The sequence below is a fragment of the Tamandua tetradactyla genome, chromosome 1 (genome assembly GCF_023851605.1).
Source record: "Tamandua tetradactyla isolate mTamTet1 chromosome 1, mTamTet1.pri, whole genome shotgun sequence".
NCBI classification, from domain to species: domain Eukaryota; kingdom Metazoa; phylum Chordata; class Mammalia; order Pilosa; family Myrmecophagidae; genus Tamandua; species Tamandua tetradactyla.
In genome coordinates this window covers 64,114,648-64,186,736 of record NC_135327.1, presented here as the reverse complement: position 1 = coordinate 64,186,736, position 72,089 = coordinate 64,114,648, and the positions used below count along the sequence as shown (strand labels likewise).

Genomic DNA, 72,089 nt, shown 5'->3' with positions numbered 1-72,089 from the left:
AGATTTTTAGTGACTGATTGGATCTCTTTTCTTGTAATTGGTTTGTTGAGATCTTCTATTTCTTCTCAAGTCAGTATAGGTAATTCACGTATTTCTAGGAATTTGTCCATTTCATCTAAGTTGTCTAGTTTGTTGGCATATAGATGTTCATAATATTCTCTTATGGATTTTTAAAATATCTTCATGATCTGTGGCAAGGATCACACTCTCATTTCTGATTTTATTTGTGTCCCCATTTCATTTTTCTTCATTAGTCTAGCTAGGGGACCATGAATCATATTGATTTTCTCAAAGAACCAACTTTCAGTTTTGTTGATTAGTTCTATTGTTTTATTTTTCTCTAAATAAACTAGCTTGTTTACTTCTGCTTTAGTCTTTATTATTTCTCTTCTTTCATTTGCTTTGGGATTAGTTTGCTGTTCTTTCTATAAATTTTCCAAGTGAGCAGTTTAAATCCTCATGTTTTGCTCATTCTTGTTTTTTAATATACATATCTACAGTCGTAAATTTCCATCTCAACACTGCCTTTACTGCATCCCATAAGTTTTGATATGCTGTATTCTTGTTATCATTTGTCTCCAGATATTTACTGATTTCTCTAGCAATTTCTCCCTTGATCCAATGATTATTTAAGAGTGTGTTGTCTAATCTCCATATATTTATGAAAGCTCTGGTTCTTTGGTGATTATTAACTTTTAACTTTATTCCATTGTGATCATAGAAAATGCTTTGGATGGTTTCAATCTCATCAAATTTATAGAGACTCAGTTTATGTCCCAGCATATGATCTATCCTGAGAATGTTCCATGTGCACTAGGGAAGATTGTATATCCTTGTGTTTTGGGATATGATGATCTATATATGTCTATCAGATCTAATGCATTCATCCCAACATTTACATTCTCTATTTCCTTGTTGATCCTCTGTGTGGTTGTTCTATCTTTAGCAGAGAGTGGAGTATTGAAGTCTCCCACTATTACTGTTGATATGTCTATACCTCCCTTAAGTTTTTCCAATATGTGCCTCATGTACTTTGGAGCTCCTTGACTGGAAGCATACACATATATGATTGCTATTTCTTCCTGGCAAATTATCCCTTTTATTAATATATAGTGTCCTTCTTTGTCTCTTATGACATCTTTGCATTTAAAGTCTATTTCGTCTCTTGTTGACTAGTTCTCTCAATCTTTCTTTGTCTTTGAAGATTTTCATCTCTCCCTAAATTTTAAAGGATAACTTGCCTGGATAAAGAATTCTTGGTAGAAAGCTTCTCTCATTCTGAATCTTAAATATATCATACCACTGTCTTCTTCCTTCTGTGGTGCCTATTGAGTAGACTGAAGTTGGCTGATATGTTTTCCCTTGTATGTCGTAGATTGCTTTTCTCATGCTGCTTTCAGGACTTTCTATTTCCTTCAATATCTGAAGTCTGATTAGTATGTGTCTTGGAGTAGGCTTGTTCTGATTTATTCTATTTAGAGTTTGCTGGGCCTCTTTGATTTGCATATTCATGTCTTTTATAAGGGTTGGGATGTTTATTCCAATTATATCTTCAACTAACTTTCTGAAGCCTTTACTCTTCTCTTCTGGGACACAAGTGAGCCTTATATTTGTGTGTCTTTTTGCCCATCATCTTCTCAAGATCTAGTTGCAGTTTTCCACTTTTCTTACCATTTGTTCTTTTGTGTGCTTTAGTTCTATCCTATCTTCTAGCTAACTTATTCTTCCTCTGCTTCTTTGAATCTTCAGTATATTTTAAATATGGTCTATTGTATCTTTTTTGTGAGATCTGCCATTTTTCTATTTAACCTCCTGAATTCTTCCTTATGCTCTTCTAGTGTCTTCCTGATATCCTTTATTTCTTTATAAATATCCTTGAGTAATTGCTCCATATTCTGTGTCCCCTCTGAAATTTTGATTTGGTCACTTGGCTGGACCATTTCTGCTTGAATCTGCATGCGCGTTGTGACTTATTGTTGTGTTTGGGGCATTTGAATATTTTGATATGGATATTTTGCAAGTGGTTTCCTTCACTCTTCTAAAATTTTGTATTCACTTGGTTTTTGCTGAATGTTTCCCTGTTGCACTTTGTCAGTTATTCTCTGCCAAATTGAAGTCTGGATCTCATGTAGGGGGTAGAATTCAACTCAAGGGTCTATTAGAAGCCTAGGCTGAGGTGAATGGGTACTCCAGTGGCAGAATGGCTGGTCACCATGCAGGAGACCCAGGCTTGGGTCTATGCAGAAAAATGAACAAAAAAAAGGAATGAGAAAATTAAATAAAAGAAGAAAATAATAATAATAAAGTATAATAATAATATAATAAAAATATGAAACACAAAACAAGAACAACAATAAAATACATCTCAGCAGTAGTAGGTCCCAGAATCAAAAGGGAGACACCCCGGGATATTCTGGGATTGAAGTCAAGCTGGTGTCCACCAAAAGGAGAAAAAATTTACGAGAAAAAAAAATAAATGAAATGGAATGATAGAAAATTACACGTGAAATAAAGAAAAGAAAATAAAGAATAAAGTATAATAACAAAAAGTATCTATAAAATAAAAATAATGAACAATTATGTTACTAATAAAAATGTATAGAAGACTCATTTCTCAGCCAAGGCCCCCCCCCCCAAAAAAAAATGAATGGAAAGAGTACATTCTTAAAAGGGGAAAAAGAAATAAAAATAAAGACCTAGGCAGATAGGGAGTTAGCTTGCCTTCACTTACCCGTTCTCCCCAGGAGGTGGCGATTGTCAGGCTCCTCCTCCCTCAAGCTCTCTCTTCCTGGTCTGGTGCAGCTACTCCTCCCTCAGCCCTGTACCTGCTGGTGGAAGAGACTCGAGGTTGGTGTACTCAGCAGGAGGGCTACTCCACCCCGGGCGGGTCTCTACCATGTGGGACTGGTGAACCGACCAGTGCTTGGGCGGCCAGCTGATCTGGAGCACTGGTGGGCCTGCCAGACACTGTGGACTGCAGGCTGGCCATTCCTGCGCCCGACCGGGTGATCACGCCCCCTTCCTTGAGGCACGGCCCTGCAGTGGACAATTGGCCCACCTACAGTCTGCCCGCAGGTGCCATCAACTTCAACCACGTGGGGAAGTTCCACCAACTGGCAGCTGTGCAGGCTGAAGTTGAGAATGGTCACTTCCTTCCTATCACACCTCCCCCATGCACCACAACCCCACCATGGGGATCCTGATCACCCAACCCACTCACTCTTCCCAACTGATCCCCCTGATGCTCTCTTCCCCCAAACTGCCTAAAGACCTCCTTTTTAACTTAGACCCTAGGACCTGCAGTCCAGGTCATTTTCTTCGCATCTAGTATCTTGTTTCATTGAGCAGGAGTGAACTCCACTTTGCTCCACCATCCTCCCAGAAGTCCTTCTCCCCAATTTCTCAGCCTTCTGATCCAGGACCTTCTTATATAGTGTGGAAGACCCTCTTAAGTCACTTGCACCTTTGAACTGCTGCTCCAGTCATTTTTCTGTCACTTCTCTAGTTGTTCCTTGGCGCAGGGATAAACTCAGCCTATCCTATTCTACCATGGTCCTGGAAGTCTTCCTCTATGGAATTTTTAATTTCAGTTACTGTGTTCTTCAGGTTTTTATGGCTCCTTTTCATAATTGCCATCTTTCCATTGATATTGTTTTTTTGGTGGTCATCTATCATTTTTGGATTTCCTTTTTGTTTTGTCCATGTTTTCCTGTAGCTAACTGAACATAATTAGGACCATTAAAAGAGACTCTTTGTCTGGTATGTCCCAGGCCTGGGTCTGGTCCTCTTCATTGATGGTTTATAATGCTTTACTATTCTTTGCCTGGGTCATTGCTTCCTTTTTCTTGGTATGCTTTGCAATCTTCTGTTGAAAACTGGATATTTTGATATTTTAATCTATTATTACTGGCATTTGAGTCCGAGGCAATTATTCCTTAAGCTTGTATCCAGGTAGTGTTATAATGCAACTTTTCTGAAATGCCAAGAGCGAATATAAAAAAGAAAGAAAAAAAAGAAACATTCTTCTAAGGATTTCCAGATTGACCTGTGTGAGTATTCTCCTTTAGAGCTTAGCAATATAGAGAGTTTAGAGAATAAATCAAAGCCAAAACTTAGGGGTCCTGCCGATCCTGTCTACATATGAATCTTGCTTCTGCATATGGGTGTGTTCCTAGGAATTCCCTTGCTTACATGGACACAAATGTGCCATCTTCCCTAGGAAACAAATTCCTTACAGATTTTGGAATTGCATTGTATCTTCTATGACTGACAATCACTTCCCTCAAGCAGACATTATTTGAATGCTTTCTAATACCTTTTTTTTTAACTTTTATTGTATAATATAACATACATACAAAGCAAAGAAAGAAATAAGCACTCTTCCAAGTATTCTTCAACAAGTACTGGGACAGATCCCATAGTTTTTCATTTGCTACCATATCATCATCTCAGATTTTTCCTTCTAGCTACTCTAGAACATTGAAGGCTAGAAGGAATAAAATTTTTTTATCATCACAATCAAATTTTTTGTGAAAAATAACACATATACAAAAGAAGAAATAAATTTCAAAAGTACAGATTTCAGAGTTTGGTATGGGTTGCAATTCCAGTTTTAGCTTTTTACTTCTAGCTGATCTAAGATATTGGAGACTAAAGGAAATATCAACATAATGATTCAGCCATCATACATGTTTGTTAAATCTTACCTTCTCTGTATAACTCTACCATCACCTTTGATCTTTCTATCCCACTCTTCAGGGGTATTTGGACTATGTCAATTCTAACTTGTTCATGTTGGAAGGAGCTATAAGTAATATGGGGTAGGGAGATGGAACTAGCTGATGTTCTGCAGAGGCTGGCCCCTCTAGGTTTCAGGATTTATCTGGTCCAGGGACCCCTTTAGAGGCTGGAAAGTTACCCTAGTGCATGGAATATTTGTAGACTCTTATATATTGCCTTAGGTGTTAGGATTGTCTGGAATGGTTTTGGTTGTTGTTTGAGAAGTTATGATAGGTAGCAATGTCTAACTGAAGTTTGCATAACAGTCACCTCCAGAGTAGACTCTCGACTCTATTTGAACTCTGTCAGCCACTGACACCTTATTTGTTAAACTTCTTTTCTCCATTTTGATAAGAATGACATTGATTATCCCACAGTGCCAGGGCAAGACTCATCCTTGGGAGTCATCTCTCATGCCATCAGGGAGACTTTCACCCCTGGATATCATGTCCCATGTAGTGGGGAGGGCAATGATTTCACTTGCAGACTTGGGGTTAGAGTGAGTGGGGCCATATTTGAACAATAAAAGAGGTCCTCCAGAAGTAATTCTTAGGCATACCTATAGGTAGGCTAAGCTTCTCTGCTACATACATACATAAGCTTCACAACAGTAAGCCTCAAGATCAAGGGCTTGGCCTATTTATTTGGGTGTCCCTAATGTTTGACACAGTATCAGGGATTTCCCCAGTGGTAAAATTTAATAGTTCCATATTTTTTTTCCTATCCCTCAAGGGAATTTGCCAATGCTTCTTGATTATCTACTTAATATATTCTAGGATGTATACAGGCATTACATTTAACTATACAGGATTAAAGGCCCTCATTCTTACTCTGGGGTCCCTGTGTTTTGATGTTTAAATGAGTTATCCAGACAGGTTGAGTTAAATTATGCACTACAGAAAATTTAGGTTACAGAAAAATAAACCTCTCACAACATTTTTAAAACATTTTTTGTGATGGAGTATAACATATAATCAAGAAAGTGATACATTTCAAAATAGAGTTTAACAAGTAGTTATGGAGCAAATTTCAAAGTATAGTATGGGTTACAGTTCCACAATTTCCTTCTGGCTGTTTTAAAACATTAGAAATGTAAAAGAAATAACTATATCATAATTCAGTGGTCAATCATTTGTTAAATCCTAATTTCTCAGATATACCTTCTCCCTCTCATAGGATTATCCTCTCACTCTTCAGGGCTACTTGAGCAATGCCCATTCTAACTTCTTCATGTTGAAAAGGGGTGTCAACATTATGGGTTAGGGAAATGCAAGTGGTTGATGTTCTAGGAGAGTCTGGTAACTCATAATTTCCTGGGCTTATCTGGCATAGGAACAATCATGAGATTTTAAGTTTCTGAAAAATAAACTTAATAAGTAAAACTTTAATAGAATATTAGATAAAGCCCTGAGTTTTCTTTAAGATTTTCAGGAATACTGTTTATTGGGGCTTGGCATACCATGGCAATTTGTAATATTTGGCTGAAGTGTGCATAAGACTAACCTCCAGAATGACCACTCAATTCTATTTGAAATCTCTTAAGCACTGAAACTTTATTTTATTACATTTCTTTCCCCCCTTTTGGTTAAGCAGGCACTCTCAATTCCACAGTGCCAGGGCCAGGTTCTTCCCTGGTGTCATGTCCCACATTGCCAGAAGTCTTACATCCCTGAAAATCATGTTCCAGGTAGTGGGGTAGGGGAGAGTAATGAATTTATTTGTGGTGTTTGGCTTAGAGGCCACATCTGAGCAACAATAGATGCTCTCTGGGGGTCACTTTTAGGCGTGTTTATAAGTAGACATAGCTTGACCATTACAGAAATAAGTCTCATATGGCCAGCCTCCAGATCAAGGGCTCAGCTTATTAAATTGGGAGTTTCCAATGCTTGAGAGAATATCAAAAATCTCCCAGGTGGGGAAGTTTAATAGTACCATATTTTTTTGTCCAGTTCCTCAAGGGACTTTGCAAATACTTTTTAATTATGTATCCAAATACTCTGGAACAGATCATGGTGTTACCTTAAGCTGTACAGCAACATCAGATCTCATTCCTGAAAATGTTTTAATTTCTCCATCATTTTTCAAGGACAATTTTGCTGGGTATAGAATTCTTGGTTGGCAGTTTTTCTCTTTTAGTAACTTAAATATATGAACTGTCTTCTTGCCTCCATGGTTTCTGCTGAGAAATGTACACATAGTCTTATTGGGTTTCCTTTGTATGTGATGGATTGCTTTTATCTTGCTGCTTTCAAGATCCTCTCTTTCTCTTTGACCTCTGACATTCTGACTAGTAAGTGTCTTGGAGAATGTCTATTTGGATCTATTCTCTTTGGGATGCACTGCACTTCTTGGATCTGTAATTTTAGGTCTTTCATAAGAGTTGAGAAATTTTCAGTGATAATTTCTTCCATTAGTTTTTCTCCTCCTTTTCCCTTCTCTTCTCCTTCTGGGACACCCACAACATGTATATTTGTGTGGTTCATATTATCATTCAGTTCCCTGAGTCCCTGCTCATATTTTTCCTTTTTTTTCCCTATAGTTTCTGTTCTTGTCAGATTTCAGATGTTCTGTCCTCCAGTTCACTAATCCTAACCTCTGTCTCTTGAAATCTACCATTGTAGGTTTCCATTGTTTTTTCCATCTCTTGTACTGTACCTTTCATTCCAATAAGTTCTGTGATTTGTTTTTTCAGACTTTCCATTTCTTCCTTTTGTTCATTCCTTGCCTTCTTCATATCCTCCCTCAATTCATTGATTTGGTTTTTGATGAGGTTTTCCATGTCTGTTCATATGTTCTGAATTAATTGTTTCAGCTCCTGTATCTCATTTGAACTATTGGTTTGTTCCTTTGACTGGGCCATATCTTCAATTTTCCTGGTGTGATTTGTTATTTTTTGCTGGCATCTAGACATTTAATTACTTTAATTAGTTTATTTTGGATATTTCTTTCACTTCTCTTACCTTGGGTTTTCTTGCTAGATGAGTTTGTTGTCTATCAGTCTTTGACCTTCAGTTCAGCTTTTTCTGGGCCTCTAGCTTAGGTTTTGTTTAACAGAAGATAATTTTTCAGTTCTTGTTTTCTTGTTTCTTGCCCTGCTTGTAAGGTACCTTTTCCCTCCCCACCCTTAGGAGGGTCTATGTAGGTATTATAGACTCCAGCTGGGTTTTCCCAGACTAAACTGGACTCCTATCAGGGGGAAGGAGTCACCTGCATCAATTTTCCCTGAGGGTGAGACCCAGCAGGTTAAAAGACTTTCCTGTGAAATCTCTGGGCTCTGTTTTTCTTATCCTGCCCAGTATGTGGCACTTGTCTGCCTGTGGGTCCCACCAGCAAAAGATGTGTGGCTCCTTTAACTTTGGAAGGCTCTCACTGCTGGGGCCATGGTGGAGACAGAGGAGAGGTTGTAGGCTGGTTTTAATGGCTTCAAATTGCCAAGCCCTGGATTCTGAATTCCTTGAGAGAGGGATTCCACCTGAGTTGGGTTTCACCCCTCCCCTGGGGAAGGCACAGGTGGGAGACAGCCCCCATGCAGTCCTTTTCTGCCTATGCCTGGGGCAGTTGCAGCCCAAGTAGTTCTACCGCTGAATCTAGAGGCAGCCAAGCCTCCGTAGAAACAGCCACAAAAACCTCCGTTTCATCCCCTTTCCTCTTTTTGGTTAGCCCAATAAGCGACTTCCACCTTGACCAGTTTCGCCTGAGCTGGGGGCCTATTTTTAGTAGTCAGAATTGTTTATTAATGCCACAATTGGTGTTTGGTTGGACTCAGTCCCTGCTACTGATAGAGTGTCTTTCCTTTCCCTCTGGGAAGCTGCCTATGGGGGAGGGGCACTGGCCACCATCTGCTGTGGCTTGGGGAACTCATGGTTCTGGGGAGACTGGCAGCTGGTCCAGCTGGTCCACACCGGGGTATGGGGTATGCTGTGTGTCCAGTCACTATTGTGGCTCCGGGAGTTGTTCTGTACTGTTTCTGGTTATTTATTAGTTGTTCTGGAGGATGAACTAAAACATGCACATTGTAAGCCACCAGAAATATTTTGTACTTTCTGTGTATTGTTCTTTTATGTCCTAGGTTAAATTTATTTCTAAATGTTTGAATCTCTTGGTTCCTATTGTAAATGATTTTTTTAAAATTTTTCTTCCTAGATTCCTCATTACTAGTGTATGGAAACACTACTGGTTTGTCCAGGTTGATCTTGTATCCTGCTGCTTTGCTGAATCATTTATTAGCTCTAGCAGCTTCATTGTAGGATTTTTTTTTCTAAATATAAAATCAGGCCATCTGCAAACAGTGGAAGTTTTACTTCTTTCTTTCCAATTTGGATGTCTTTTATTTCATTTTCTTACCTAACTGCTCTAGCTAGAACTTCTAGCACAATGTTGAATAACAATGGTGTTTGTGGGCATCCTTGCACTGCTCCAGATCTTAGAAGAAAAACTTTCAGTCTTTTCCCACTGAATATGATGTCAGCTGTGAGTTTTTCAGGTATACCCTTTGTTATGCTGAGGATCTTTCCTTTCATTCCTATCCTTTGAAGCATTTTCAAGAACAAATGCTGAATTCAGTCAAAAGCCTTTTTTGCATCAATTGGGATGATTATGTGGTTTTCTCTCCTTTGATTTGCTGATATGGTGTATTACATTAATTGATTTCCTTGCACTGAACAAGGCTTGCATACCTGAAATAAAAGCCACTTATCATGGTGTATAATTCTTTCAACATGCTGCTGGGTTCAGTTTGTAAATATTATTCATGGGGATTTTGCATCTATATTCATTAGAGTATTTGATCTGTAATTTTCTTGTAGTATCTTTATCTGGCTTTGATGCTGGCTTCATAGAATGGTTTAAGTAGCTTTCCCATTTCTTCAATTGTTATTAAGAGTTTGATCAGGATTGTTACTAATTCTTCCTCAAATGCTCAGTAGAATTCACATGCAAAATATCTTGTCTTGGACTTTACCTTTTTGGGAGGTTTCTGATGACTGATTGCACCAGTTTGAAAGGATTTATAAACCCTAAAAAACCATGTTTTAATCCCAATCCCATTCTGTAAAAGCAATGGTTTCTTCTAATCCCTATTCAGTAGTATAGATTGGAAATTGATTAGGTTATCTCTATGGAGATGTGACTCACTTGTGGGTTTTAAACTTGATTAGATGGAATGTGTCTCCACCCATTTTATGTGGGTCTTGATTAGTTACTGGAATCCTATAAAAGAAGAGACATTTTAGAGAGACTTCCTTTGGAGAATGAGGAGGGAGCCACAGAACCACAGCAGAGCCACGAAGCTGAGAGTCCATCGGCCCATGATGTTTGGAGATGGAGACATCCCTGATGGAGCTTCATGAAACAAAAGGCCTTGAGAGGAAGCTAGCAGACATAGCCATGCTCACCACATGACTTTCCTGTTGAGAGAGAAACCCTGAACTTACCTGGCCTTCTTGAACCAAGGTATCTTGGTTCCTGGATGCCTTAGATTGGACATCTCTATATCCTTACTCTAACTGGAACATTTTCACAGTCTTAGAACTGTAAACTTGTAACTTATTAAATTCCCCTTTTTAAAATATACCAGTTCTGGTATATTGCATTCCAGCAGCTAGCACGTTATAACACTGATTCAATCTTTTCACTTGTGATTGGTTTGTTGAAGTCTTTTATTTCTTCTTGAGTCAGGGTTGGCTGCTCCTGTCTTTCTAGGGATGTGTCTAATTTGTCTAGGTCCTCTAGTTTGCATATAGTTGCTCATAGTATCCTCCTGTGACCTCTTTTGTTTCTGTGGGCCTGTTGCAATGTCCCCCTCCCATTTTTAATTTTATTTACTTGCATCTTCTCTCTTTTTTCTTTGTCAGACTAGCTCAGGGTCCGTCAATTTTATGGATTTTCTCAAAGAAAAAACTTCTGGTTTTGTTGATGCTCTCGTTTTCATGTTCTTAAATTCATTTATTTCTGTTCTAATATTTGTTATTTCTTTCGTTCTGTTTTCTTTGGGGTTAGTTTGCTATTCTTTCACTAGTCCCATCAGGTGAACAATTAAGTCCTTCATTTTTGTTTTCTTCTTTTTAAATATAGGTATTTAGGGCATTAAATTTCTCCCAGCACTGCCTTTGCTGCATCCCATAATGTTTGATATGTTGCGTTCTCATTTTCATTTACCTTGAGATATTTACTGATTTCTCTTGGAGTGTCTTCCCTGTTGTTTAAGAGGATGGTGTTTTTCCATGACATATCTGTGAATTTTCCAGGCTTCTCCCTGCTATTGATTTCCAGCTTTATTCCATTATGATCCAAGAAATACTTTTTTATAATTTCAATGATACCTGCTTTGTGACCCAACATGTGGTATATCCTGGAGAATGATCCAGGAGCACTTACAAAGAATGTATATCCTGTTATTCTGTAGTGAAATGCTCTGCAAATGTCTGTTAAATCTAGTTCATCTTTCTTATTATTCAATATCTTTTTCCTTAATTGATCCTCTGTCTAGATGTTCTACATATTGAAGATATTAGTGTATCAAAGTCTCCAACTATTATTATAGAGGAGTCTACATCTCCCTTCAGTGTTGCCACTGCTCACCTCATGTATTTTCGGACACTATCTAGGTGCATAAATATTTATTTCTTCTTAATGAATTGTCCCTTTTATTAATATATAGTGTCCTCAACTATGTGATGATGTTGTGAGTCATTGATTGTAACCATGTCAAGAATATTTGTATGTGAAGAATGCTTGTACATTTGTTCATTGTTTATAATAAAAAAGAATGTAATGACAATGAGAACAGAGATTTGATTTTTACTCACCATTGTGTCCTCAGAGCTTATAACAGTGTCTGGTACATGGTTGGCATTAAATAACTATTTGTTGAATGAGTAGATGAACAAACAAATGAATTAATGGATCTTAATATTTCCTTTTGATACATTTTCATTGTTATTTTAACAAAATTTTTGAAATGTGGATAGGTGCTCAGACCACCATTTTCAAATGCATGGAATTTTAATAGAGTCAATATAATTAGGAAAATTATGTAACAAAGTTTAAGATACAACATTACATAAATGAACCAAAAGGCATAATTTTATATATACTATGACTACCACTTCTCAGATATGTGTGTGTATTTGTGTGTGCATGCACGCACACACACATTTATATAAACAGAGACTAGGAAAATAAAATCACATAAACTGGAGTTTAATTTGATTTCATCAATTGCTGGGAACTTTGGTTCAGGTTTTCTTTTTTTCCAGTTTGCTGTAATGTTATTTGTGCAGTAATAAAAATACAAAATTAAATGTCAAAGGAAAAATATATAGTGTCCTAATTTATCTCTTCTTGCTGTTTCATATTTAAAGTCTAATTTGTCATATGAGTGTAGCTACCCCTGTTCTTTTCTGGTTGCTGTTTGTATAGAATAACTTTTTCTAACTTTTCACTTTCAACCTATTTTTTTCTGGTTCTAAATTTAGTCTTCTGTAGACATCATATAGATGGATTCTACTATTTTATCCATTCTTCCAATCTATATCTTTTGACTGTGGAGCTTAATTAATTAATATTCAATGTTATTATTGTAAAGGCAGTACTTTCTTCAACCATTTTGTATTTTACATGTCATATTTTATTATTTTTCTTTTTACCCTTTTAGTTTCCTTTACTGATCATTTCCATTCTACTCTTGCCCAAATCTCTCTGTCCTGTTTATTTGATCAGCCTTTCAAACTTCCTTTGGTATTTCTTGTAGAGCAGATCTCTTGTCCACAAACTCTCTGTTTGTGTATTTGTAAATATTTTAAATTTCTTATTTTGGAAAGACAGTTTTGCTAGATATGGAACTCTTGACTATAAGCTTTTTCTCTCAGCATCTTAAATATATCATATTACTGCCTTCTTGTCTCCATGGTTTCTGCTAATAAACCTGGATTTAGTCATATCAACCTTCAATTGTATGTGCTGGGTCCGTTTTATCTTGCTGCTTTCAGATATCTCTCTTTGTCTTTGACCATCTGATAAGTAAATACTATGGAATAGGTCTATTTGGATCTATTCTCTTTGGGGCAAGTTGCACTCCTGGACTTTAATGTTTTCCATAAGAGTTGGAACTTTTTGGTGATTATTTCCTCCATTATTTTCTCTGACTCTCTTTCCTTCTATTCTCCTTCTGAGACAACCACCACATGTATATTCATGTACTTCTTGTGGTCATTCAATTCCAAGATACCCTTCTCAAATATTTCCATTCTTCCCATAACTGCTCTTTCAAAATATTTCAAAGGCCTTGTCCTCTACTTCATTAATACTTTCTTCTTTATCTCTTCAATCTGCTGTTGTATGTATCATTGTGTTTTTCATCTCTTCTATTTTGACTTTCATTTTAACATTTTTTTTGCAAGCCTCCTAGTTCTTTTTGTCATGCAATGTCTCTTTACAGCCTTTATCTCTTTTGTCATGTTTTCCTTCAACTCGTCAAATTTATTTAGAAGATTTGTTTGAATAACTTTATTAGACACTTCAGTTCCTGAATCTCACATGATGTTTAATTCTTCTGAGTGGGCAATATATTTATGCTTCACAGTATTACTTGTGATTTTTTTATGGTGTTTAGGCCTCTTAATTAATTTATTTTGGAGGTCTTTCCTCTCTTTCACCTAGGGTTTTCTTGTTGGTTGTCTTTCTGATGTAAATGTTCTTTGGTGTTTGTTTCCACTTATGGTAGGCCAATAAGAATTGAATAGCAATAATATTAATTATATGCAATATAATATTATATTGCATTTTATTAATATGCAAGCTTCTGTTTAACTGATAAGAGTTCTAAGCAATTATTTTTCTGATTCTTCCTTGCACATAGGGATGTAAAAAATATTTTTATTGAAAAATATTAACACATGTACAAGTCCAGCCATATTATACAAATGGCTCACAATATCATAATATAGTTGTGTATTCTCCACCATGATCATTTTTAGAATATCTGCAACACTCCAGAAAGAGAAATGAAAAGAAAAAATTCATATTTCTCTTACCACTTACCTCTCCATCTCTTTGACCGACAGTATTTTAATCTACTCAAATTTTACCCTTTATATTCCCCTATTATATATTTATTTTTTATCCTTTTTTTCAACTCATCTATCCATATCCTGGACAAAAAGAGCATCAGATACAGGGTTTTCACAATCAGACAGTTACATTGTAAAATTTATATAGTTATACAGATACCATCAAGAATCAAGGCTATTGGAACACAGTCCAACAGTTTCAGATTCTTCCCTCTAGTCACTCCAATACATCATAAACCAAAAAGGGATAGCTATATAATACATAAAAATAACCTCCAGGATAACCTGTGTTTGAAATCTCTCAGCCACCGAGACTTTTTTTTTTTTAAATTTCTCTCTTCCCCATTTTGGGCAAGAAGCCTTTCTCATTCCCATGGTGCCAAGTCCCAACTCATCCCCAGGAGTCAGATCCCACATTGCCAGAGAGGTTTACACCCCTGGGAGTCATGTCTCGTGTAGTGGGGAGGGCAGTGAGTTTACATGACATGTTGGCTTAGAGAAAGAGACAATATATGAACAATAAAAGAGGTTCTCTGGAAGTGATTCTTAGGCAAAATTATCAGTAGGTTTGGCTTGTCCTTTGCAGGAAGAAAGCTCACTGGGGTAAGCCCCAAGATTGAGGGTTCAACCTATTGAATTTGTTGTCCCCAGTGCTTGCGAAAATATCAGGCACTCCTCAGATGGAAAGGTGAAAATTTCACCTTTTCTCCTGGGTCCCCAAGGGGACTTTGCAAATACTGTTTTAATTCTTTGCCAAAATCACTGGGATATATCAGGGCATCACATTAACCTGCACAAACCAATAAGATCTCACACTATATTCAAGATCCCACGTAATTAGGGTGTTCAAGTAAACTAACCATACAAGTTCAATTAGACAATATGCTACCAAAAATACAAAATTTTCACCAAATAAACATCTTATTCTTTGGTCTCACATGGAGGTTGAAGTTTGAAAATATGGGTGATATCATACTTTACCTAGTATTCAGATTACCTTAGTCATAGCCAGATCAGCTTCATTCCTTTTAAAAATACTTTCATTGAAAAGTCTTCACACATTCATTCAAGATATGGTGTACTACCAATGGCTCACAGTATCATCAGTTGTGCATTCAGCATCATGATCATTTTTTAGAACATTTGCATCACTTCAGAAAAAGAATAAAAAGAAAAAGGAAAAAACTCATATGTGCCATACTCTAAACCCCTCACTGTCATTGATCACTAGTATTTCCATCTATCCAATTTATTTTACACATCATTCCCCTATCATGTATTTATTTTTTATCCATATATTTTCACTCATCTCTCCTTACCCTGAATAAAAGTTTCATCAGAAACAAAGTTTTCACAATCACACAGTCACATTGTAAACATTATGTCTTTATACAATTGCCATCAAGAATCAAGGTTACTGGAACACAGCTCAAAAGTTTCAGGTATTTCCCTCCACTCACCCCAATACACCTTAAACTAAAAAGGGGATATCTATATAAAGTGTAAGAATAACCTCCAGGATAACCTCTCAACTGTTTGCAATCTCTCAGCCACTGAAACTTTATTTTGTCTCACTTCACTCTTCCCTCTATCAGTCAAGAAAGCTTTCTCAATCCCTTCATGCTAGGTCCCAGTTCATCCCAGGATTTCTGTCCCTGGTTGCCAGGGAGATTTACACCCCTGGGAGTCATGTCTCACATAGGAGGGAGTGCAGTGAGTTCACCTGCTCATCACTTCTTCAACTTTATAAACAGTTCCTATATGTGGTACTGCTGACTTTCATAGCTTCAGAGCCCTAACTCTGCATTGCATGTGTCACATAAATACCGAGGTTTCTGGACATGACAATGTTATATACAAACAGTTCAGTATCTCAAAATTTAGAATTCAGTTACAACTCCTGAATAATGTGACTGCTGTAATAGTTACAATCTAGGACCCTTTACAATAGACCCCAACATGATAACCCATGCTCTCGACTTTAGTTCACTGAGTTTTTATATTAACGATTAAGGAATGATAATATTTGTCTTTTTGTTACTGACATTTCATTCAACATACAATCCTTAAGTTTCATTCACCTAGTTGTACACCTCCCAGGTTCATTCCTTCTTGCAGCTACTCAGTAGTCCAACACACTTCGCCCAAATAATTATTGCATGTAATTGATATGCAAGCTTATTGCAGAACTTCTGTTTAACTGATCAGAATTATAAGCTCTTATTTTTTCTGATTCTTCCCGGCACATATGGATTTTTTGAGAGTGCCATTTTTTGGGTGCAGTTTTTGGCTTGCAAAAAAAGCTTTCTCTTCTTTCTCAGGAAATGCTAATCTGATTGTTTGCCTCTATATGATTTCAATAGTGCATTGATTAACTCTAGCAACTTTTACCTTTGGAGATGATTCTGTTAGGAGTGTCCTGCCCACAGAGGATCATCCCAATTGTTTTTTCCCATACATGACATGCCTATGACTCAGTGAAAAGGTTCTGTGGGGATGAGACACAGAGGTTGCTTGTCTTTCCTTTGCTGCCTCTTGATTCTGTGCTTTTCCTGCCCTGCACAGCAGATGGTGCTTCTCAGCCCACCACTCCCCAAAGGTCCAAAGTGGTACTGTGCCTTTAATTCTCAGCAGCACTTTCCTGAGTTTCAGACAGTTTCCTCATTGTCTGTGCTGTTCAATACTCAGGTGAATATCGCAAGGCTTCCTTGCTTCCATCTTTGGAGCTCTATCTCTGTGCATTTTCAGACCTTCCTCTGGCTCCCTGTCCTGAGAACTCTGGCTTGAACACCCCAGAAGCCCAATTCCATCCAGGGAGACCACTGAGCATTTCCTGGGTTTCCTCATCATGCAATGCATGGTAAAAAGTTTCTTGAGGCTATAAGCAAGGTGAGTATACTCCTCCCTTCATTTATTTTATTTCAGGGCCCACCATAATACACAGCCTGATGTTCAGTATCTAAAACTCTTCACATATTTTGTCTGGTTTGTTTCTCACATGAGGTTAAATTCAGTCTCTTTATCTTGCTCATAAATGGAAGCCATTAATTCATTTGACACAGTAAATAATACATATATAATAATATATTTAACATAGGTAATTAGATCTGGGATTTAGAATTGATTAAATGTGCCCAAGTAATGACTGATTAGTTCCATGCTATTCTATTTCCAGCCATATAAAGGACTCCCTAAGGTTTTTCCCCTAAATTATCCCATTAGGTCACACTTCCTCTTCCTAATTTTCTTCCTTTTAGAGTGAAGACAAGTTGATTAATTACTCTGGGTCTTGTTAGTCCATCTGTAAAATGGGATAATAACAATTTCTCAAGGTTATAAATATTAAAGAGATATTATAAAATATTTAGTTCCTCATATATAGTAGGACATTAGTAAATGGGAACTATTATTAGGAAAATTACTCTCAGGTGGAACAGAGGTCTAAAGGAGGAGGAAATGTTTCTTGTTCTGGACCTTGATGAATCAAGACGTCCAGACAAACTCTCTTGGCTTATGACATTAAATGATAGGGCTACCCAACAAAGGAAAGCCTGAATACAGTCCCTGGCTCTTCTCATTTGTTAGCTGCTGGAATGTGATACACCAGAAAAGGAATGGCTTTTTAAAAGGGAGGATTTAATAAGTTGCTAGTTTACAGTTCTAAGGTCAAGAAAGTGTCCCAATTAAAGCAAGTCTATAGAAATGTCTAATCTAAGGAATCCAGGGAAATATACCTTGTTTCAAGAAGGCCGATGACATTCAGGGTTTTTTTCTCAACTGGAAAGGCACATGGTGAATATGGCAGAATCTGCTAGCTTTCTCTCCAGGCTTCTTGTTTCATGAAGGTCTCCCAAGGGTATTTTCCTTCTTCATCTCAAAAGGTCTCTGCCTGTGTGGGGTCTCAGTGGTTCTTGTGGCTCTAAAAAGGGACTCTCTCCATAATGTTTCCTCTTTTAAAGGATTCCAGTCAAGGCCCTCCTGGAATCGATGGAGTCACATTTCCCTCTAATCAAAAGTTAATACCCACAATCTGGTGAGTCACATCTCCATGGGAACAATAAAAAAGCTCCCAGTCAGCAATATCAAATGAAAATTAAAGGGCATGGCTTTTCTGGGGTCCACCAGATTCAAACTAGCACACTGGCCTTCCTATGTTTTCCTCTGGGCACCAATGTGCAACTGAATTGGACTTGTATTCTAGAAGATGAACTCTAATTTTTGAAATGTTTCTTAGATGACTTGAACATTATTACTTTTTTTTATTACCAAACAGTACCTCATATTTTACAAATGCACAACTTTATTATCTTAGGAAACTCCTTCAAACTTCAGTTACACATTCAGCATCTTAGAGTTGATGAATCTGAAATGTATGTACAGGCTACCTTCAGGAGAGTCTCAGGTGAACAGTTTGGGCTACATATCCCTACAGGTGTGGCACTGTGTTTAATAGCTTCACCTTGGGAGCAAAATCTAGCAAAATTCCAGCTCAGCCACCTACTCAATGAATATCCTTGGAACAAGTCCCATTTGAAGGAAATAATAGAATTAAATTCATGGATTTAAAAAGTTAAATATTTTAATATGTGGAAAGTATTCAGAACATGATAACTCCTCTTTGGTTAATAAGGAATATAGCATTTTCTCACAAATAGGTTTTATAATTTCAATTTCTCGTTCTTAAAAATTAAGGAAGAACTCTAATCACTTTACTTGCAGGAGTGGCAAAACTTCCATGGAGAAACATAATAGGCAATGCAGCTGGTTTTGTGAGGACCTGAGACACAACATGAAAAATACAATATGACCCAAAAGAAAAGCAATATAAATCCCACAAATGTAATCACCATTCTTAAACGTTTTTGGTTGAGGCAACATATATTCCATATGCATTAAATGGAATTCTGAACTGTTATAAATAATCATTAGAGCACAATTTAATTGGGGATGGTCTATATATCGAGAGGATGGAAACTATGGGGAGATGATTTATGCTGTTTAGAATAGCTGAGTTGGATGGCTGAGGGGTGAAGCTTTGAACGTCATCTCTATTTCTGTTGGTTATCAGTTACCCCCATACTCCGCTGAATGCTAGGGCTATTTATTTTTTTGCTGTATAACTGCAAGTTCTTTCTTGGCACTTCCCATTATCATGTTGAAAATGCTGAAATGCTAAAAATGATGACCTGCTGGCTCATTCCTTACCTGTTTTGGGGGATGCATGGTCCGGGAATCAAACCCGGGTCTTCCACATGAAAGGTGGGGATTCTAACTACTAAACTACCCGTGTTCATTCCTTACCCTTTTGCTCAGAGCATATGTAAATATTCACAGGAGATTTGTTGGCTATTTACATGCATTTTACGGCACCTGGCCCATCCCCATTGCTTTATATCTTCCCAGTAGTAAGGGGCTGAGGTCCCTTAACTACAGCATACTGAAAAGAGGTATGCATGTAGAGTATTTCCCTGTGGTTCCAGAGGAGACCTGCTGGTCATGGGGAACTGATGCCCACTAGTCAACCTGATCTTATTTTGTCTATGTGATTAAATAAAATTCTGTTCACTGCCTGTGTAAGTTAGTCTTCTGTTGGCAAATCCAACATTTAAATGTAATAGGATGACACCACTCAGGTAAGATTCAACCTGGAGGTGGTAATAGGTGACTCCTCCCTAAAAGGTTTGGTACAACAAGCATGATCACCAACAAAGCATCCCATGGCAGGGAGAAGGCATAAGGATTTTTCAGTTCAGTAATCCTGGAGTGGTTTTGGAGATGATAGGCTGACCAAGCTTCTTGTCTCCTTCTAGCCACATGGGGACAATTGAAATGTGAGTAACCATTGTTATCAAGGATGAACTGGTCTGATGACTGAGGATGTGTATGTGAGAAGTGGGTCCTAGGGAGAACTGGGAAACTTTACCCTTGTTCCTGCTGGCACACTCCCACATCCCACCAACCACCACAGTGTCTCAAAGATGTCATTTCCTCCCAAGGGGAATCTGAGATATATTTCCACAAGTGAAATAAAGAAGTTAGTGATACAGAAAAAAGCCAGGGGAATATCATATGGCTTGGTTAGTGCATCTATTCAATAAGGTGTATTGCAAACTCAGGTATTTTGAGGTAAATGGCATAGCCCAGGGAAATTAATTATAGGTCCCTTGCTTATTTTTGCCCACATTGAACAGCAAAGCCAAGAGGACAGAGAGACAAAGCTATTACCCTTTTTAGTCTGAGTTCCTTGGAGCATGACAACATTGTTCCTGACTTAGGGGAACTTCTCAAAAAAAAAAAAAAACCTCGTGGAAAACTGTTCATGAGGCCATAACTGCCCTTTAGGTTAAGGAGACAGATATGACTATATAATGCCACTACTGGTCAGGATGTAGATGGACAATTCTGCCTTAAACAGCATTGGAAGGATTCATTTGACAAATGATTCTCCAGTGCCCATTTTGCTCTCTGTGGGGATGATGGTGGGCAAAGTCATGGAAACTATTCACTACCATATCCCACTTTGGGGTGGAAGCCACAGCACAAAGGCAGGCCTAGATGGAAGGAAGCTGGCAAAAAAAAGATGCATGAAAGGGCCAGTGAAGACAATGACTAGGTAAAGACAAAAGGTGTGAGACCCACCTTCAGGGCACTGTGACTTTGGTTACTAAAATGGAATAGATAATATAGAAACTGATGTGATCCCTCTTGGAGATCACCACTAACACCAACAGTATCAGGAGGAAGGAGGGTTATCTAAATTAAAGGTTGAGGCTATCATAGAATACAATAAAAAGCCACAGGAAGAGGAATGGCAGGACTGGAAAGATTTAGATTACTGCAAAGCTGCCTTTTGAGTGCTAAGGACTGAAACAATGCATGGGTTGGTACTGGGACAATAAGAAAGACAATTCCAAATGTCTTCATAATAACACAGATAGGGACTATGGTTCACCTTGCCTATCTCCGACATTACTCCCCATCCAGGGTAGCCACTAAATACTAACCCCTGCTTCAAATGGTAGCTTTTAGCCTATTATTGGACCTTAGTGGAGACTGCGCTTTTAACCATTGAGGCCTCTGTGATTCTAAGGCCAGAATTGCCCATAATCATATGTGTATTACCTAATTCAGCTAAAAAGTAGAAGTTTAACAAAGCTATCTAATTAAATGGAAATGGTACATCTCAGGGCATTAACCTGCACAATAAACAAAGTTCTACTTCGCTGGGTGGTGCCAAACAGCCCACAGAGAATCGCCTAACCCCCACCCTTGACTAAGTGGCATAATCCAGCTGATGGTATGGCTTGACTCACAGATCAAACTGCAAAACTCATACCTGATAGAATCCATTGGGCAACTATGTCCATCTGCTCCAAAAATGACCACCTTTTGATAGTGGATGAGGATGTTCTGTTCAATGGGTTAAACTCCATGTGGTGGTGATGATTGTTCAGCCTACTCCAATGTTTTGTGACATATTTATGGAGTCATTGGCTCTCAGAAACTGACTATCCATACTGACCAGTGACTGGCAAATCAATGACTGTATTATAAGAAACTTCTCCATGTCGGCACAGGGCCTACAGCAACAGCTTGTGAGGTGACAAGATGAATTTGTCAGCACTGTTGACATGTACTGCAAAAGGTGATTTGAAGCAGAACACAAATGGAATTTCCATGCTGATCAACAATCTATCCAACAAGTTGCCATGACTGCCTAATAGGTCTACCACAGAACAAGGCACAGAAGACCAACTCAGATGCCAGAATGGGTCAGATCATGAGGACTCATGAGGAAGACACCAAAAGCACAGCTCAGGTGACACAACACAGCATGCTGGGCCATATCAGGTGAGGATTAGTCCATGTATGAAAGTGCCAACTCAACCACATTAGACTGCCTATTCCTGGTCATGAGTTCCAAAGCTGTCTCACCACTTAAGACACAGATACCTAGACATGGGACAGCAACTCATATTCAGTATGTGGATGCTGGGACCCCTGTTGCAGTGTTGGAGAAACACATGGCCTATGTGAACTGATATACAAGATTTCAATCAGATCAAGGTATCTCATTTACAACTTATGTGGCCCAGCAATGAATATGCTCCCATTGCATTACAATGGCCTTTCCTTCTCCCTATAATCTTCAAGCAAATGGGCAATAGAATATTGGAATGAGTGAGTCATGTAAAACTACACAATGGCCATAAGGAAGAACATATTGAGTGGTACCCCTGGGTAATTAAATATACCAAGATACTGAAAACTGCCTGCCAGAGGAAGGACAACTTGACAACAGGTCACATGGAATGAAGAGCTATGGAATTTAGAGCAGAAAGTTCCTAGATGCAACCCAGAACAACTCCTATGAAACACAACTTCTGCTATACTATTGGGTTGTGATGGAAAAGGAAAGGGTTACCAAGAGCTCTCAGGTCCTCTTGTGGCTAGAAACCTCCATCATATACTTGGTTCTGGGTAATTAGTACCCTTACCCTAGGCAGTGCCCAATGATAAGAGTATCATCAAATGGAAGTAATAAATTCAGAACTGTGCTTGCCCAGATCCCCAGCAAGTGTTTGCATAAGTGGTTGGCAAAGGTGCCCACCCAAATATAAGCCTATTGCAATACCAGAGGAAGGCCCTTACCTCTCTGTATTAGAATTCAGAGGGCCTCAACTCATGGATGTCCCACCAGATGCTCAGTGCTGATTAACTTATATGTAAACCAAGCTGAAGCCATCTGGCATCCATTGGGCAGCAGCCACTGATTCAATTGCAAGAGGCAAAAAACATACCAGCTCAGGCAATGGAAAAAGTATCCAATAACCTGTTCTAGTTTGCTAGCTGCCAGAATGCAACACACCAGAGACGGATTGGCTTTTAATAAAAGGGGATTTATTTTGTTGGTTCTTCAGAGGAAAGGCAGCTAACTTTCCACTGAGGTTCTTTCTTACGTGGAAGGCACAAGATAGTCTCTGCTGGTCTTCTCTCCAGGCCCCTGGGTTCCAACAACTTTCCCTGGGGTGATTTCTTTCTGCATCTCCAAAGGCCTGGGCTGAGCTGCGAGTGCTGAGATGAGGTATGCTGAGCTGCTTGGGCTGTGCTACATTGAGCTCTCTCATTTAAGCACCAGTCTATTAAGTCAAATGTCATTCATTGCAGCAGGCACGCCTCCTAGCCGACTGCAGATGTAATCAGCAACAGATGAGGTTCACGTACCATTGGCTCATGTCCACAGTAACAGAACTAGGTGCCTTCACCTGGCCAAGTTGACAACTGAATCTAACTACTACATGACCTGAACTGTGAGTGATCCTAATTATTTCAGAAACATATGTATCTAAGCAGCCCCACATACCAGTTTCCTGCCTCATGGTAGAAGCCATCACTAATGGCTTAGCAGACAGGTCAAGTCTGTGGATGGCACATGATTGGAGAATCAAACATTCCCTGGTTTAGCGCAGGGACCTTTGAAAACACCTGGTGGAGTGGAAAGGCACCATTTTTGCTACTCATTTTTATGTATATGGCAAAGTTCTTATTGTAATGGATGTTATTAGAATGACATAGCCAATAAAGTTGGTATCCTGGAAGAAGAGAGGCAGAAGATGATCCCTTCCAGGAGGATGTGAATAACTAACTTATCCTCAATGACATCCATGAAATAATTAAATTTCCTATGACCACTTCCACTGCTGGGTGGATCCCACACCAACCTGAACATACAAATTCTGACACCATGAAATTATGGGCCTAGGAACATGAATTACCTTTCTCAATAAACTTCTAGTATATAGGAATTGAATTTTACTTTTACTTCTGACCCTGAGACATTTCTAAAATAAATAACGGGCTCTAACATTGTTTTGTAAATTTAATAGTGGTTTCCATATGCCCAAACGTGATTTGCAAACAGTTTCCTTTATTCCCCAAAGTTTTCTGCTTTTCTTTCCATTCTTTGACCTATTGCACTACACAAATCCACTCATGTGTATATACAATGGGAATTATGAGAGAAGACAACATTTCTTGGTCTCTATTTAGGGTTCAGGATTCTTTCAATATTTCATAAAATATAAAATAAAGGACAAGAACAGAAATATTTCTAATGTCCTCAAATTTAGTAGGCAAGTGTTCTAGTTTGCTAGCTGCCGGAATGCAACACACCAGAGACGGATTGGCTTTTAATAAAAGGGGATTTATTTTGTTGGTTCTTCAGAGGAAAGGCAGCTAACTTTCCACTGAGGTTCTTTCTTACGTGGAAGGCACAAGATGGTCTCTGCTGGTCTTCTCTCCAGGCCCCTGGGTTCCAACAACTTTCCCCGGGGTGACTTTGTTCCGCATCTCCAAAGGCCTGGGCTGAGCTGCAAGTGCTGAGATGAGGAATGCTGAGCTGCTTAGCAGTGCTACATTGCAATCTCTCATTTAAGCACCAGCCAATTAAGTCAAACATCACTCATTGCAGCAGACACGCCTCCTAGCTGACTGCAGATGTAATTGGCAACAGATGAGGTTCACGTACCGCTGGCTTATGTCCGCAGCAACAAGACTAGGTATGCTTACCTGGCCAAGTTGACAACTGAATCTAACACAGCAAGCATTCACTACTCTTAAAATTATAAAATTAGCTGAAAAATTTTCATATATCCATGCTTTTTTTTCTCATATGCTACATTTAACCTAATTTTACTTGTGCTTGTGTTGGGACAGAAAACAGATCATTCAGTAAAAGTATACAGTAAAAACAAAATGGCTTACCATGTACAACTTTTAAACAGTAATGATGAACCTTAATTGACTTTCATGAACACAAGTCTCATATTACAGTTTGTTAAAACTGTAAACACAATTAAGACTTCTAGGAGCATTTTATAATAAAATGATTTTTAATTTTTCTTTGTAGATAGATCAAGCACCTCCAAAATCCAAATTCATATACAGTGCTCACTTTACTTAAAATGAACACTTAAGTAAATTAAGTACATAGACAACCTTAAAATAAGCTGACATTTCATATACAGCTAAATAGGCAACAAACCACAGCACCAAATGGAAAAAGTGTTATTTGCAAATAAATGTCAAAAACTAAGTTAACTTTCTATAATTAAATACAGAATATACTGACTTGCTAAAGTAAGATGTGATGTATTACACACACTGATATCAAGATAAGAAAGAATTCATAACAGGATGTTTATAGACATTTAATGAATCTTGAGAATAGTTTACTATAATAAACAATCACTCAACAGAAGTGCATATTGTGAAGTACTACGGGTGGTATGTTTTACCACATACTTTTGTTACCTTGAGGATAACACAGCAAAATCGGTATTCATTTCCAATTGCCACTGGTATCATGTGCTTTAAGAAATGTGTACAGTATAAAAAACTTGAAAATATTCATGAATGAAAAAAATGTTTTAGGAAAAAATACATTTTCATGCAATTATGTAGAGTCTCATTGGGTAAATTTCAAGGCAAGATTTTTGTTTCCTGTAAAACAGATCATTGTTCAATGAATGTTTTTACTTGTCTTAGTGCATTCTTAGTCTCTGCCTGAATTGCACTATTTTAATTTTTTTGTGTACAAACAATATACCAGTTAAAATGAAAACTATCTCACATGTAGAAATAAGTCTAGATTTAAAAAACCAAAAACTCATGAAAACCTTATTAAATGACACCAAGTGATTCAAGTAAAAAATGACTTAAACACTAATAATAAAAGGAAAAACATTTTATGAGGAATATAAAGAGAAATGTCCGCTCATTGCTTTCAGTTCAGATGTTTCAGAATGCTGCTGCATGTTGTATGAAGTTGAGGGGAGGATTTCATAGCAGAAGGTGTTAATATGCCCTGTACTGACTATAATGGTGATGTAATGGACTGTTAAACTTTGGGATACCTATGGATTCAAGCTGCTTGTTAAAGGGGAACTCCCCATTATTGTTCAGAAATTCTTTCTCATTTCCTCACTACCCAAGCTTCCCATCCTCTACTGGTTCAATTTCTAGCATTTCAGCATCTTTTTTTTCCAGCTAAAGAACACATTCAAATAACTGATGTGTTTTCCTTGTCAATCTGTTCATCCTTCCATATCTCATAAAACTGACTTATGAGAGAATAGTCCTCCCCACCACTCGCAAATTGGCTATCCCAAGAAGACTGGTACAAGGCTTCTAATCAAGCCAGATTTGCCATTTGTTTTTCCTTTTTCTTCACTTACTGACTCTGATATCAAACTTTGCAATTCTCGTTGGCAAACTAAGCTATTAAGTCATTTAATTTATCACCATCAGTAGGCTCATGTTATGAACTAAATTGAATAGTTCTGCAATAAAGGAATCAAAGCCAAAGCCTTGATTCTTTTCCCTTCTTTTCTTCAGCCACTTACTATGATGCATCCTCTAGAGCTATCTGGGCTATAACCAATCCATTCCTTTCACATTTTGACTTGCCTTTATCACATCTTCCTTTATTTCATTTTTTCTAATTGGAAAGATCTTGAGTTCATAATAATGATTAACTTCACTCTCTCTCCAAACTAAGTTACCTAAATATGATGATGACCTCATTTTTTAGTTACAATGGCTACACTTCAGGTCACAGAATTTGTTTTCATGATGATCATGGGACTGCCAACAAAGCTCAGTAGGGTAACTAGTAGTATCAAAGGCAGGATCCTCCAGACACTGTTCATGATCTACACCCAATTATTTTCAAGGATCAACCTGTACTTCTTCAAGTACAAGATCAGACATCAGACAGAGCTCTTGGGTCAAGTTGCACTTCCTCAATATAAAAATTAAGTATACATCAATCATGCTCTGAAAACTGACAATCATGATGCCTTTCCTGATATAAATGTGACTATTTCATTCATAAGCAAAATATCATTAACCTCATCTTCAATATGAAAAGGATGAACTGAAATTGGCTCAGGAAAGAATGTGGGGTGATGTAAGAATGGGAGTGCTTTTTCTGCTGTCAACTGATCCATGGGGCTAAATGTCAAAAATCTGTCCCAGGAAACCCAGTGGTTCCTAACTAATTTCTGGAAGCAGCTGAGTGAAAAGTTTGGGTGGCTGAGTCATTTCATGACTAATATAAACTGGAATAACACTGAGAAGCTACTGATGATCCTTTTCATGTACAACAGGAATAGATTTTAAAGTCAGCTGCATCTGTTCAAGCTCACATGCACCTGTAAAGACAGTTTTAACAGTAAGCGTTTCAGCAAAGATGCAGCCTGCAGCCCATATGCCGATGGCTTTAATATGTAATTATTAACAGAAAGTAAAAGATGTGGAGATCTGTACCATTTAGTAACCAATCTTTAAGAAAGATGACCCTGATGGGAATAATGGGGATCCATGATCTGTGTAAGATCAAAGTCACCTACCTTCAGCACCAAGTCTTCAGTATTAATGAAAAGATTAGCTTGTTTGAGACCTCCATGCAGTAAGTTTGCAGAGAGAACATCCCTGAGCCCATGAAAGAATGACACACTCCTCCAGTAAAGGGCTCTGCTGCTCCAGCACATTAGCCAAATCTATCTCCATGTACTCTTGAACAATGTACATTGTTTAGTTCATTAAGAGCCTACATTATCTGTTAACTGGCATCTACCGGGACCAAAAATTCCAATCACTTTCACAATGTTATGATGGTCAAGTCTTTTAATACTTTTGATTTCATGTAGAGCATATTTGACGCTTGGGATCATTAAGGACAATTTTCCTGATGACTACTCTTTTGTTACAGTTATTGGCTACAGCAGAAAAACCAAGCCATTCCCTCCACATCCAATGGCTTTTAAGTCCATATACCTAGAGTCCAGATTAAAACCATAAATGTTCATGAGACCTTCAAATTTCTCTGCCTTTTTGAAACTCTTATTATTGCCTCTTTCTTTTGAATTGTTGAATTTGTGCAAGCAAAGAAGAAAACTGGCATCAAAAGGAAAGATATTTCAAAAAGGAAGAAGGAAAATAATTTCACTTGCACAGCAATAAAGTTTCTTGAAGTTTATTTCATATGTCAACCAGGCCATTGAGCTCCCCTTAGGTTAAAAGCTCAAAATGCTCTATTCATGCTAAGAATTAAAAAGATTGCAGTACTCATAGTTCAAGAAATTGGGAATAACTCTGCAAACATTTAAAGAAAACAAGAAGCTCAAGTGAAATGAAATGACACACAATGTACTCAGATTCACTTATGCCAAACAAATATTTACCAAAAATGTGAATAAATATGCATACAACAGGCTTCTCTAAACACTCTTCTTACCATGCAGATTTTCTCAGCAGTGGACTGGTCCTAAGTAGCATCATTTGAACATGCTGGTAAACACTATTTCCACCTTGCTCCTTTTTTTTCCTTTCTTGCTATATATTTCAACAGGAAGATCTGGTGGCTGTTGGTCAACAGAAGATGTCTTTTGTTAGTGATCAGATGGCTCCAGCTCACCAAAATCACAATCATAGCTACCATCCATCTTATTCTGATACAAGACTTCTATGACTCATCAAGACAGTGTAAAGCCTGCGGACACCCCCAAAGTCAGCTCAGGTGTCAGGCAGTATTGGTGACAGTGGTGTCACCAAAGCTCTCATTCGTCAGTCGCCACCATGTTATCTTGTAAGTTTTCCAAAATTAATGCCAAGGACTGGTTTACACATTGGACCATCATAATGGCATTGCCTATGGCTCTATCTATAGGTTTTGGTATTCATTACTTCTTCGATTAAGATAATTACTTCAGTGGAACGTTCAGACTAATTCTACCTTAAAGACCATTAATGAAGGGAAATGGGATCTGGACTTCTGCTTAACTCATGTGCAGGACTCACCCATGGATAAAATGTTGTTTCTTAGATGAACTGCTATTCCCAATATCAGACACAAATCAAATATCTGCTCCTACCCTTCAGATATTTAATAAGTGACCCCCAAATGTTCCATCACTCATCCATTAGACACAAACACAGAAGTCTAGAAGACTCCAAAATAACAGACTTCACAATCTATCCCTACAACTATAGCAATTCCACCACTGATTTCTAAAACTCTGCCAGCAAATATCTAATAATTTTCTCAATCCCTCAAACAGTATTCTTCACAGAGAGAATAACTCATGCCCACAACTTCACCAATTTCTGAATAAAGGATTCCCATGATTTTACACTGAATATATTCCCTATCATGAAGATTCTGGATCTCCCCCAAGGGGCTTCATCCTGCTGATAAAGACTTTTCCCACTTATTTCATGTTTTTGTGACTCCCTTCTCATTTTGTTATCATGGTTATTCATAAATTATTTTTAGCACACCAAGGCTGTGTTTCACTGAATGACAGTACACAGTAATTACAGACCTAGTAACTCCTTCTTATGGCATCCACACACTTTATTTAAAGGTTAAATTACAAAGTAAGGCACTTCCATATTTAGTTCATAGAATTCATCACATATAATTTCTCTGGTTTGATTATCAGAGTGGTACATGAGGTTTTTCCACTTCCATTATATTTATATTGTTAGTTCTTTTATATGGTATATCATCAGACCAACTACTAATGGCTTTGCTATGAAGATAACACACATACATTCACTCTTACATAAATTTCCTGATACTAACTGAAATACTACGAGTACCTATTGGCACTACCCTACTGACTAGTGTTTCTTCAGCTTGGGACATCTCTCAGGTGTTTAAAATTAAACCTCTGGCTGAAATCTCTTTCATTTTCTAAATGTGCAGTGTGAGTTCTCTCAATTTATCTAAGGTCAGAATACTGGCTGAAAGTTTCACCATGTTGATGACAATCATAAATCTCCTCCTCTCAAATTTGAATAATTTCATGTTTAAGGACAGAAAAATTAAGATGTTCTCATAGATTGTCTTATGGCTTCTGTATGCAGTGCATTCTCTCATGTGCCGAAGGACAGAACTATGAGCAGAAACATTCACACATAGACAACATTCATGGGGTTGCTATTACAGTGTGTGTTCTCTCATGTCGTCTAAGATGAGAGGATTGACTAAAGGTTTTCCCACAAATATGACACTCATGGGGTTTTTCTCCAGTGTGAGTTCTCTCATGTTTTCTGAGGGTAGAACAATGGCTGAAGGCTTTCCCACATGTATGGCATTCATAGGGTTTCTCTCCAGTGTGTATTCTCTCATGTGGTCTAACATGAGAAGACTGAGTGAAGGTTTTCCCACAAATATGGCACTGGTAGGGTTTCTCTCCAGTGTGCATCCTCTCATGTTGTCTAAGATTAGAATATTGACTGAAGGCTTTCCCACATGTGTTGCATTCATAGGGTTTCTCTCCGGTGTGAGTTCTCTCGTGTTTTCTAAGATGAGAATATTGACTGAAGACTTTCCCACACACACGACACTCAGTGGGTTTCTCTCCAGTGTGAATTCTCTCATGTTGTCTAAGATAAGAATATTCAATAAAGGTTTTCCCACATAGATGACATTCATGGGGTTTCTCTCCAGTGTGAGTTCTCTCATGTCGTTCGAGGGCAGAATTGGAAAAGAAGGCTCTCCCACAGGTATGGCATTCATAGGATTTTTCTCCAGTGTGTGTTCTCTCGTGTTGCTTCAGATAAGAAGATTGACTGAAGGTTTTCCCACATGTATGGCATTCATAGGGTTTTTCTCCAGTGTGAGTTCTCTCATGCTGTCTGAGAGTAGAACAATAAAAGAAGGCTTTCCCACATGTATGGCATTCATAGGGTTTCTCTCCAGTGTGTGTTCTCTCATGGTGTCTAAGATAAGAATACCGACTGAAGGTTTTCCCACATAGATGACATTCATGGGGTTTCACTCCACTGTGAGTTCTTTCATGCTGTCTGAGGGCAGAACAGTTACTGAAGGTTTTCCTACATGTATGGCATTCATAGGGTTTCTCTCCAGTATGTATTCTTTCATGTTGTCTAAGATGAGAATAACGACTGAAACTTTTCTTACATACATGACATTCATGGGGTTTCACTCCACTGTGAGTTCTTTCATGCTGTCTGAGGGCAGAACAATGACTAAAGGCTTTGCTACATGTATGGCATTCATAGGGTTTCTCTCCAGTATGTGTTCTTTCATGTTGTCTAAGATGAGAATAACGACCAAAAGTTTTCTGACATACATGACATTCATGGGGTTTCTCACCAGTGTGAGTACTCTCATGTTGTCTAAGAGTAGAATACTGACTGAAGGTTTTCCCACATAGATGACATTTATGGGGTTTTACTCCAGTGTGAGATCTCTCATGTCGTCTAAGAGTAGAATACTGACTGAAGGTTTTTCCACATATATGACATTCATGGGGTTTCACTCCAGTATGAGATTTCTCATGTTGTCTGAGGGCAGAACAATGAATGAAGGATTTCCCACATATGTGGCATTCATAGAGTTTCTGTTCTGTGTGATTTCTATTGTATTTTCTGTGGCCAGAGCTTTTAATAAAAGCTTTAGCACTATGATGGCAGGCATAGGATTTACTTTTAGTGTGAATCTGTTTAGCTTGATTAAAAGATGACTGGTCAGTGAGGACTTTTCCATGTGGTTTGCTTAAATATGGTTTCTTTCTCATGGGAATTAATGCATGCTGTGTCACTGTGGATCTGAGAGCAGATTCTTCTTGCAAATAATTACACTGGATGGAATTCTTTACAGAGTGAGATACCTTCTGTGGGGAAAGAGATGAGAGACTGTCAAACATTTTCCTATATATATATATATATATATATATACACATACATATACATATATATACACACACACACACACGCACATCTCTTCATTTCTCTACCTATGAATTCTCAATCCTTCACTTAAGAGACACCAATTAAAATCTTTTCCATGGGGCAGGCCATGGTGGCTCAGCAGGCAGAGTTCTCACTTGCCATGCCGGAGATCTGGGTTTGATTCCCAGTGCCTGCCCATGCAAAAAGTAAAAAGAAAATCTTTCCCATGTTGGTTTCATATGCACATTATTCACCTGCATACATGGAGATTTTCTTTATTATACCATCCCAAATGCAAAGCTATCTAATTAATTTTGAATTCCATGATGTTTCAAAGTTCATTATATGAACTGTGTTTATACAAACATTTTTATAAGAACTCAAGAGTTCTGTGCTCAGTTTAATTTTTCCCTAAGTTCAAACTCTCACAGAACTTTGCTAGATTAGCATTTAACCCCAACATTAATTACAGCTAGGTGACTGTACTGAAATCCAAATTTATTTAATCTCTAGGTATGTACTTGGAAAACTAGGGTTCACACCAATGAAGCTTACCAATGTCATGATGTCAGAATTGTCTTTCCTGTAGGTATGTTGCATGAATAACATTTCTTGCCTTTTACAGGCACTTTTCTTATCTATAAAAATTTGGGGAAAACATAAAAAATTATTAAAATAGCTTTACTGGAATAAAAAACTCGGAAAGTCCGAAATAATTCTGTCAGAATGTTTTAAATTAAGGACTACTTTAGGCAGAAGAAAACATTACTGATTTTCAGGATTGAAATATAAGAAAAATAAAAAGAAGTTGGGATGTCAGACAGAGAAAATATTTCAAGAGTAAGACAGAGACAAGACTTATTATGTAACAGTTTAATTCCAATAGTACAGGAAAATCCCTTTCCCAAAGTGAAAGACCTGAATAGAGTTTGAAAAGTGTATAGAATAATGCCCACACATGAAAAACATCTCCCCAATATCCTTGCCCATATTTAGAAATCATAACTTACTTAACCTGAAGTTTCCTTAAGTGAGGGCCTGCTCATTAATGGATGAGGCCCCTTCACTACTGATACACAGGGTCCTCGAACTCACCTGGACCCCGGTTTTGTGGATATCCCACTGCTTCTTTACAAACTTCCTCTTCTTGTGCCAAGTGGGAAAACACATCTGATTTGCAGACCTGACATCCTGTTTGCAGGAAAAAAAGATAACTGGAATTTGAGTTGTGTTAATATTACCAAGTAGTCCATGGCAGGTTACCAAAGAAAAAAGTACGCACTAAAGTTCAGCAAGGCAAAAGTACTTTGAATAGAGAAAACTGAAAATATTCTACTAGCAAATGGTAACACTTGACCTTGTGATATTTCTACTATTGTGTTCTGAAGCCTCAGCATAGCCCTTAGAGCAGAGTAATTAATTTCAAAATGTAAAGTTCCTTATTTATGTATTGGTAAATACATAAATAAATATGTACTGAAGACTATTCATAGACTTCCCAGCACTACTCTGAGTGTTGGAAACTGAGATTCAAGAAAGATGTTAAGTCATGCTCAAGGACTTTAAATTCTATGGGGTTGAACTAGATGAAGTAAAGTCAGTAAACATCTCAATTAGGTGGTTGTATGTGTTATAATATAATTTAAATGTATAATATAAAATATAAAAATACAACAAATATAAAAGGCTTATACAACAATATGGAGAAATTGACCTAGATACTTGAAATAGAGGATAACATATGATAGGCACACAAGTAATAGATAGACAAATGATTGACAGATAAACATATATCAATTAAAGATAAATTTTCAGAGACTCACCCACTGAGACCAGATGACTGATATTCTCCAACATCACTTCTCTGAAGAGCTTTCTCTGGGATGTGTCTAGCAATGCCCACTCTTCCTGGGTGAAGTCTACAGTCACATCTTTGAAGGTCATTAACTCCTAATATATCACAGAAATTTGTGTTCACACAAGGCCATCCTTAACAAAGTACTGAGTGTGATGCTCAAAATGACTGTATTGAGGAAGCACAGACTGTGTAAGAAAAGCTGAAAATGTGTTTGGAGTTCCAGTAAGCTTAATCTCTATGTTTAACTGTTGTCTGACTTCGATATACTCACAAACCCACAGACACGCTGAACACCTACAACTCTCCTGTAAAGGAATATCACATACTCGTGTGATATATAACTGGAAATTTTGCAATGCACTTTAGTCATGACTTTCTGACACTGATTATAATAACTGCTCTAGAACATCCAAAACTAAAACGACCTTTTCTCCCAATTGCAGGTAAATCTATATGCTCATCATAAGGCAAGAAATGTCCATGATATATCACTCTTGGAAAATGACTGGGATTAGATTATTCCTGTATATGGATGAACTCACTTTCCACATTTATAAAATTATTTAATATTATATTATGCATTTGAACAGATCTAATGCACTAAATTCAACTCACTTGTCTATTATTTATTAATATGGCAGGAAACTGAAGCAATATCTAGAATTCTGCAGAATTGCACAGGTTTCATAAAGAACTCTGTATCAGTAAGTACTAATCCTATCAATTTACATAACTTCGTTGTTTGTTATGAGATTAAATTCAGCTGGTACAGGATCAAAAGTCTGGAATCACTGAGACAGTTGTACTGAAAGATGGCCCAAGTCTGATCATTCTTGTGGGTAGAATATCCCCCCCACCCCCCATTCTCAACATTCTCTAGGGCCTACAATACCAGTTTTCATTGTCCCTATTATATCTTCATCTCATTTGTCTCTAGAAAATTAAGAGAAGCCTTTTAATTGTTTCTTGTCTCTTTATATTGTAAAAAATTTTTCACAGTGCCATAACTTTATTCTACCCAAGGGGGCATTACTCCCTATACACTGCATCCATTTATAAAATTTGAATAAAACTGATTTACAAAATTAAAATTCATAAATTGGGAACATATCTGTAAAGAAAAATTTAGTTTTTTTTTTTTTTTAATATTTCAAAATGTGCAAATTTATTCCATCAACACTTCCAGAAAATTAAAATCAGGGAAAATCAATATATGATTTCTTATTTCCTAAGGTTCTCTTGTGCTCTGGTTAACAATGTAATCTTATAATCCAGCACCTAGTAAAGCTGGATTCATTGACTGTATATGCTGAAACATCTGCCTCTCCACGGACATAACTTCTGCTCTTACTCATCTCTATCACTACGTTCACTGCACGCCTACAACTTCAGGAACTGACATGATCCATCAGTGCATTATTTCCCCACTGAGGCCATGGTTTGGGTGATAAAAAGAAAGCATCTCTCATTTCTTCAGAGAACACACAGCTTTAATGGAGGTAGGAAAATCATACTGTAATATTGGGAAGGGGATTACATACTGATAAGCCCCAAATTTACCAGACCATTCTAGAGTCTAGATAATTAAACTGAAGCTCAGATTCTTGAAACGCTCATCAATTAACTCAGAATGTTTTAGGCTAATAGGAGAAATTTCCCCATCTGCTGGCAAGAGTAGTGTAACTTCAGTTAAAAATTTTCCTACTCACCCATGGTTGCATTGTCAATAGGTCAGCTGACAAATGTCTTCCTTTGGATTTTCAATCACAACCAGAAAAGCAGTAGGTAAACAAAGATGAGCAAATCTGAGAAAGGAGACAGAATCTTTCAGAATCAAGTCCTGACCACAATTCCTGAACTCACCTGACATGTATCCCAATCCCTTCACCTGGGAGTAAACCCAGTCCAATTAACAGGAATATGAACTGTACTCCAAGAGAAATAGGGGGTGTTATCTTCCCTCTCAGGATCAAGATGTAGGTGATAGTTGCTTCTCTATCAAATAATGAATATATGAATACATTCATTTCACAGAGAAGGACATGAAAATCGGTGAATGGTATGTATATATTATGCCATTTTGCTGGTTTGAAAGGATTATGTACCCTAGAAAAGCCATGTTTTAACCCTGATCCAATCTTGTGGAGCAACCCTTCCTTTTAAACCCTATTCAGCACTGTATGTTGGAAACTTGATTACATTATCTCCAAGGATATGTCGCTTGCCCAACTGTGTGCCTTAACCTTGAATTAGGAGATGTGACTCCACCCATTCCAGGTGGGTCTTGACTAGTTTGTTGGAATCCTTTAAAATAGGAAGCATTTTGGGCGGGCCGCGGTGGCTCAGCGGGCAAGAGTGCTTGCCTGCCGTGCCGGAGGACCCCGGTTCGATTCCCGGCCCCAGCCCATGTAAAAAACAAACAAACAAACAAAATATAATAAAACAAGAAAATGTTTAAAAATGTTTCCCTTTCTTCCTCCCTTCCTTCCTTCCATCCTTCCTTCCTTCTCTGTCTTTCCTTCCCTTCCTCCCTCTCTCTTTAAAAAAAAAAAAAAAAAAAAATAGGAAGCATTTTGTAGAAAGTTTCAGAATGATGAGATAGCCATGAGGACTACCAAAGCCCACACAGCTAGAGACCTTTGGAGTTTAAGAAGGAAAATGTACCCAGGTGAGCATCATGAAACAAGAAGTCTGGAGAGAAAGCTAGCAGACATCACCATGTTCACCATGTGTCTTTCCAGCTGAGAGAGAAATCCTAAACTTCAGCGTTTCTTGAGTGAAGGTAATCTCTTGTTGGTGCCTTAATTTGGAAATTTTTTATAGACTTGCTTTAATTGAGACATTTCCATGGCCTGAGAACTGTAAACTAGCAACTTATTAAATTCTCCTTTTTAAAAGCCATTCCATTTCTGGTGTACTGCATTCCAGCAGCTAACAAACTAGACCAGCCATGGTGTTCAGAGACTTTTAATTCCCTCCCTGATTTCTGACCCTTATCTGGAATTACATCTCCACCATTGGAGGAAACAGTACGGAATTTCTCAGATATACTTATGCTTGGTTGCTGCACTAGCATTGGTTCTCCAACATGTATCCCTGTTCTCTGCACACTCACTTCCTCCTTTCTCTAACCTGCACCTGCCCTTCCGCGTACATTTGTCCTAAATCATCTCGGTTCTTTCACATGTGATGTATAACAATGTAACTCACTCAACACTAAATTCTAGATCTCACCCTACTGGATTTGGATAGCAACCAGAAAACAATACATTTAATTATCAGGTATATTTATTCAAGGTCTTGATCAATTTGAAGGGATCAATGGCTACCATCATGTAAATCTAACCATGAAAATCCCCTGGATCAGAAAACAGCATAAGTAAATGGGTCCCAACGTCACTGCCATGTTCCACATCTTCATAGGATTAGTAGGCTCAGAAGATATAGAATAAAGTGATTTGGGAGAAAATCTATTTGTTCCCTCATTTTTATGAAGGGGTAGCTAAAATATTTTTCATACATTAATCATCAATACTGCAACATCCCATATTTCCTTATTGATGCATATGGATCTGATGTGTATAATGTAATTCTCCAAACATCATTAATAATTATATGCATTTCTTGGACAAAAAATGATAGTCTGTCACAGATATTAACTTATTTATCTGTACCTGAAGTCCAGTGAGAAAAAGGTTGTATTAAATTTAATTGCAGACACATGTTTTTTACATTAATCCTCATACTAATCATGATAAAGCTTAACTTACTCCATAAATTTCCTAAGAACATTATTTCTGATGTCCCTTTAATTATTTACTCCATCAGTCAACAAACATCTGAGCATTTACCAGATCTGGCCCCATGGGAGGTAACTCTAAATACCTGACTTGTCCATTACTGCATCTGACATAGCCCTTTCTAAGTTATTGCTTTATGTTAAAATGCAAAGTCACGATTCCTAGCGCTTTCAGATATCCCCTGATAACTGAGTAATTTGTCCAGATTCTACAATCACTTCACTCCTGATACTTTTGAAACTCACATACTCTTAAATTTCACATTTCTTTCAGCAGATAGGATTAAACTCATAATTAGATGAGTGATATAATTTGACAAAGCACCTCAGTTTAGCATCAAAATCTCTACAATTATTCATATCCATTAGTTAATCTCTCATTGAATGGGCAAGTTACCTGGGATTGAGTTGACTGTGTGCAATTGAATTCCTGCCTTTCCTATTTCTTCAGAAACCATATTAGTGATTAAAATTGAAATGTCTATCAGTAACCCCTCAAATTACAATCAATCCTTTCATCATTTAAACTCATTTTCTCTTCTATTTTGAAACAAAATGTCCCTGTACCAATTTCCTCTCTTATGACTCATTTCACAACCAACCTGCATGACTACTTTTACTCATTCCTAAAACTGCATCAAATAACTTACTAACATTACTAAAAATTCTTCTTAAATAAGTTACGCTACCATCTCCAATGAGTGTCTCATAAATAAATTCAGTTTGTAGGTCTCAGCATATAATTTGGAACCAAAGAACAACTGGAATATGACCTGATTTGGGCAACTTTATTTTTCCTAGACCTCTGTGACATCTCACTCCCCTGAGTGTATTCAAGCCATTCTAGTCACTCTTTCCTCTTGTGTTATGTATAGTATTCTTCAAACAATATTAAAATATCTCAAGACCCAGTGGTATCCTCTCTTCTATTTCTAGAGTTGAAGTAAATGGGGAGTTAAAAAAAAATCACAAGAAAAATTTAAATATTGAAGATACCACTTTTATGAGCAATATGTGGAAACTGACAATATTAAAGGGAAGATTAAGAAATATGAAAAATTGCGGATATAAATGTGACAAAAATTAAACAGGCTCCTGAGATGGAAGATGGGGGAGGAAGTATTGGGGCAAAGGCCATAGAGTAGTGACTAGGACTGTAAAAGAAGTTTACAAATTCTCCCAGTTTAAAGTGGGAAGCCCAATTCATAAGTGTGGGGTTTTGTTTGTTTTTTTTTTGCAGAGGAAAAATTAGAATTTTTCCTATCATAGTGCACTACATACTTTACTGTTTTCTTACTAAGAACGTGAATTTATGTTTGAGTGGAGTTCTAGGGAGTCACTTTTATTAATTCCTTAATTTTATACTTTAAATTTGAACATGGTTGCAAATGTCACAGAAAAAAAAGAGTTATATAAGCATATGCTGATATATATATGAAAAGAATTTTGCTTTTATCCAAAAACACTGTTTTTTTACATCTGTTTGCATACATAGTGTAGAAGTTTGGTATATTGCATTGCATATTCTAGAAAAAGGACCTTATAAGCCACTGCACACTGAAATCTCCTGGGACCTTAGAAATCATCAATGAGGACTAGAACTGGGACATACCAAAGATTCTTTCAAAATGGTCCTAAAATTAAAGAGCTAAAGGAAAACATGGATAAGAATGAGAACATAAAGAGAATATCAATGGAGAGATGGAAATCATGAAAAGGAAAAAAATACACATGAGCAACACAGTAATAAAAACAGAAAAATGCTCAAAAAGTTTTAAAAACAGATTGGGGTGGAATAATTGTGGGAGGATGGTGGAGCACAATGTTCTCCAGGAATCACTCCCTTGACCAAAGAAATATCAAACTGACAGGAAATATTTGAATCAATTTTTCTGAAACTCCAGAGTCTAGTGGAATACTGTGCCATCCAACAAAGAGCAGGAGGAAGAAGATGGTAAACTAATAAATACCAATGAATTTCACCCATCCTTTAGCAGCTACCATCCACCTTACTCGAGGCTTATGGCAGGCAACAACAGAGAATGGAGCTTGCGCTCCTGTGCAGCCTGCTGGTGCTATGAGACATAAAAACAGTTCTCCAAAGTCTGGGGAGGTATGGTCTGATTAAAAACCTTAGATCGGCTACTTCAGGTCACTATGGGCCAGCTCTGAGGGCAGCCATTGTTCCAACCTCACTTGGGCAAAGAAGCAAAAGAATCTTAAAGACAGTAGTCTTCCTCAAAACTATGGAAAACATTTAAAGGGCTGCATTAATGAGGCAAGTGATGAATCAAGAAAACACAGCTTCAAAAGCCATAGAAGATGTTCCTGGCCCACTCGCTGGGCCCCCATCCCCACAATCTCCATAATGCAGGGAATAGCCAACTTCCCCTCCCAATGTGGGTTCAAGGTCCTGTTTCACAGGGAGAAGGTGGCCGCTGTGTGCACACCTGAGTGCTTGTAAGACAGCACCAATTTTTCAGGTAGAAAAGAGAGACCAACAAAAGATAGAGATTAGGAAGATAGATTAAAAAAAAAGATTAATCTAACTATATTCTGTATAGAAGAGATTCACCTTAAATTCAAAGACATAACAAAGCACAAAGTGAAAGGACAGAAAAAATATGTATCATGTACCCCATAGCTGGTGTAGCTAAAGGAATATCAGATAAAACAGACTTTAAGTCAAAGACTATTAAAGGGGCACAGAAGGCTACTGGACACTGATAAAGGGATCTAGCTATGTAACACGGAGACCTAAGAATTAAACTGTGTATGAACCTTACAGGAGAGCCTCAAAATATACAAAGTAAATATTGAAAGATTTTAACAGAGAAGTAGAAGGCTCGATACTAATAGTAGGAGATTTCAATACATCACTTTCAAAGATAGTCCATCTATCCATGAATAAAAACTATAAGTACATACCTGTGTGCCAGTTTGAATCTGTTCGTACCCCAGAAAAGCCACGTCCTTTAATCCTCATTCAATACTGCTGGGTGGTATCTTTTTTATTATTTCCATAGGGATATGACTCACCCAATTGTGGGTGGCAACTTTTGATTACATGGTTTCCATGGAAGAGCATCTTCACCAATTCAAGGTGGGGTTGCTTACTGGAGTCCTTTAAAAGGGAACCATTCTGGAAAAAGCTTCAGAGACACAAGAACCAGCAGAGCCCACACAGCCAGAGACCTCCGGAGATGAAGAAAGAAAATGCTCCCAGGTGAGCTTCATGAAACAAGAAGCCTGGAGAAAGTTAGCAGACTTCAAATCATTTGCCACGTGCCTTTCCAGTTACCAGAGGAACCTTGAACATCATGGGATACCAAGGTAATTTTCCCTGATGCCTTAGATTGGACATTTTTTATAGCCTTGCTTTAACTTGGACATTTTTGAAGGCTTAGAACTGTAAACTAGCAACTTAATAAATTCCCCCTTTTAAAAGCTGTTCCATTTCTGTATATCACATTCTGGCAGCTTGCAAACTAGAACAGTTGCTTTTCATGATTTCTGTATCTTTGACATTCTCTTTACACTCATTCATCAATTTTTAAGTTTTCTTTCTTTGTCAACATTTCCTTTCAGCTCATTGAGCATATTTAGATTTATTTTTAAAAGCTTTTGTTTGGTGTATAACAGTCTGGCCCTCCTCTTGACGGTTTCCAATGTTAAATATTATTTCCTTCTGCCTGGAACATCACTTACTGCTTTTTTGTATGTTTTGTAATCTTTTATTACAACCTAGATGCTTTTATATTTTAAAATATCTATGAAATTTTCTTAAGCTTATAACCAGCCAGTGTTATGACAGAGAAAAAGGAAAAGAAAAAGCCACCCCTCTCATTCTTTGCCAATTGATCTTGGCATGTGCTCTCCTTCAAAGCTTTTAAAAAGTAATTTTAGCCTGAGGCACAAGCAAAGGGGCTTCTCAGGTCTTTTCTGCAAGGGTGCTTTGTTCTGAGTGTATGTGCAGACCCTGGGATTTCTCTGTTTACACAAATGTGAATTTACCCTTTTTCTATGAAACAATGTTTCCTTACATAGCAGCATTGAACTGTATGTTCCACAGCCAGCAAATCTTTGTCCTGGTTGCAATTTAACTGCTTTTCTACAGTTTTCTGTTAGAAAGCTCGGTGAAATGCCAATGCATGCAGTACAAGTTCTGAGACTACAGGCCTTTGATGTATGGTAAGTTCAGTCTCTCATGTTGTCACTTGATAGACTGGCATGCATATACATTCCTAGCATATGCACCATGGCTACTTTGCACCCTCTGGAAATGGGACAAGGGATTCTTACTAGAAGCACTGATTGGCTACTTTCTATGCAAGGAGAAGGGGGAGTGACCAGCACCATGAGATCTTACCACTTTGAAGTTGTCTTTTCCTTCACTGAATGCTTTCCCTTTAGGGTAATCTTTTAAGTATTTTCTGAAGCTTTCAGAAAATTGGTTCTACACCAGCTCTTATTTGTTGTATAAAACTTCGTTAGGGGAAATAGAGTCCTGAACAGCTCACTCCACTACCTTGATGACCCTCAAAAGTGTTATAAAATTTTACTCACATTTCAGGATGGGAAATACTATAACATGTTTAAATTCTAAGATGATGGATGAAGTTGATGACAGAGTAATTTAAGATATCTACAATTTATAAGTGATAATACCCAATTACTGATATTGTAGGATATTATGGAACTAGACAAATTTGTAGATGAAAAACAGCTGGGATTAAAGATAATGTTTCATCTCTAATGGGAGAGATAACATTAATAATAGCTGGCTGTTTACTTTCAATTTTTAATGGTCAAAATCATCCATTTCCAAAGTTATCTATTTCATTTGTGAAATAGTTTCAAACCTTCTTAATGTAAAAGAAAGGGCAAGACTGTGGTAATTCAAAGGTCAAGGGAAAGGTTTAAAATAATATTTATCAAGCAAAAGAGATGGCATTGATCTGCAACTTATAAGGATTGCCTGGAATTTTTAAGAAATGCTCCAAATAGCCTGGTATCATAGCCAGGCTATGCACCCTGGCAGAAGTGTTTCCTCCTGGGATCTACCTCTGAAGGAATAATTTTTTCTGCAGGGTCTTGACAGCTCTAGCTTAACAACCATCAGTATGCTACGGAACCTGCAATAATAAGTAGCTGGATCAGAGAGGTCATTTAACTCTTAGATGTACCAGAAACAACCATGCTTCCAGAGACCAAAAGAATTTTCAGGTTCATTCGACTTACTTGGAGGATGGGATTGGATATTAAGGATTCATTATATCTAATGGTCCTGATATTTGAAGAGCCCCAGGATAAATTCAAGTACCACTTACATTTGATCTATGTATCCCAGTGTTTTAATAACTTAGCATATAAAATAAGTAATATACAATGAGATATACAATGAGAATTTAATGGCTCACAGTTCTTGCTCTTTTTTTAAATATTTTTATTGATAAATATTAACATATAAACAAACATACATTATTAACATACAAACATTCGATACATGGTGTACAATCAACAGCTCACAATATCAATCATCACATAGTTGTGAATTCATCACCTTGATCATGTTTTAGAACATTTGCATCAATCCAGGAAAGAAATAAAAAGAATAAGAAAAAAACTCATATATCCCATACCCCTATAAAAAGAAAAAGAGAATCTCAGATATCCCATACTCCTTGCCCCTCCCTCTCATTGACCACTAGTATTTCCATCTACCCAATTTATTTTAACATTTGTCCCCACTATTACTTATTTTTTATCCATATTTTTTACTCAACTGTACATACCCTAGATAAACAGAGTATCAGACACAGGTTTTCAATCACACACAGTCACACTGTAAAGCTGTATCATTATACAATCATCTTCAAGAAACAAGGCTACTGGAACACAGCTCTACAGTTTCAAGTACTTCCCTCTAGCCACTCCAATAGACCATAAACTAAAAAGGGATATCTACAAAATGCCTAAGAATAACCTCCAGGATAACCTGTCGCCTCTGTATGAAATCTCTCAGCCACTAACACTTTACTTTTTCTCATTTCTCTCTTCCCCTTTTTCGTCAAGGTTTTCTCAATCCCTTGATGCCAGGTCCTGGCTCATCCCGGGAATTCTATCCCATGTTGCCTGGGAGATTTACACCCCTGGGAATCATGTTCCAATGTGTGGGTGGGGATGAGGGCAGTGAGTTCACTTCCATATTGGCTTAGAGAGAAAGAGGCCACAACTGAGCATCAAAAAAGGTTCTCTTGGGGTGACTCTTAGGCCTCATTTTAAGAAGGCTTAGTTTATCCTTTGCAGGAATAAGTTTCTTTGGGGTGATCCACAAGATAGAGGGCTCAGCCTATTGATTTGGTTGTCCAAACTGTTTGTGAGAATATCCGAACTTGTCCAAACGTGGAAGTCGAATATTTCCTCCTTTCTCCCCATTGCCCCAAGGGGAACTTGCAAATACTTCTTTATTCACTGCCCAAATTACTCTGGGATATATCAGAGCATCATATTAACCTGGATAAACCAACAAAGTCTTACAGTCTATTCAAGATACCATGTACTTATGATAAAACACCAAACTGACCATACGAGTGAGATCAGGAAATGCACTAGCCAAAATATAAATTTTGCATCAAATAAACATTTGGTCTCACACAGAAGTTGAAGTTTTTAAATATGGATGAGATCATTCTTCACCTTTTAGTCTGATTTAGATCAGCTTCATTTATATCTCTACTCAAAGTCAGATCCCTTTTTCAACTTTTTAAGCCGTCCCTGTACAGGGTACTACTGACTTTCATTGCTTCGGAGCTCTGAGTCTCAGGTTTCACATAAATACCCGAAGTTTCTGGGAACGACCAGGTTATAATCAAATTCAGAATCTCAGAATTTAGAAATAATAGTTACAATTCATGAATATATGTGACTGCTGTAAGAGCTTATAATCTAGGACCATTTACAATAGGTCCAACCTGATAACCCATGTTCTCAACTTCAGTTCACCTAGTTTTATATTATAGTTAGTCCATATGAGTGAGACATCATAATATTTGTCTTTTTGTTTCTGACATTTCATTCAACATACAGTCCTTAAGGTTCATACACCTAGTTACATGCCTCACAACCTCATCCTTCTTATGGTTGGTCAGTAGTCTGCTGTATGTATACACCATAGTTTCCCCTTCCATTTCTCAGTCATTGTATTCTTTTTTTTTTTTTTACATGGGCAGGCACCAGGAATCGAACCCGGGTCCTCGGGCATGGCAGGCAAGCACTCTTACCTGCTGAGCCACCGTGACCCGCCCAGTCATTGTATTCTTAGGCCACCTCCACTGATTGTGGGTTGAGAATATGCCACCAAAGACACTAGTGTGCAAATGTCCATTCATGTCCCCACACTCAGTTCCTCTAGTAAGTACTGAGCAAAGGAGTTTCAGGATCATATGACACCACCACCCCTAGCCTCCAATGGAACCACCACTCTGCCCTCCAAGGGGATGCACCTCTCATTTTCCCTACCAACAGTGAATAGTTACATCTCTTTCTCCACATTTTCTCTAGCACTTATTTCAGAACTGTGCTCATTTTTAAACAGTTTTATTCAGATATCATACAATGGCTCACAGTTCTGAAGGTAAAAGACTTGTTTACTCCTAAGCTTATTTTATGGCCAGCTAGCAATCTTTGGGGTTCTTTAAGAGTTCCTGTCATATGGCAATGTAAATGGCATCGTGTCCATCTTCTTCAGGGTTCCAGTAACTTCCAGCTTGTGAATGCTCCCATTGCTTCTCCTATGCCAAATTTCCTTTGCTTTTATGGACTTCAGTCATATTAGATTAAGGGTCACCCACTAGGCCACATCATCTTCAAACATCATATTTACAAATGGGATCTTAATCACAGGACCAGGGTTAAGGACCTGAACATGCCTTTTGTGGGGGACATGATTTATCCCCAACATGAGAGAAGGTCATATTCCTTCTCTGTCTTTACATCTTCATCTGTAAAATCTGGGTGATATTTTAACCAGCTCATATATTCTGAATAAAATAATTTGATTGATACATGCAGAGTGCTTTGAAGTAGGCTAAATAAATACTTATTAACATTGCTATAGTAACAAAGTATCACTATTATTAAATTCCCAATCCCAGAAGCTCTTTCTGAGCCCACCATGTGACCATTCATGTGCTCACTATTAGAACTATGTAATTTCAACTCTAAGATATTTTATAAATTAAGGAAAATTTACAGCAAATTGAACCAGAATATTTAAACACTACTAAAATAAAAATATTTTAGTAGTGTTTAAATATAACAACTATAGACAATAGGTCAATCCTTAAAGAGGAAGGAGCACTGACACCATTTTTCAGATATCCTAAACATTAAAAAATGTTTCCAAGTCAATTATTTATTCCTGGGAGGAATAATTTTTACAACATCAAAAACCTGACATAGTAGATTAAGAGCCAATGTTATGGAAAATTTTCCGTATTCAGTATTTGAAAATATGAATTTGTAACTAAAATAGGTAAAAGGGATACACACAATAGATGCTATCATTTAAACTACGTCATCCAGCAAAAATTCTTAATAAATCTGACATAAAGCATGAAAACAATATTGATAAATAAGAAAAGGAAAACCTCCAAAATCATCTAATAGACTCCTAAAGAGTGTGGAACAAAAATATAATTTGGATACTTGCTGAAAAAAAATGATTTCCTGATGAAAATTCACTCTCATTGCTGTTAGTAAATCATGTTTAAATGCTTTTGAATGTGAAATCAAAGCATCTAAGTATTCACAAATTTAGACAATTTGAACTACATGTTCTATTTTTTTGTCCCATTTCAGTCAGCCACCACAGTTCAGGTTTTACTGAAAGGTTTCTGTCAGTGAACATCAATGGTTTTTATTTAAACATCTTTGAAACTGACTCACATAACCCCACATACATCCAAATTAATCTCTGGCATTCCTTGGTTAGGCACTGACTCATTCAAGTTCTTCAAATACTTCCCTCAGGATTGAGTTCCTTAAATATTAATCCCAAATTTGGGCTTTACTGAATAAGAAATGCCAAAACAGTGTCTGGCATTCTGTCCATAAATTTCCTGAGCCTCTTCATAATTCAAAGTCTTAGTGTTCAAAGATGTGACAGATAAACCCGATATCTGACATTTTGGAGCTGACTGTCAGGGACAGGAAGCATCCAAGAAAAGAGGATTATTAATAGTAAATATTTTTGTAAAAACACAGAGGTATTGCTAAGCTTTGGATAGGATACAATATTGGACTTGGATATTCAATGAAGGCTCCTAAATTATCAATACCCAGGACAGTATCTGAAACAAGGCCAGGGTAGATGTGGTTACAGGGTGGTCCAAGAATAAGACTGCATAGGTAAGTCACTAATGCAATTTTAGAGGCAGGAATCTCCAAATTACATTAGACATACTAAGGCAATGGGATTGAAAAACATGAAAAATCGTTTAGACCCAGCAGATATATACAGGACACACCACACAACAGCAGCAGAATACGTATTCTTCTTAGGTGCACATGAATTTTCTTCAGGGTAGGTGATATGTCTGGTCATTAAACAAGCCCAAAATATTTTAAAAGATTAAAATCTGACAAAATATCTTCATCAACCCTTATTCAAGTGCAATGAAACTAAAAACCAATAATAGAAGGAAAGCTGGAGAAGTCAGACATATGAAGAAAATTAACAATACATTTTTTTGGCAACCAGAGGGTCAAAAAGTAAATCAAAAGGGAAACTAGTAAAGACTTTGTGACGAAAAAAAAAATAACACAACATACCAAAACTTCCAAGACAGGAAGTTTTCAAGAGAAATTTATAGGTGGAAACACCTACATTTATAAAGAAAATAAACCTGAAAATCAGTAACTTAAAATCTAACACTACATACTAAGAAACTAAAAAAGAGCAAATTAAACACAAAATAATGAGAAGGAAGGAAATAATAAAGATTAGGGTGGTCACAGAAGGAATACAGAACAGAGAAAATCACAATCCCAAAAGCTGGTAATTAGCAGTTAAAGTAAGTTGAGTAGATTGAAATTCTAGTGGTCAATGAGAGGGAGGGGTAAGCGATATGGTATGAGTTTTTTCTTTTTTCTTTTTTTGTTGGCATGATGCAAACGTTCAAAAAAATGATCATGGAGATGAATATACAACTATGTGAGGGTACTGTGAGCCACTGATTGTACACCATGCATGAATGTTTGCATGCTAAGAACGTATGTTTGGGATGTTCCAAGATCGCGGCTTGATAAGGTATGGAATTTAGTTCATTCTCCAGAGCAGCTAGTAAACAGCCAGGAACAGTAGAGAAAATCTTCTGGGGCCACATCAGTGACTGGACATGTAGCATACACCAGTCTGGATAAGCAGGATCAGCTGCGATCCCACCCAAAACTCTGAGGCCCCAAAGTCACAGAGGCCGGGGACCATACCCCATAGGCTGGTTCCTGGAGGGGAAAGGAAAGAGGTTTTACTACCAGCAGAAGCTGAGCTCAATCAAGCTCCAACTGTGGAATTAACTAACAAATTCTGACTACTAAAATAGGCCACCAGCTCAGATAAACCTTGAATAAGAGCTAAAGTTACTAGATTTTGCCCTGGCACAGAGGAGGCAGGGTTGACAGAATAAAAGAAACCAGTTTTTTTGGGCTCAGACAACATAAAAAGGTCTGGACCCTAAAACAAAAAAAGAGGGGGCACATAAGACCTGGAGATACAACCTGGAGAGCAACGTACCAACTTAAGATCTTGAGTAACAAACTAGAGGAAGAAGTGTCCTGCTCTGAAAAGGATTTTTTATTGCTTTGTTTCTACTGCTTAACTGCCCACTAGATACAACTGCAAGGTTTCTCAGGCTCCAACTGCCCCAGACAAGGGCAGAATTAAGCTTGTCTGAGAGACAAAGAGGCTGTTTAGGTGAAAAGTGTTAATCCCCTGGAGGCTGTGCCTTCCCCAGGAGACGGGAGGGCCCAGGAGACGGGAGGGCCCAGGAGACGGGTGGGCCCAGGTCAGGTGGTATCTCTCCCTCAAGTAATTCAGACACCAGGGACTGGAAAAGTGAAGCAATTAAAGCCAGCCTACAACCTTCCCTCTGACTCAACCATGCCCCCTGCAGAGAGATTCTGCTGAAGTTAAAGGTACCACAACACTTTAAGCTGGTGGAACCCACAGGCAGACAAGCGCCACATAATGGACAGGATAGGAAAAACACAGAGTCTTGAGGCTTTATGGAAAAGTCTGTCAATCTGCTGGGTCTCACCCTCAGGGAAAATTGATTCAGGTGATTCTTTCCTCCTGAGAGGAGGCCAGTCTGCTCTGGAAAAATCTGACTGAGGTCTATAATATTTAAGCAGACCCTCCTAAGGAAAAAAAAAAAGCCCCCATACAAGCAGGGCAAGAAACAAAAAAACAAGAAATGAAAAATACTGATCTGTTAAACAAAATCTATGCTAGAGGTCTAGAATAAGCTGAACTGAATGTGAAAGAAGAGACAGACAACACAGCCATCCGGCAAGAAAATCCAAGGTAAAAGAGTGAAAACAATGCCAAGATAGAGCCATGAAATTCACAAATATATGGAGGCTCACTAACACTCTTAAACACCAGTTGGTCAAGGAGGAAATCACAAGAGAAATCAGTAAATATGTCGAGGCAAATAAAAATGAAAACACAACATCAAAATTTATGGGATGCAGCAAAGGCAGTGCTAAAAGGGAAATTTATTGGCTTAAATGCCTATATAAAAAAGATGAAAGAGCAAAAATTAAGGAATTTACCATTCACTTTAAAGAACGAGAGACAGAATAGCAAACTAACCCCAAAACAAGCAAAAGGAAATAAATTCATGAAATTCAGAACATGAACACAATCGAGAAAAATCAACAAAATCAGAAGTTGGTTCTATGAGAAAGGCTGACAAAAAGAAGAAGAGAGAGAATGCAAATAAATAAAATCAGAAATGGAAGAGGAGACATAAACACTAACCCCACAAAAATAAAGGAGGTAATGAGAGGATACAATGAACAACTTTATGCTAATAAACTAGACAACATGGATGAAATAGACAACTTCCTAGAAAAGCATGGACAACCAACACTGACTTGAGAAGAAATAGACAACCTCAACAAACCAATCACAAGTAAATAAATTGAATCAGACATTAAGAAGCTCCCCCCAAAATAAAAACCTAGGACCAGATGGCTTCACATATGATTTCTATCAAGATTTCAAGAATTAATACCCTTAATTAATTAATAACCCTGCTCAAACTCTTTGATAAAATTGAAGAGGAGGGAAGGCTATCTAACTCCTTCTATGAAGCCAATATCACCCTCATACCATAGCCAGATAAAGACACGACAAGAAAAGAAAATTACAGACCAATCTCCCTAATGAATATAGATGTAAAAATCCTCAACAAAATCCTTGCAAACTGAATCCAGTAGCACATTAAAAGAATTATACACCATGATCAAGTGGGATTTATTCCAGGTATGCAAGGATGGTTCAACATAAGAAAATCAATTTAATGTAATATACCATATCAACAAATCAAAGCAGAAAAACCATAAGGTTATATTGATTGATGCAGAAAAGGCATTTAACAAAATTCAACAACCTGTCTTGTTGAAAACACTTCAAAGGACAGGAATAGAAGGAAACTTTCTCAACACGATAAAGGAAAACATGAAAAACCTACATCTAACATCATCCTCAATGGGAAAAGACTGAAAGCTTTCCCCCTAAGATCAGGAACAAGACAAGGATGCCAATGCTACTACTGTTATTCAACATTGTGTTGGAAGTTCTAGCCAGAGCAATTAGACAAGAAAAAGAAATACAAGGCATCCAAACTAGACAGGAAGATGGGAAACCCTCACTGTTTACAGATGATATGATACTATATGTTGAAAACCCAAAAAAATTCACAGCAAAACTAGTAGAGCTATTTAAATGATTACAGAAAAGTGGCAGGTTATAAGATCAGCATTCAAAAATCTATAGTGCTTTTATATACTAGTCAGAGCAATGTGAGGGGGAAATCAAGAAAAAATTCTATTTACAACTGCAGCCAAAAGAATAAAATATTTAGGAATATAACCAAGGATACACAAGACCTATATAAAAAAGAACTACAAGAAATTGCCAAAAGAAATCACAGAAGACCTAAATAAATGGAAGGGCATCTCCTGTTCATGGATTGGAAGACTAAATATGGTGAAGATGTCAATTCTACCTAAATTGATTTACAGATTCAATGCAATACCAATTAAAATCCCAAACACTTACTTTGCAGAAACAGAAAAAGCAATAACCAAATTAATCTGGAAGGGCAGGGTGCCCCGAATAGCTAAAAATATCTTGAGAAGAAAAATGAAGTCGTAGGTCTCGCACTACCTGACTTTAAGGAATATTACAAAGCTTCAGTGGTCAAAACAGCATGGTACTGGCATAAAGATAGATATACTGACCAACGGAATCAAACAGAATGTTCAGATATAGACCCTCTCATCTATGGACAACTGATCTTTGATAAGGCAGTCAAGCCAACTCACCTGGGACAGAACAGTCTCTTCAATAAATTGTGCCTAGAGGACTGGACATCCAGATGCAAAAGAATGAAAGAGGATCCATATCTCACAACCTATACAAAAATTAACTCAAAATGGATAAAAGACCTAAACATTAGATCTAAGACCATAAAACTTTTAGAAGAAAATACAGGGAAATATCTTATAAAACTTGTAATAGGAGGCGGTTTCCTAGATCTTACATCCAAAGCAGAGCACTGAAGAAATAAATAGATGAATGGGAACTCCTCAAAATTAATCAATTTTGTGCATCAAAGAACTCTGTCAAGAAAGTAAAAAGGCAACCTACACAATGGGAGACAATATTTAGAAATGGCCTATCAGATAAGGCTCTGTATCCAGAATGTATAAAGAGAATTGTCCAATTCAACAACAAAAAGACAAACAACCCAATTACAAAATGGGCAAAAGGCATGAACAGACACTTCTCAGAAGAGGAAATACAAATGGCTAAAAGGCACATGAAAAGAAGTTCAACTTACCTGGCTACTAGGGAAATGCAAATCAAAACCATGAGATATCATTTCACACCCACCAGAGTGGCCATTACCAATAAAACAGAAAATGGCAACTGCTGGAGAGGATGTGGGGAAAGACGCACACTACCCACTGCTGGTGTGAATGTAAAATGATACAACCGCTGTGAAAGACAGTTTGGTAGTTCCTCAGGAAGCTAAGTATAGAATTGCCATATGATCCAGCAATACCATTGCTAATTATGTATTCAGAAGACACGAGGGCAAGGACACAAATGGACATTTGCACACCAATGTTTATAGCAGCATTATTTACAATTGCCAAGAGATGGAAACAGCCCAAATGTCCATCAACAGATGAGTGGCTAAATAAGCTGTGGTATATACATACAATGGAATATTATGCAACTGTAAAACAGAATAAAGTTATGAAGTATGTAACAACATGGATGGACCTTGAGGACATTATGCTGAGTGAGACTAGCCAGAAACAAAAGGACAAATATTGTATGGTTTCACTGATATGAACTAATATTAATGAATGAACTTGGAGAATTTCAGTTAAGTAGACAGATCATCAGGAGATAGAAATAGGGTAGAGATTGGGTAATTGGAGCTGGAAGGATACAGATTGTGCAACAGGACTGACTGTAAAAATTCAGAAATGGATAGCACAATATTACCTGATTGTACCACAATAATGTAAGGACAATGAGTGAAACTGAATGTGAGAATGATAGGGCTGAGGGCACATATGAAACCAGAAGGAAAGCTACATGATAAAAACTGAGATGGTATAATCTTGTGTGTTGCTGATACTGGCTCTGGTTCCCAGGAGGTACATAGGCTCAAATGAACTGCCAGCTTCCAACTTCACAGCCTTGCTATCAGAGCCTATAAAGTTGTTCAGAAAACTGCTTCTCCATCAACTTAGTATTGTTTTCACCATCCCCTTCCTGTTCAATGCTGTCACACACATTGTACAGCCCTGACACAAGTGGCACACCAATAAAATAACAGCCAGAGCTTGCTTTTGCTGCACTTACGCTCTCACCAAGAGTGAGAAATAGTGAAATAAATGAAAAAAGTGAGAAATAAATGAAAGCAGGAAAGTTGCGAAGTACAAATTTAACATGCATAAATCAGTTGTATTTAGACATACAAATTATGAGAAATTAAAAAAGGAAATTAAGGATAAAAATAATTTACAGTGGCACAAAAAGATCAAAATTCCTAGGAATCAGTTTAACCAGAGTATGCAACTGTTTACAGCTATCCACAAAATCTAGCTGAAAGAAATGAGAGTACCTAAATAAATGGAAACACATCCCATTTCATGGACTGGGAGATTTAATCCACTTCAAGTGGCAATATATGGCCAAATGATTTAGAGATACATTGCAATCCCTATAAAAAATTCCAGAGGCCATTAAAAAAAAAAAAAGCATAAAAGATGACCCTTAAAACATATAGGACCCAGAACAATTAAAACGTAAAAGAACAAAACTGGAGGACACCCAATTCTCCATTTCAAGCATAGTACAAATTTACCGTCATCAAAGTATACTGTGATACTGGCATAAAGGTAAACATATGAACCAATGGAATAGAAATGACAGTCCAGAAATAAATTTGGTCAATTAATTTTAAACGTGGCACAAAGATCCTGTACTCTGGAAAGAACAGTGATTTCACCAAATGGTGGTGAGACAATTGGATATTCAAATCCAAAGCATGATGTTTAATTCCTATTTTTCAGTTCTTACAAAAATTTAACTCCTTTAGAAAGCTAAATATAAGAGAAAAACTATGACACTTTTACAAGAAAATGTAGGGGCAAATCTTTACAAATTTTGTAATTTTTCATTACAATTAATGCTTAGATACGACATTTAAAGCACTAGAACCAAAAAAAAATTAGATAAATTGAACTTACTAAAAATTAAAAACCTTTGTTCATCAAAGAACCCTCTCTCAAAATTGAAAAGGCAACCTACTGAATGGAAGAAAATACTTGCAAATCATGTATGTGACAAGAGCCTAATATCCAGACTATAAAAATTCTCTTACCAATTTAAAAATGACAAATAATATAGTGATAAATGGGTAAAGGATATGAAAGGATCATTCTTCAAGGGATATATGCAAATGGGCAACAAACACATGAACTGACTCTCAACATCTTTAGTCATTAGAATATGCAAATCAAAACCACAATGAGACACCACACCCACAAGGGCAGTTACAATTTTTTTTTTAATTTAAAAGAACTGTTGGTGAGGATGCAGAGAAACTCAAACCCTTTTACAATGCGGTTCAAATGTACAATGGTGTCATCACTGTGGAAAATATTTGGGCAGTTCTTCAACAAGCTTTATTCAGAATTAGAAGATGATCTGGCAATTCTATTCCTTGATATGAAATTGGCGTCCAATTTTGCTGATTAAGATTAATAACATTTTTAACCTCTTCAAGAGAGTTAGTGGACTCTACCCAAGAGTAGTGAAGTAAAAGAGCAAAGTGCTTTCCTTTGGAACATGTCTCAGAAACCAGGTGACCTCCCTGAGTTTTCCAATTTTTGAGTCCTGATGAATTCTCCAAACAATGCATGTGAGTAGGCCTCATTCACTTACACTTATAAGTTCTTGAGTATACTGAGACTTTTTTATATCAAACACATACATTATATTTTATTGTATCAACTTCTGCCTCACCAAACTCATTTCTATTTTGTCTATTTGTGTCCTCTTCCCATTTTTCTCTTGAATCTATTCCATTATTATTAATTGCCTCCTCGAACATTCCAGGGCTTTGCTGTTCAATAATGCAAGCACTGAACATTTGTATGCCACATGAGGTTATTAAATTTAAATTAAATAAATTTAATTAAAACTAAAAAACAGAGTTCTTCAGTATCATTAGTCAAATTCAAACATCCACATGCCACACAAGGCTAGGCTTCTGTAATGGACTGTGCAGATACAGAACATTATCTTCATAGCAGAAAGTAATATTAGGTACATTGAACTAGATCTTAGATGTGTGTTCTAAATAACTGATTCATTTTTTGCTTCACTCTATTTAATACCTTTCTATTTTTCTTCAAATCATGTTTTATTGTATTTTAACTTCTTCAGGTAAGGGGTTAATATCATTAAATTATCCATTTTAATTAATAAAAGCATTTTCACAGTATAAGGCCAATAATTTTCCTGGGAACATCGATTTAGTTTTGTGACTTCGGCAATTTTATGTAATAGTGTACATTTGAAAAATTTGTGTCAAGTCTATTTAGAGATGTTTCCCCTGTTAATTTTAGTTCCTAGATTATATTTCCTGTTTGTCACTGCTTTATGGTTTTATTTTCTTTTGAATAAGAAATATTGGTTATCCTTTTCAATTTTTTTAGGTTTTCTGCCAACTTATTTAATGAACCACTTGTGTGCTGAGTCCGAGAGCTCTTTAAAAACAGATTTTCTTTCTTGCATGTGGTATTTTCATACATACATTTGTTGAAAAATAGTGGAGTACATTCTACTTTTTTTTTTTTTTGAGAAAGGAGGTAGGATTTTTATTGTCAAAACAAGTAGGAGTCACAAGCATAACAAATAATAAATAAACTAAGTAGGCATGAGGAGTCCTGCATGATAAGCCCAGGGCAGCAAACCAAAGCTTAGATAAATTTCAGTCTCCTGTAAGTGTTCCTGCTCCCAGAACCTGAAACCTGAGACCAACCAATCAGAACTTAACAGCTCCCTTTCTCTTCTGCAGCTTCGTTCCTCTAGGGCAAGGACAAGCCGAATAAGGAAAATTAATCTGCACTACTCTATAAAATGATTTTCGTTAAGACTACCTTATAGTGCCTATATAATTCTTCCTCTTGTTCTCACGCTACAACATGAATTGGTTATTGCAAATTCATGAATTTATACATTAATAATGGTGTGAAATTCAAATAATTATGTGTGGATTTTTATTTTTTGGATTTCTTTTTGGATGTTTTTGGTGATGACATGATCTGAAGGCAACTGTTAAGGACTGTGGAGGCAAGAGAGAAGAAAGTGACCACCAAACTCTGAATTCTCTATCCTCTCCACCTTTTCCAAGGTTCAATGTATGAGTCCCTCTTAGATTTGGCACCACTCATTTTGTATATGAGCTCTCTGATCTTACAAGCTCCAAAGGTTAGTGGGTCAATATTACTGATCAGAAGGATCAAATCATGAGCTTGAATCTTTAGCCTTTTCAGAAGTCCAATTTCATTTTTTCTATCTGTTTTAGTTTGCTAGCTGCTGGAATGCAATATACCAGAAACGGAATAGCCTTTAAAAGGGGGAATTTATTAAGTTGCAAGTTCACAGTTCTAAGGCCAAGAAAATGTCCCAACTAAAGCAAGGCTACAGAAATGTCCAATATAAGGCATCCAGGGAAAGATACCTTGGTTCAAGAAGGCCAATGATGCTCAGGGTTTCTCTCTCTATGGGAAAGGCACTTGACACACTTACAGCCATGGTAGTGGCTGCTAGCTTACGTTCCTGGCTTCTAGTTTCACGAGGCTCCCCCGGGGGCATTTTTCCTTCTTCATCTCCAAAGGTCTCTGGCTGCATGGGATCTGTAGCTCTTTCCAAAAGCCCTCTTAAAGGGCTCTAGTAAACAACTCCACCTTGAATGGATGGAGACACAACTCCATGGAAGCCATCGAATCAAAAGTTACCACCCACAATTGGGTGAGTCACATATTCATGAGAACAATCAAAAAGCTCCCAGCAAGCAATACAGAATGAGGATTAAAGGACATGGCTTTTCCCAGATCCATCACAGATTCAAAACAGCACATACAGCTAGTTTCTTTCTCCATGCACACAGTAAGAAATGAACGATAAAGAAGGAATCCTTGAATTCTTAAAATAGTGATTTGCCAACCTCTGACAATGAGGTACTAATATGTTCGAAAATTGGGGGGGGTGAGAAGCTCTGCCTATCTAACAAAATGGCAACATCTCACCAAAGACAACTTACAATTTTAATGTACAATATTTCAAAGGGAAATATTTCAGATAGACAAAATTACTGAAAGTCACTCCAGAAAAGGAGCTCCCAAACCAAATAATTACATGGAATGGCAGATTATATTAAGAAATTGCCATATTCACAAATTGTTTAATTAAAGGATTCTTTAAAAAAGACAAATGAGAAATTAAAAGCTGATGACATTTATGGTTTTTTCTAAAAGCAAAAAAAATTTTAATTGAGGCTTATAAGCTCTCTATCTGTGTCTGTCAATAGGTATTTTGCATATTTTCCTACCTCTGAATGGTATTACCAAATTAACTTATACAACTTCTTAAAAGAACTCTGCTCAGACTGACTTAAAGATAAATAAGCAATTATATAAAAATTAATACTAGTAAAGTTACAGAAATTAAGGAAACCAAACTTTTAGTATTTCTAATGGAAAAAAAAGAATATTCACAGAACTAAATATAAGTGTTTTGAAGAAAATTAGTTTCCATAATTCAGATAAACCTTTGGAAAACAGAACTAATATTATTAGTTCAATAAAAATAACTACGTTTTTAGAATTATCAATGGAAGTACAGTATAAGCATATAATTTTATTCTACTTGGCTGCGTTCTTATATTTATATAGGATTATTGATCAAATAAACTAGCACTATATCAAACAGATCTTTACAATGATGAACTATGTAAATCTGTATTTAAAGAGCAATTGTGTTTTGAAGGATATTAGTGTGAAGATAGTTTCCAAGATATCTTTGACAATTTAAATATGTAAGGTATGCAAGATTCATTTTAAGAGAAAAGAAAGTAGTTTGTCTTAGAGTGAAATAACCAGTTCTTGCAGAATGAGAAGCAGGAATATGTAGGATTAATTACCTAGGACTAAATGAACTGATAAAGAAATATTATATTTTTGTTTGGATTCACATGAATGTTTAACTCAACTACTTTCTAGATACAAGGAAGCCCTACCCTTCACCCTTAAACTACTTATAATTCATGAAACATTCATCTTTCTCTCCCTGCCTCACTCCTTCAGAATTTGGAAAAATCTTATTGAATATTATTTTTTTGGCAATATAATTATTCACATAAACAATCAAAATCTGTCCTCCTTGACAATAGGAAATAATAGAAGACACTGGTTATATACCAACTCTTAGGAAAGGTAATTTAAGAGCACAGAGGGAATTCCAAACCGATTGCCTATTGTAGTCTGCAACTTGATGCAGTCACCTGTGCTTAACAAACTGTGTAAAAGCTCTAATAGAAGCTGCCCAATTAGTTAAAGCCTCAGTACACTTAACACTGAGTAGACACAACATTTTTCCTCCAGAAATTCGACTGCTTATGAAATTCTACTTTTACCAACTAATCTTCACTTAAGTGCTGCAGTTTTCTTAACCTTTATCTGATGAGGCAGAACTTCAATATTAAGTCGGTAACTTCACAAATAATGACGCAAAACTTGTTCCTTTAACAATCCCAGATGTCACTGTATTTATTACTTATGATCGAAATTCTGAGGGTAAATTCCAAACAGACTATTCAGTACTACTCACTATACCTAACTGAATGAGGGAGGCTTCTGCAGCTAATTTCTGCTCAACAATATGACCCCTGTGCTCATAGCCTAGCTTTCTTTCTCTCTGAAGGAAAATCTGTTAACATCTATACCAATAACATATATGCTTTTGGTGCAATCTATGATATCAGCATGCCATGGGAACAAAGATGGTTTCTCACTTCTTCTGGTTCTCCAATTCAAAACATCTAAGTAAATATGTACTTTCTGCCACTTTACTACCACCTATGGTTGGCATCATTGAGTAAGAAGCTCATTAAAAAAAAAAAACTTGCAGATTTTCAGTAAAACAGCTGAGATTACAGATGTAAAGTAAAATTGTCTAAATTGACCGAAGAAACTGGCCTTCCCTGGCCTCAGACATCACCTTTGGCCATGATGATTATTCACAGCATTCCCTTTGTGAAAGACACTCACCCCATATGTAACTGTTACTGGCAAATTCACAGCTGGAAGAACTAGAAAAAGAAGAGCAAACTAAACACAATGAGAAAAGAAGGAAAAAAAATTAACAAAGATTATATTGAGAACAAAAAAAAATACTAGAGAAAATTGACAAAACCAAAAGTTGGTTTTTACAGAAAATCAATAAAGTTGATGAACCCTTAGCTTGACTGATGAAAAAAAAATAGGAGGATACAAATAAATAAATTCAGAAATGGGAAAGGAAACATTACAACTGACTTGACAGAAATAAAAAAGATCACAAGTGAATACAATGAACAGGTTTATGCCAACAAACTAAAGAAAAATCTCCCAGCAAAGAAATGTCCATGATCAGATAGCTTCACTAGTGAATTCTAACAAGTATTCCAATAAAAATATCAATCCTGCGCAAACTCTTCCAAAAATTAAGGAGGGAATACTACTTAACTCAGTCTATGAAGCCAACATGACCCTAATACCAAAGCCAGAGAAAGATACTACAAAGAAAACTTCAGACCAATCTCTCTCATGAATAGAAATGCAAAAATCCTCCACAAAATACCTGCAAATTAAACCCAGCAGCACACTGAAAGAATTATAAAATAACTGTGATCAAGTGGATTTTAGTCCCAGGAAGTTCAACATAAGAAAATCAATTAATGTAATACATCACAAAAACAAATTAAAGGGGAAAAACCACAGGATCCTCTTGATTTATGCAGAAAAGACATTTAGCAAAATCAAGTATCCTTTCTTGATAAAAACACTTTGAAAGATAGGAACTGAAGGACATTTCCTCAAAATGATAAAGGGTATATATGAAAAAGCCACAGCTAATATCATACTCAACGGAGAGAGATTGAAAGCCTTCCCTCCAAAACATGAGCAAGACAAGGATGTCACCGTCACTAATGTTACTGAACGTTGTACTGGGAATTCTAGCTGGAATGCAAGAAAAAGAAATAAAAGATCCAAATTAGAAAAGAAGTCAAACTTTCTTTCTTTGCAGATGTCATAATTATGTATTAAGAAAATCCTGAAAAAATGACGGCCAAGCTACTTGAGTTAACAAAAAGGTTCAGCAAAGAGGCAGGATACAATATCAACACAAAAAAACAACGGTGTTTCTATATACTAGTAATGAGCTATCTAAGGAGGTAATCAAAAAAAAAATTCCATTTACAAAAGCAACTAAAATAATCAAATATCTAGGAATAAACTTTACCAAGGATGTAAAGCATATGTACACAGAAAACTACACAACATAGCTTTAAAAAAAAGACAGAGACCTAAATAAATAAAAAGACATTTCGTGTTCATGGATAGGAAGGCTAAAGGTAGTTAAGATGTCAATTCTACCCAAATTGATTTACAGATTCAACATGTTACCAATCAAAATCACAAAGCTTTCTGTGCAGAAAAAGAAAATGCAATAATCAAATTTATTTGGAAGGGCAAGTGCCCAAACAGCTAAAAACATCTTGAGAAAGAAAAATGAAGTTGGCAGGCTCATATGTCCTGACTTTAAAGCATATTACAAAGCTAAAGTGGAGAAAGCAGCATGGTACTGACATAAAGATATATGGACCAATGGAATCAAACTGAAAGTTCAGAAATAATCCCTCATCTACAGCCAAATGATTTTTGACCAGGTAGTCAAGTCCACCGAACTGGAAAAGAATAGCCTCTTCAACAAATGATGCTGGGAGACTTGGAGATCCATATCCAAAAGAATCAAAGAGGATCTCTATCTTATAGGTTATACTGAAATGAACCCAACAGGGATCAAAGACCCAAAACAATAGAGCTAAGATCACAAAACATTTAAAAGAAAATGTAGGGGAATATCTCAAAAATTCTGTGGTAGGAGATGGTTTCTTAGACCTTACACCCAAAGCCAAAGCATTTAAAGAATAGATAAATGCAACTTCCTCAAAACTGAACACTTCTGTACAATAAAGCACTTTGTCAAGAAAGTAAAAAGAGAACCTACTCAATGAAAGAAAATATTCAGAAACTACAACTCCAATAGAGATTTAAAATTCAGAATATATAAAGAAATCCTACAACTCAACAACAGAAAGACAAACCATCTAATTAAAAAATAGGCCAAAGTCATGTATAGATACATTTCTAAAAGAAAAAGCAAATGGCTAAAAAAGCTTATAAAGAGATAATTAACTTCACTAGCTGTCAGGGAAATGCATATTAAAACCACCATGAAATACTATTTCACACATACTGGAATGGCTGTTACCCCCTGACCCCTTCAAAAAACTAGAAAACTACAAGTGCTGGAAAGGATGTGGATACGTATACTTATTCACTGTTGGTTGGAAAGTAAGATGGTACAGCCACTCTGGAAGGCAGTTTCTGACAGTTCCTCAGGAAGCTATAAAGGTTTAAATTGTCATATGATCTGGCAATCTTGTTACTTAGTATAATCTTGGAAGATCTGAAAAAAGAGACACAAATAGACACATGCACATCAAGGTTAATAGTGGCATTATTCACAATTGCCAGTATATAGAAATAGCCCAAATGTCCATCAACTGATAAGTGGATCAGCTGTGGTATGCACACATGATGGAATATTATGCAGCAGTAAAAAAAAAAAAAGCAAGGAAGTCATGATGTGTGCAACAATGTGGATGAATACTGATGACATAATGTTAAGTGAAATAAGCCAGAAAGAAAAAGACAAATATTATATGTCCTTACTACTATGAACTAACTATAATGAAAAGAAAAAGACAAATATTATATGTTCTTACTACTATGAACTAACTATAATGAGCAAACTATAATGAGTTAAATTCAAGAGCACTGATCATCAGGAGATAGAAAGAAGGTAAAGATTGGGCAACTGATGGTTAAGAAAAACAGACTATTTAACAAGGTTGATTGTAGAGGTTCCAAAATGGATAGAACAATACTGCGGGATGGCAGCACAATACAATACATGTAACTAACAAAGCTGAGCGTCAGCACAGTTGAAAGAGGAAGACTAAGGTCATCTATGCCACCTGAAGGAAAGCTAGAGGAGAAAACGTAAACACACAGGTGAGTTTTGGGGTAACTTGGCCTTTCTATGCTCTCATTTTCCAGTCTGTGAAGTGGAAACAGTGGGAACATCTTTTGCTGATCCTGAGACACATACCCTGTGGATGACTGTGGGTGGCAACTTTTATTCACTGTCTCAATTTATGTTGCTTATCCTCTCTTTGTCTAAGATTTCTCATCTATCAATGTGAATCATAATTACACTAACTCATTCCTACATAACATTTTGTGATAATAAGTTAGCACATTCCAAGTACACAGACTTTTGTCTGATGTACATGAAAGTTTCCATTAAGATTTATTACGACCTGATAACCTTCCCATGCTTTCAAAAAAAAAAGGTTAACTCCCCTCTGGGAAGTTTTTATCAAGTTAGAAAAATGTATGCAAACTGTTAAGAAATGTAAGCAAAAGGATAAGGAAGAATTGAACTAGCAATCCAAGATACCTATAAAACCACCGTTAATCAACTAGAATGTGACAGATTGCTCACGATTTTCGTCATACTAACTTTTTGAAACCGTAACGCATTATTATTAGTACAGCAACATCTCTACAAGTCGGTTTTCACTGATGGAAAATAAAATAACATAATCAAGAACTTTTACCTGGTTTACACGGGCAGGAGCTACCAGCGCACTCCCGGTTCGCCCTCCCTCCACCGCTACGAAGAATCGCCCGGGCCCACGCTGGCTCCGCTGCCTGGTGTCACGCTCCTGGGGAACCCTCCGCAGCCCAGGCAGATCCAGGGATCTGCTCGCGCCAGGTGAGAGGCGGCCAAAGATCCCGTAGACTCAGGATACGAGAGATGTGGTCGCCGCCGCCATCTTAGGTGCATCGCTGCAGCAGTGCGCGCCCGAAGTTACCGAAACCTCTGCGATCACAGGCGATCTTGCTGGCGGAAGCTCCCTACGTACGGAACTATCGCGATAATAGACCAGCGAAGTGGAAAGCGGACAGAACGCGCTTCCGGTGTGATCCACTCAATCTCACCGGTGCGGCTGGGAGGAAGACGGTGGCTGTTTTCTGCGCGTAAGAAGTCTGCTCGGGCGCAGGAACCCATCACCCTAAACTACCAATAAGAAAAGTGACAGAAGAGTTGTCATATTTAATAGGTTTTAAGGTGCGTATTCTTTGCGTTTTAATATCTCTTAAAAAGTCAGGATGTGTCTAAAAATGAATGATGTGTTCTTGCTGAATTTCAGCATTTTCTCTTTCCTAGTGACTCAGGAAACAATAGTGCATCTTACAACTGATGGCAGCGTAGATTCGATGAAACACAGTACGTAGAACGGCAGCCCAATTGATGGGGCGTGTGAAACCAGTCCGTCTTGGAAGGATGTGCAGACAGAGGCGCCTTAGCCCCTCAACTGTTTAAAAGGCTCAGCGTGGTCACTCGTGAATTTGGACGAGCTGCTTTGGGCAGATGCGATGTGGTGGACCCAGTCCCGAGCTTGGAATTCAGTTTTTCGACCCGGGCAAAACCACTTCCGTAATCTCTGACACCGAGATTGTTGACCCAATAAACCTGAGCAAGAGTGGCTTCCTCGGTTGGTCAAATCAGTTTTCAGCCCTGGCAAAGTTTAGAATTTAATACAGAAAACCTCTTGTTAATATGGCCGATTTACGACCTCTTCTTCCTGAGACCCCTTTAATATGCTAGGAAAGGGTTTTTATAAAGGCAGAAATCCATGAGGACAAAAAGGTGGGAATCTTGTGGAGCTGGAGTTAGGTGGGTGGTGGTCGCTGCATTAGAAACTGGGGCATGAAGGCTAGTGCCTAAGACATGGTATCGGAAAATGCAGCTGGTAAAAGAAGAGACCCCCAGACCTCTCTCCCTACCCATACCCCTGGAAGGCATGGACCCCTTCCTCAGCAGTGACTGGGAAGAACTCAGAGAAGCCCAGCCGACTGAAGCAGAACTATGTTCTGAGGGGCTACTTGGAGAGGGGGCCTTCTCTCTGCAGCAGCTCCCACCTCAAAAGAAAAGACTGGTAGGCAGGAGTCCCAGCAGAATGACCCAGCCAGATCCTGGCCTTGAAGTTCAGCAGCACCAGGCACTAGGAGCATCTCATTTGTCATGGAACTGAAAATCCCAGGGTCCACAGTCGCATGAGTAGAGGGGGAAATAACAAAGAAAGAGGGACTCAGAAGGAACTGAGATGGTTCTTACACATATCTTCTGGGCTTTTAACGGATTTTTCTGGGGTACTTTCCTACTATTAGAACTACTGAATGATGAATTCTGCATTGTTCAGCATCATAATTTAATATCAGATTCTTTTTCCAAAATGATAGAACCACTTCAAACTTCTCTTTTTTATTTTACCAATCTTATGAGATTTTTTTAAACTTTTTTTTTATTTTACCAATCTTATAAGTATAAAATGATATCTAGTGATCTTACTTTGCATTTCTCCAGTTCTCAGAAAATCTGAGCATGTTTTGGTATGTTTATGGGCCCTTCATGTTTCCTTTTGTGTGACATTTTTTTTCATGTCTTTTTCCTATTTTCCTCTTGTGTTGTATTTTTTAAATGAGTTGTAATTCTTCATATAGTCTAGATACTGATACTTTTTTTCAGTTGGTATCATAAATATCCCCGTTTGTGACTTGCTTTTCACTTTTTTAGTGTCTTTTGATGAAAAGACGTTACTAATATTATTATGCTTAACTTCATGAAACTCCTCCTGTTTGTATACTTGTCTAATTTCCAGCAAACTTAATAAGCTCTCATATTCTAAAAACTTATCTGTAGGTTCTTTGGAGTTTTTAAATATTAATTGAATCTGTGCATAATGGCGATTTCCGGTCAACCTAATGTCTTTCCCAGCACCTTTAGAACAGTTGTTTGTAAATAGTGATAATGAGCATTGTGCTTTTTTTTGCTTTTACAAAGGGGATTTATTAGGTTACAAATTTACAGTCCTTAGGCCATGAAAATGTCCAAATTAAGACACCCAGAGAAAGATACCTTGAATCAGAGGAAAGACTAATGGTATCCGGGGTTACCCTGTCCTATGAGAAGGCACATGGCTGACATCTGTTCATCCTTTGCTCCCAGGTTGTGTTGCTTTCAGCTTCTGATTCCAGGGACTTTCTCAGTTCCTGTGGGTCCTTCTGGCTTCTCCTGGGGCATTTACTTTCTCCAAGTTTCTATGATTTCTCCAAAATGTTACTCTCTTAAAGAAGTTCAATAAGCAGATTAAGACCCACCTCAGATATGCGGAATCACAATACTATAGAAACAACCTAATCAAACGGTCCCACCCACAGTAGGTCTATACCCACAAGATCGGATTAAAAGTACATGGCTTTTCTGAGATATATGGCAGTTTCAGACCAGCACGCTGGGCTATGATGAAGTAGATTTTACCATTAGAAATGAGTGGGGAAATTTTTTATAACCCAAATGACAATATATACATACTTTCTTTATCTCTCACTTTACCCAAAGTGATCATACAGACTATTTTTCCTGTTGTGGCTTAAATATCAGAGGAAATACTCATACGGCATTGGAATGAGCTTTACTGGATGGGGTGTAACTCAGAATGTAAGTCTTGTCCAAAATTTCAGTATCAGAGCTAATACCAACATTGTGAAAACAAGGTAGACTGAGAATTCTGAAATTGAGTATTCAACTCTATCACTGTTAACACATGAAGCCTAAGAATCAGAACAAAAAAGGATATTGAGGTATATTCAATGTCCATTCCCATCAAGAAGCATTCTTTTCAGAAAGCAAGGGTAGATTAATACGGGTAAGTAGTTAAAAAATTCAGTTTAACTTATTTTTCTTCAGGGCTATGCATGCACTGGTAAGAAACTGCTAGTGTAATAGAAATTTAACTGCAAATGCTATATAAATCTACAAAATCTAATAATTTGATACTAATATTTGGAGTGTACATTTTATTTTTAGTTGCTGCCTCCTTATGTCAGAGCAATACTTTTTATATTAGTTTAAGTTGTATTTTTATATTTTCTCTGCATATAGAGGTTTTTTTATGTTAGACTGAAACATTTATTTTTTTCTTTCTAGGCTAGGTCTGTGGAATGACTATAGGAAATATCAAGTGATTTTTGTTTTGCTTAATTTTTCTTTTGAGGGTTATCCAGGGATGTTTTGGCTATTTGGAACTGTTGTACTTAAAGATTTGACAAATAAAATCTTTGGCATATGAGTGCATTTTTTGCTTATACTTCAATGACTTGATAAAAAATCAAACAAGCAAATAATTAATACTTTAGTTGTTAAAGTACTATTATATAAACCAAATTACAGGATAAAGTCCTCTCACTTATTTCATCGATTTACTGTAAAGTAAATGTAACTTTAAGTCTGTAGTCTCCAAATCAGATTTCTTGATTCAATTCTCTAATTTTATTGATTTTTCTATATCATAAAGATTTTGAAAGTTTAAAGTAAGAAAACTTTAGACATTTGAGCACATATTTTAAGTGTACATAGCTATTTTTCTCTGGCTTCATCATAATCCATGTTTGTACCTTTTTTTTTTTTGAGGCACATGGTCTAGGAATCTAACCCAGTTCTCTGATGTGGAAGGCAAGCATTCGCCTACCGAACCACCTATGCATTCTTATAATCCATGTTTGTAATAGTAAGGACACCATATCCAGAGCTTCTTAAACTATAAATCATAGTCCTGTTCTCTCTTTTTTCTCTTTTACTGATTTCTGGTCAGTTCTCATAAAAGTTTTATTTATAAGGCTTTATGTAAATAGGATTTCAAAAGTATTCAGTATTCAGTATTTCCCAGTTGAATCCAAGTTGGTCTTGTTTAGAAAATGTCTTCCTCCCCCCAACCCCCTACTACCCGCAACTGCTCCACCACCACCAATCCCACCCCAAATCCCATCCTTCCTCTGCCTTGCAAGGTTAGTGGAAGAGAAAATAAAAATGAGAAGAATTCTGGTTTGTAATTTTAATGATTCTTCCTACTTATGATGGTTTGCCTGTTTTAGTTTTTTAAATAACATGTCCTAAGTCAAGAGGCTCGCAAAGATGTAATTAAAAGAAAAAGCAAAAACCAGCATGGAAAGTGTAAAATAACTCAGCATAACCTTCCTGTATTCATTTTTGTCTGTCTGTCTGCTGTAATATCAGACAGGTCTAAGTTCAAATCATAATTGCCGTTTTTTTACCTGTGAGATTGTCAGGCAGTTTACATTAAAGCTGTGGCTTTGAAACTGGATTCTGTGAAGTCCAAGGATTTTCACGGGCTCTTCCTGGGGCTTATCTGCTCCTCTCAAGTGCCCCTCCCAGGCTAGCCTTTCTTTCCTCCAGAGCAACTTCACTTCAGTCTCTAACATATTCTACATTTGCATAGATTTTCTTATGAAAAAGGGAATTTTTTTGCTTAACAAAGACTGAAAACATCTGGGCCATTATATGGCTTATCTAAACCCTATAGAGACTTTTTTCCCATTCAATTTTATTGAAGTATATTCACACATACCACACAAACCATCCAAAGTATGCAATCACTGGCTTATAGTATCATTACATAGTTGTGCATCCATCGTCATTATCAATTTCTTTTCATCACGTTGTGTGTTCATCATCATGATCATTTTTAGAACATGTGCATTATTCCAGAAAAAGAAAGAAAAGATAAAAAAAAAGATCCATATGTCCCATACCCCATAACCTTCTCTCTCATTGACCACTAATATCGCAGTGTACTCATTTTTTACCCTATTATTTATTTTTTGTCCTTATTTTTTTACTTATCTATCCATTCTCTAGGTAAAGGGAGAATCAGACGCAAGATTTTCACAAACGCATGGTCACATTGTAAAAGCTATATGGTTATACAATTGGGTAGAGACGTTTTTAAGAGTATAAAACTATAGACCAAAATACATTTATTTATTCATCCATTCAGGTTGTACTATCTGCTCTGCTGGTAGTGGAATGCATGCTAGAGGTACAAAGCTGAACAAGTCATGGTCTAGTGGGAGATGGGAACAATTCTTAGCAATTATAGTAGAATGTAATGAATGCTATGATAAAACTAAAGTTTAAGTGCTTTAGGAATCCACAAGAAAAGCTTCTGGAGGTAATGTTTAAGATGAGAGTTTAAAGGAGGATTGAATCATCTAGGATGTAAGAAAGCCAGAAAAAAGTGAAAGAACCCAATTCCCAGGTTTATGGAATCCCTCTCCTCACTGAGTTAAGGAATGGATTCAAATTACAATGACTCATTGTCATTTATATCAGCCTTGTGTTTTCCTGGGGCCATAAAAAGTACCAAGGGCAGTTACGTCCAAATTAGAATTAATTTAGTTGTAAATTTAATACTTGTGGAATTCTGTAATATTGATCAAGGTGGTATGTTAGTCTGCCCAGTTCTTGAGAAGTATTTCCCATGTACCCTTTTCTATTAGGATAATTTTTCAGTATATTCCTCCTATCAGTGCCTTTTTTTAAAGAAGCCTAATGAGCTGGGAACTATGGGTAAAATTTTTACAATTTACAAATCATATCTATCAGGGAATCCTGGGGGTTTTAACAAATCTTCACTGTGAAAACACTTTGCTGTTTTAGCAGAATGTAGCATGTAAACTCATGTAATACCAGACACATCTAGGTTCAAGTCACAAAAAATTGCCATTTTTTTTACCTGTGAGATTGTCAGGCAATTTACATAAATAAAAAGCACATGCACAGATTGTCATGGGGTTAGTAGTCAATAAATATTGGCTGCTGTGTTCCCATTGTTCTTTATTGTCATGAAAGAATGTTGTATTTGTCAAATGCCTTTTCTTGTTAATATGGTGTATTACAGCAATTTATTTTACAATATTATATCAGCTTTACTTTCCTGGGATAAATCCCAATTGGTCATGTTTTGTCAATCTTTCTATATGTTGCTTTGTTTGGTTATCTAATATTTTCTTAAAATTTTTTTTACCTGTGTCATGAAGGATATTGGTTTGTAGTATTTTTTTCCTGTGGTGTCTGTTCTAGTTTGCTAGCTGTCAGAATGCAATATACCAGAAACAGAATGGCTTTTAAAAAGGAGAATTTAATAAGTTGCTAGTTTACAGTTCTAAGACCGAGAAAATGTTCCAATTAAAACAAGTCTGTAGAAATGTCCAATCAAAGGGATCCATCCAGGGAAAGATACCTTGGTTCAAGAAGGCCGATGAAGTTCAGGGTTTCTCTCTCAAGTGAGAAGGCACATGGCGAACACAGTCAGGGCTTCTCTCTGATCTGGAAGGGCACATGGCAAACACGGTGTCATTTGCTATCTTTCTCTCCTGGTTTCCAGTTTCATGAAGCTCTGCGGGAGGCATTTTCCTTCTTCATCTCCAAATGTCGCTGGCTTGTGGACTCTGGCTTTGTGGTGCTGCAGCATTCTCTGCTGTCTCTGAATTTCCTTCATTCTCCAAAATGTTTCCTCTTTTATAGGACTCCAGAAACTTATCAAGATCCACCCAATGGGTGGAGACATGACATAACCTAATCCTGCTTAACAACCACTCATGATTAAATCACATCTCCAGTGAGATGATCTGATTATAGATTCAAATACAGTTTTGAATAGGGACGATTCTGCCTTTATGAAATGGGATTTTGATTAAAACATGGATTTTCTAGGGGACATACATCCTTTCAAACCAGCACGGTGTCTTTTCCTGGCTTTGTCAGAATAATGCTGGCTTCAAAGAATGAGTTAGGAAGTGTTCCCTCTGAAAGTGTTCGCATAGGATTGGCATTATTTCTTCTTTAAATATTCACTAAAATTCACCAGTAAAACTATCTGGCCTTAGAATTTGTTTGGGAAAATTTTTTTTAACTTTTTTTATTGTGAAATATATAGACAATAAAGCAATAAATTTCCAAGTACATTTTAACAAGTAGTTTTACAACAGATTTTAAAGTTTGGTATGGGTTACAGTCCTGTAATCTTTCATTTTTTCTTCTGGCTGGTCCAAGACATCATCAATATAATGATTCAGCACTCATTCTCATTTGTTTAATCCTATTTTCTCTGTTATCCTCCTCCTTCTCTTTAAATAACATATATACATAAAAGCAATACATTTCAAAGTACATCACAACAATTAATTGTACAACAGTTTTCAGACTTTGGAATGGGTTACAATTCCTGTTTTAGGGAACATTTTTCTTTTCTTTTTTTTGCATGGGCAGGCACCAGGAATTGAACCTGGGTCTCCAGCATAGCAGGTGAGTACTCTGCCTGCTGAGCCACTGAGGCCTGCCCTTTGGGAACATTTTTAATTGCTAATTCAATGTGTTTACTTGTTTGCCTTTCTTTCTGAGATATTTTTGACAATTTATGTCTTTCTAGGGATTGTCTGTTTCATCTAAGTTGTTTGGTTTGTTAGTATAAAATTATCCATAATATTACCTTATCATCCTTTTCATTTCTCTTGGGTTATTAATGATGCTTCCCCCATCTCATTCCTGATTTTTTATAAATGTTTTCCTCCCTCCTTTTTTTTTCCCCTGGACCATGTAGCCTAATATTTCATTTCTTTGATTTTTTCAAATAGCACTTTTGATTTCATTATTTTTTCTATAATCCTTTGGATTTTTTGTCTCTGATTCACCTCTACTCATTATAATTTCCTTCCTTCTACTTGTTTGATGTTAATTTACTATTATTTTTCAAGATGTTAAGGTGAAATTTGAGATTCCTCACATGAAACTTTTCTAATAAAGTTATTTAAAGCTATACATTTCCCTCATAACACTGCTTTAGCTGCATTTCATCAGTTTTGTTATGTTTTGTTTTGTTTCTCTCAATTCAGTATAATTTCTAACTACCCCTGTGATTTATTTTTTTTATTCCTAGGATATATAGATGTATACAATTTAATTTCCAAATGTTTTGGGATTTCCCTAATTCCTTTGCTTTTGGAGAACATACTCAAATATTTAAAAGTGAATGGATTGAGAACATTTCCTGGCTTTTAACATATTGTCTGTCTTGAATACTGTATCATGTGTGTTGAAAAAAAAGTGCTTTCTGCTGAGTGGAGTGTTCTATGCATGGCAAATAATCAAGTTGGTTGGTAGTATTTTTCATGTCTTCTATATCCCTGCTAAACTTCTATCTAGTTACCAGTTTTTTAGAGTGAGATATTAAAACCTCTGCAATTGTTGAATTGTTTATTTCTCCTTTCAATTCTGTCCATTTTTGCTTCATGATTTAGGGGCTCCATGGTTAAGTGCATACATTTATAATTGCCACGTCTTCACAATGAATCACTTGTTTTATCATTTTGAGTTTTCCTCATTATCTCTTGTAATATTTCTTGCCTTAAAGTCAAGTTTTTCTGATACTGATTATAATTACTACAGCTATAATAGTTACTGTTTGCATGGCATATCTTTTTCTATCCTTTTACATTCAAGTTATGTTATTAAACCTAGGGTATCTCTTGTGTACAACATACAGTTAGCACTTGTCTATTCTGATAATATCTGCCCTTTGATTGGATTGTAAGTACTTAAATTTAATGTAATTATAATAAATTAGTACAGTTATGGTTTCTGTTCACTGTTTCCCCCTGTCTCATGGTTTGGTGTGTGTGTGTGCTTGTTCCTCTGTTCCTCCTTTCTGCTTTGTTATATGTTAAACAAATGTTTTGTTTCATTCCCTCTGTTAATTTTTTACATACATGATTTTTACTTTCTAAATAGTTGCTCTGGGATTACAATATTAGTTTTAATTTATCACTGCAATCTAATCCTGAAATATTATGTCTTTTAAAGAAATAAAGAGAAAAAGGAGAAAAAATTATTTATGCATACCTTTCGTATTTACCCACATAGCTACCATGTTAATTGCTCTTGTTTTCTTCCAGTGAATTTAAGTTACTGTCTGATATAATTTCCTTTCAACTAGAATGATTTCCTTTAGTAATTCTTGTTAGGCAAGTCTGCTAGCACCGGATTCTCTCAGGCTTTGTTTCTCAGATTATTAGTCTCAGGTAGGAATGCCTTTGATAGAGATCCTGGAACAGGCAGTGTCTTCAAGAATTATATTTAGAAAGAGATGTTTATTCATTGATCAGTTGGCAACTATCTAAATGACATGTTCTTTAAGAATAAGAAACATATCTTCGTGCCAGTACAGATATTCAACAGTTACTACTTTAGAGATAATACAAAATCTTCCTGTGTATGGTTCATCAAACTTTTACATTAAGTTGAACATATGACTTATTTAGTAACTGCCTTCTTTGCTTTGTGTTATTGGCCCAAAAATTTGATCAGGCCATCTAACACACCATCCCATCGTTTGCATAAGTAACCAGTGATTAGATCAATTCATCTAATGGGGACTCTTTTTTTGAAAGATTTTTATTAAGTTATCTTCATATACATGCCATCCAAAGTATAAAATCAGTGGCTCACAGTATCACATCGTTGTGAATTCATCACCATGATCATTTTTAGAACATTTGTATCACTCCAGAAAAAAATAAAAAAATAAAAATAAACCTCATACCCATACCCTTTAACCTTCCCTCTCATGGATTATTAGTATTTCAATCTACCCAATTTTTTTTTTTTACCCCTTATGCATCCCTT

General features: G+C 36.9%; 1 protein-coding gene, 1 long non-coding RNA gene and 1 pseudogene across 5 annotated transcripts; 1 reads left to right on the top strand and 2 right to left on the bottom strand.

Moving 5' to 3' along the window:
- Positions 1–23,608: 23,608 nt before the first annotated feature.
- On the bottom strand, positions 23,609–27,817 carry LOC143680818 (mitogen-activated protein kinase 6 pseudogene; annotated as a pseudogene).
- Positions 27,818–29,241: 1,424 nt separating this feature from the next.
- LOC143648180 (uncharacterized) lies at positions 29,242–62,397 on the bottom strand. 4 transcript variants are annotated; one of them, XM_077117848.1, is made up of 7 exons: positions 62,101–62,397; positions 58,421–60,884; positions 35,181–35,276; positions 33,437–33,563; positions 32,709–32,804; positions 32,169–32,251; positions 29,242–31,555 (listed from the first exon to the last, which is right to left on the bottom strand). In XM_077117848.1, the coding sequence occupies exons 3-7, from the start codon at positions 35,190–35,192 to the stop codon at positions 29,843–29,845; spliced, it is 2,031 nt and encodes a 676-aa protein (XP_076973963.1). In that variant the 5' UTR covers positions 35,193–35,276; positions 58,421–60,884; positions 62,101–62,397; the 3' UTR covers positions 29,242–29,842. The 4 variants fall into 4 exon arrangements, with proteins under 4 accessions (XP_076973963.1, XP_076973949.1, XP_076973957.1 ...); XM_077117834.1 differs by lacking the exon at positions 58,421–60,884; XM_077117842.1 differs by lacking the exons at positions 58,421–60,884; positions 62,101–62,397 and having other exon boundaries at positions 35,181–35,298.
- Positions 62,115–63,035, top strand: LOC143648197 (uncharacterized). The gene is made up of 2 exons (XR_013158439.1): positions 62,115–62,615; positions 62,698–63,035. It is a non-coding gene; the product is annotated as an uncharacterized LOC143648197 (long non-coding RNA).
- The last annotated feature ends 9,054 nt before the right edge of the window (positions 63,036–72,089 follow it).

Coding starts and splice junctions, on each gene's coding strand:
- LOC143648180 (XM_077117848.1), bottom strand. Junction 32,805..33,436: donor CAGTCATCTGGTCTCAGTGG/GTGAGTCTCTGA, acceptor TCCTGCAAACAG/GATGTCAGGTCTGCAAATCA. Junction 31,556..32,168: donor ATTCTGACATCATGACATTG/GTAAGCTTCATT, acceptor CTTTCCCCACAG/AAGGTATCTCACTCTGTAAA.